This window comes from Apteryx mantelli, chromosome 22, assembly GCF_036417845.1.
Source record: "Apteryx mantelli isolate bAptMan1 chromosome 22, bAptMan1.hap1, whole genome shotgun sequence".
Classification (NCBI taxonomy): domain Eukaryota; kingdom Metazoa; phylum Chordata; class Aves; order Apterygiformes; family Apterygidae; genus Apteryx; species Apteryx mantelli.
This window is the reverse complement of record NC_089999.1, coordinates 2,289,210-2,358,763: the sequence shown is the minus strand read 5'-3', so window position 1 is coordinate 2,358,763 and position 69,554 is coordinate 2,289,210. Positions and strand designations below refer to the sequence as shown.

The following is a 69,554-nucleotide window of genomic DNA, read 5'->3' as shown; positions in this document are numbered from 1 at the left end:
TTCTTTGATGGCTTGTCTTACACATTTCTGCAGCTTTACAAGTCTGACGCCCATGGAGAGGCTTTGTGTAAATTGTCTGCAGTCATGGTAGATGTAGAACCACGAGGATGGGCTCAGCCTTACTGTTTGCTCAGGGTGCAGGCATAGTGTGTGCTCCTAGCTGTCCTTTCATAGCATATCTGGTGGAGGTGACTACATCCCAGGCCCCATGTTCCAGAAGCATCTTCAGGTCCAGCAAAGATGTGATTCTAAATAGTCTCAGTCCCTGCCGCAGTTTGGAGATGGGCCTTTTCTCTAACTGGATCTTGGAGCCTGTGCCTTCCCATGGCACATGGCACACTTTTGCTGAACCCTTTCGTGTCTTGCCTTCTGCCAGACATGTTGGCTAAGCATTTGGACTAATGCACTGCATTCTCTGGTCCTGCTCAAAGCAAATATCACCAGCATGGTGGCTAGAGAAGCAACGCTTTTTTCTCAGCAGTTACTGAGAAATCATTTCGCTCTGTTAGTGAGATTACCAGCCTTTTTTCATGACTTGGTCATGAAATTCTGATTGTCAATTTGACTCAAATTGTCAGGTCAGGCCTTCTTTGAGTCTTGAAGTGAAAAAGACTCTTTGTTTCCTTGTTTTTGAGCAAACTAACAAAAATCTATTAAGCATGGTTTCTGCTTGAAGATCTGATTACAGAAGTTGTGGTTACTTTATTCTAGGAGTTCCTTAATTTTATGTTCTATTTTTACATCATCTGATTGGCAGCCAGCTTTATGTGATTACAATAAAACCAAATTTAACTGCATCAGTCTGTGCTCTTAATGGACTGGCCAGACTGTGTGTGGTTATCTGTCCGTCTGTAGCAAACGCCTCATAAAAGGCTATTGGTTTCTAGTTTTCTCTTCTTTGGTGTCTCTCTCGAAGTACAGCTTTCACTGCCGGGCTCCTGCTCTGCAGGTGGTTGCTCTGTAGTATGGGTGCAGCAGCCCCTCAGAGCCGGGGCTGCAGGACAGGCGGCAAAGAGCTCTCTTTTTCCAGCACCTGGTATTGGCAGCCATTGAGTCCTCTGCAGCAGAAGATGGCACATTAAATATTTACCATACAGAAAAGAGGCAAGTTGCAGCAAACAAAGGGACCCGTTGGGAAAGCAGGCTTCTCTCATCAGGGCCAGGCTAGAGACTTTCTATTTATTGTTAACATTTGTTTCTTTTTTTCTATGCAAGCAGCTTAGCGCTCTCTAGAGAGTGTATGGCACTGCTTTTTATTTTAATTAGCAGATGCTGGCTGGAAAATAGTGTTTTCCAGTCATTGTGTTCTCATGAAAGTGAACAAGAATATGGGGTTTCATAAGCCTGAATAATGCTGCAAGGTGCTTAGAACAGGACATTAGGGACAAGCCGCTACTTGACACCAGGAATTGTCATTCTCCCTCCTGACAGTCCAGAAAAGACGTGATGTGGTGAGAGCATTGAAATTAAATACTGTGGTGTAAAAAAGCTTTTGCTTACCATATTGTCTTCCTCACCAACCCAATATCCACTGCTCTTTCCCGGTGATATAGGTCCTGAGATTAGAGGTCCCACTAAGCAGCACTCCACCTTCATCTGACATCTCAGCTACTGAGTTCGGGAAGGAGGTTTGTTGGTTCATAGCTAGCACCTCTGTGGTAAACCACTGTAGGAAATAGTTGAAGAGCAATTTGCATACTCTTCAAAAAGTGAGATATGGCCCTTGGTTTCCTGCTGTGTCACCAGTGAGGTTTGTTGTTGGTCCAAGTTTGGACTAAATGCAATCCCTGCAATCCAATAAATTAAAAAACAAATAATGCCATGCTGAAACACTGATAATTACTTCTAAATCCCAGTGACCTTGTCACTAGGCCTTGCTAGTGCTGGCCCATACCCTTGTTGGTCCATGGACATCATGGTTACCCTTTTCATCCTGGGCCATAATTTATATGTATGCTAGGCATATTGTCTTTAGCCATTTCTTTCTTGTAGCCATTCAATCCACCAGTACAGTCTTCAAAATTGACCACAACATACTCCAGCTCCTAGTAAAACAAAGATTTTTTGAGGTTTTAAGATAATGCTGAAGTGGAGGGAAAGGAAGTCTTTAACTTCTTTTCTGTTGCCTGGGAAAATTTCTCCTGGTAGGGTCACTCCTAGTTCATTTACGTGGTAGAGATCCCATGTTTTCCCAGCAAGAAATTTTCTGTTTACTTCACAAATGGGAATGAAACGTTCCTACAGAGTTAGAAAGATTTGACTGCTTTTGTGGAGGTAAATACTTGCCTGGAAAGGGCAAAGGTACATATTTCTGAGTTTTCCGACATTTCTGGTGTAATTCTGTTATCTGTAACTTGCATGGCTAGTAATATCCAGCTGGAAAGCAGGGGATCTGGTGCCAGATGAGGTTTTTAACCCCTTCAGAAATCAGCTTCTGGATGCTCACAGCTTTTTCAGTTACTGCTCGGTGTCTGCCTGTCCTTACCTAAGTAAGGCTGGCAAGGATGTGGCTCTGTTGTGGAGCAGTGACAACTCCACAACTCCCCTCGGGTTGTCCCCAGCATGCAGGTGGCAAAGGGCTGACACAGGCTAGGTCAGTAAGGCCTCTCTTCAAGGAAAGAGGCCCCATTTTTGATTCACATAGCTGGCCATAGCTTTATGTTGACTCACCCACACTGGGAAGTGAAGTGTTGCCTTTTGGTGTGGCCTCATTCCTTCCATGAGGTCCCAGAGGGAGGCTTCGTACTCTGGGTTTGCGAATGGTAATGTCAACCCTGGATGCTGGCAGCATATTGAGTATGCACTGGGCTGTGCATGCTTCCCAAACACGCTGTCATTGCTCTGGGAACTGAGACGTAGGTTTGGGGTAACAGCTCGGCTGCTCCTCAGGGTGTTACATGCAGTATATCATAAAGCCAGACTTTTGCCATTCATCATACAGGAGGGACGTGAGGGGCAGTGGAATAACCTGGAAGACCACACAGACAATCTTGTGAGGATCCAAGGCTCTTGTCTCACCGTCATCAGCTCCAGCTCAGACAGTGCTCAGCTTTGCAAGTGCCCAGCCAAGGCTGGGGTATAATGAGTGCAAACTGGCAGGAGCTTAATCTGGATAAGACAAAGGTAATGCTAATGGCTTGGGGATGAGGCAGAGGATGGGAAGGTGGGATTCATCCTGTAGTTATTAGGGAGGCTTGTCTAATCTTTCTGCAGGAGGCACACTGTGTGGGAAGCACTGTGGGCTCTTTGTCCTGGCGTCAGTCACCAGAGCAGCTTTTTTGTTAGATCTTCTCTCCAGCTTTGCAGCCTCTTCACATGGCACTCTGACCTTGCCTTGCTCTGATCTGTGTTTTTGTGACCCCTTTGGGATTCATTCAGCGCCAAGTGAGCAGGTATCGCTCTGAGCAGTGCTGTTATGCAGTTCATCGCAGTTGACTGTTGAGGTAGCAGAGCTACTGGTGCTCCTAGGTGAAACCCAAAAGATTTGGCACTCAGCAGTCTGAGGGATGTGCCCCTCAGCTCTCCCTCCTCATGCGCACTTAAAAAGGTGATGTTAGCTGAGGACCTGGGTTAAATAAGACCTGTTCCTGGATTCATTTACCCTGGGATTTCTGGTGAGATATTCTTGGCCTTGACTTGTGGATACACCTCCCCTTCAGCCCCAGCAGAGCTCGCACTGCCTGGTCTTAGTGTGCGCTCTCCTCTTGTTTGTGTTCCCAGTTATTGCAGTACCACTTGGGCTCTTTTTATAGCTCAAAAAGAAGTGCCTTGCATTACTGAGTCATCTGGGAGGCCAAATACACAGGGGAGGAGTCGCAGCTAGAAATAGGGATAGTCTTTGCTTATGCATTCCAATTTTATTTTTTTAACCAAGATGTCCAAGTTTGAAAAGACTACAAATGCCAAGCTAGGAAAAACGTCTTGTATTCCAGTTGGACTGTATCTTCTTACTTCTTTATTTTATTCCTAGTATACTCAAACTGACTGTGGGCTTACGCCTTCTGTCAGGTGTTAGGAGATTTCTTCCCTACTTCATTCTGACTTCAGTCACCCAGCAAGAGATGGGGTTGTCTAACGTGGGGTTTGGGGAGTCTTCGTGAGAGAGTCCTCTGTGACTGGCTGAGCTCCAGCAGTAAATGCTTCTGCTGTGTGTCCTTTCCCTGGAGCTATGTCTGGCTTTCTAAGAGCGTGAATTCTCTCATCCATGCCTTTATTTTCAGTAACCTCCAGAATCTAAGAATTTGCTGAAACCTAAGTTCTTCCTTTTGAAGAGCCTGACATTTCAGATCTCCTTGGTCACAAAGGAAACATCAAAAATGTCAGTGCAGCTGTTTGCTCTCAGAAGAGATGAGATGCTTCCATTTGCCCTAGGATGCCTATGGCTCTGAACCTAACTCAACCATGCAGGTGGTGGTATTTTATATTTTAGTGCTGGCTAATTTAGCAGAAGAGCTCTGTGTATGTGGCATCGTTGTTGACTGAAGCTGCATAGATTGTGATAACGTCTTGGGGAGGAGGGACAGATATTTGCTACAAGCTGCCAAGTTGGAGAACTAGGAGTTCAAACAAAATGGCAAGTGATTTCAGTTCCTGCTCACTGGGCTTGGAAGTGAAACTTCTTCTATGCAGCATTCATGAATAAACCAGAGTAAAAAGGAGAGAAGAATTTGTTTGTCAAAATCTGCGGTTTTCATACTCTCAAAATGATTTCTGACTGTGGTCAGGTGCATGGGGTTTTGGCTAAATGAAATTTCAGAGCTAACTTTGCAAAGCCAGGGAAGAAGTGTTCACTCAGGGCATTCCTGCCCCATTCCCTTTCTCTGCCCAAAGCGTTTGATGCACATTTCTCGCCTGTTTGCGGCGTCTCAGACCCCTGGGGCATAGGGTGTCCCAGGAGGGCCTGTTCTTCTGTCTCACAGAAGAGATGTATAATTATGTATATCCTATATAGACTTTGCAGTTAAGTCCATTATACTTAAATACTGTGTCTGTGCATGCCATGGCTGCATCCTGGGAACAGGGTGGGAAGTAGGTATCATGGGCATGGGTCCTCCTAGGACCCTGCTGTGAAGTGGATGCCTGAGAGATCTGTTGAGTGCTTGTGAGCCGAGTGTGCTGGACGAGTGCTCCGAGTTGGGCTAGCTGCCTCACCCAGCAGCAGTGGGTCGTATAGGTCTGCTCCACTTCTGTTGCTGTGGTTTTGTTAAAGATGCCTACAGTGGCACCCCAACTGATTTCTCTTTTTCTTTGCCAGGAAAATGCATCTCAGGCCAAATCTGAACCAATTCTTTCTTTTAATTAGCCATCACATGAAGATGGCAATTAGCCAGACTGTACATTACATCGCCTTTATTTTATGATTTTAGTCCGCCTTCTTCCCTTTCTGCTGGGATTGCTAGCTACAGGAACAATTATTCTCTATTTATCCAGCTGCTCTTTACATCGGCAGACCAAAAAAGTGATTTTTCCACATTGCAGAAATGTTAAAAATTAACAGCTACTATCTGATATTTGGAAGGGATGAAGTTGCCAAGTTTGTTTCTAGTGATAGTAAGTGAATTCTGGATATCTGATCTTTGTACCTCCAAATGAGTGTTTCTCCCTAGATGATCAAGACAAGCAATGTGTTTATTGCTTGATGAAATATCCAGTCTCCTGTGAGCGGCATGTATAGGAATGGCTATAGCTTATTGTTTTTATCCTAGGAATTTCCATCTTTTCCAGTTCAGCTAGGTATTAAAGACTGGTGCTCAGCATCTTACGCCTAACTACTGTGGACTGACCGCAGAGTTTCTGGAACTGCAAACTATCAGCACATTTGAAGGTTAAACTTAAGGTAGCTATGCCTGGGAGATCCAACACCAAATGTCTCCATCACATTAACTCTAAAATATGTAACTCACACCCATAAGAAATTAAAACCTGCAAATGGTTTTAAAAAAAAATTGTGCAATTGGGAGAAATTTGTCTAAGACAGCAGCATCAATATAGTAGAGTAGGTAGAAGAGTTCTGCAAATTCTCAGCTGTATATACAGGAGGTTTTCTGTCTTTCTGTCCCTCGCCAGGGAGCACTTGGGGATGGTGCAGGGGACTGTTGGCCCTTTGGCCCCAGTAGCTTGTCTGTGTTCAGGGCTTTTCAGGGTTGTTGCTGATTATATGAACCAGCCGATTTTGAGCGCAATCTTGTTTATTTATCCAAAACTGTACATAACATCCTGGTTCCCTGAACACAGTAGGAACAGGCAGCAGGCAATTTTTCTCCATGGAAGCACTCAGGTCTGTTTTCCCACAATCTTTGTGCCTGCAGCTCTTACAGCTAACCATGTAGCCTTAACTGGAAAAGTCTGATCACTGCTGCTTCTGTGGCTGCGAGGCTGGCTGACATCCACTGGCTTTCACTGGACCTCTTGTCACCAAGTCATGCTGATCAGCCATGTCACCTTTTGGCGGAGCATGTTCTTGGCATAAGGATGCCCAACGTGGTAGGGCCTCGCTGCAGCCCCACGGCAGGGACTTCCATGTGCTGGGCTGGCTCTGCATTGTGGCCTCCAAGCATTTGACAACTTGCTGCCGAACTGCTTAAAAAAAATTTACTTGTTTGGTTTCAAGTCCTTTTGAGAATTGCAGGGCTTCACTGCACTGGCTGCACCTCTTATTGCCATCTCCAGGGCTTTAGCTCAGAGAAATGCGGAAGAGGACAAATGCCCAAATGGGCATGTCAGTTAGGAGAGCAAAATCAAGGCTCTGAAAGTGGCTTGTTTGCTACTGCTAGAGCTGTATCGCAATATAGGATGATTGACAGTTTTGGAAAGAGGTGCTTGCTTACATTTCATTTCGAGGTCAGCTGTTGATACATAGCCAGAAGCATATTTTCTGTCTCCCTGAACTGATACCTAATCTTTTTGGTGTCCTGTGTATTGTGCTCCTCTGACAGGGGCACATGACCTGTGTCGGATGCATAGGAGGTTGTCAGCAGTATGCAATAGTATCATGCATACTGAAGATGCCATGATTTGCTTTTGAAAGCTGAGATTTCTCTCTTGGATTAGACTGTCTGATATCCTGCATGGAGAGACTCTTGTTCCCTCTGCGTCCCCCTTAACTCTCTCTATGTCCCGTGGCAGGGCAGGGCAGATGCATCTCCAGTGTATGCAGAGCCCTTGAGCGACCCTGCCTGGTGGTCGTGGACGGGGTTAGGGTAGTGCCACTGTGCCCCAGCAGGGCTACAACCAAGGTGGGCTGTCCCCACCTCCTGTACCCTGGGGAGAAGCACTGCTTCCTCCCAAACTCCATCTGCTGCTGTCCTGCCGCCGGGCTGGATCTGCCGAGGTTGCTATTCCTGCGTCACAGAGCCAAGGAGCGGGGTGGAGGGTGCAAGCCCCCAAACCTCCTCCTGAGGCTTGCTGCTGTGACCTTCTCCCCGCCAGCGTCGGGCTGCCCAGCGGGAGAGCCTTGGGCTGCCGATAGCTCCCGCCACTGGATCGTCGCCCTTGCGGCTGCTGGAGAGGCTCCCGGCTGGAGCTGCTTCTCGATCTTTGTCTGCGTGAAGTCTAAGTGCCTCTAATCCATTTTCCACATCCTGCTGGATGGCACAGACGTGTTTTCCACGCCCGGAGCAGGGTTTTCATTTTCTGCTCCTCTCCAGCAGCGGCCTGGGAGCTGGTAGGAGCGTTACAGTGTATCCCTTTGTTCCCGGGCTGGGTAAATAAAATGGATCGCTAGTACAAGTTCCAGGCCAGCAATGTTTATTTACTTTAGAAAAAGAAAAATGAGTAAAACTAATATTTAGATCTCAGGAAGGGACTTTGTAGCCTTTTGCACAGAATCGAGCCTGTGATTCCCCAGTCCATAAGCAATAAAACATGTGAAACAAAGTTTCCTTTATATGTTGGGATTTTTCCACCTCAGTTGTTTGCTCAAATTACCTCATACTCCACCCTGGATCCTCTGTGGCGATCCCTTCTCTGGCACCAACATGCCTCTGATGTGCTTTTCTGACTTTTAGTAAACAAACAAGCACATCCTGTCCAGTGAACACACATGATGCCAAATAATTCTGTTTACAGCCGGACAGACTACAGCTCTGCTCTGGAAAGTCACTCACCTCCATACGTTCAGCTTCACCTGAGCTGAGCGTCTCCTGAAACGTGGCAGCAAGAGAGGAGAGGGGGTATCGAACGTGAAGAGCATGGCCCAGTGGTACTTTTAAAAGAGCACAAGGAACGCTTGCACTTACGCACCAGAGTGGGACTGTTGTCCCTTAAGCTGTTTTTTTCTGCAATTATGTATCTGCCAGAATATATTCCTTTTTCTTCCTCTGTCCCCTGGAGAGTCTCTGCTCCTTTGCATGGAGAATGGGCATCAGGAGAGAAGCCTGCATAGCTTAAGTGTATTATTGAAAGGAAAAATTATGTTAAAAAGGATGAGAGTGCCTTGAATATAAAGCCTGGGAAACAATTTGGGGAGAGCACAGGGTGCTCGCCATAACGGAGCAAGGCCGATCAGGCCAGTGTTGTCTCTGGGTCCCCCATGAGGGGAGGATCAATGCATTAGCTTCGAGGCAGCTCTCTTCTGAAGATGCGTTTCATTTCTCTAGCTGCTCTCTTAGCACGCAGAGCGTCCCTTTGCCGAACTGTGGAGCTGAATTTCTTATGAGCTGTTGGCTTCTCCAAAACGTTCATTCCCCCCAACCCCTCCAGCTGCCGTTTCCAACTAGCAGCTCTTTCGAAGTGTTGGATCGTGAGGTCTGGCAGCAGAGGGGTTTGGAGAAGCAATGCCATGTGCTCAGACCACTGTACGCTGGGAAGCTCTGGATGGCCTTGGGAAGGAGGATGAGGCCACCTTGATGTTGCTGCACTGTTAGCTGAGCTGTATGAATTATGCATCACACGCTGCCGGGCTCTTTGGTTACAACTGGCAGCAGCACATAGCACACATCCAAAAAGCTTGGTAGCCTTAGAGGAGTGCAAGGAGAGGACTCTGGGCCTGGGGTTTGAGGACTGCAGGGGAGACACAGAGCTGGGTCCCAATTCAGTGGAGCCTCCTGCTGTGCCATGCACTAATTACTTAACCTCTCTGCAAAGTGGGAGCCTGGTTTCTGAAATCCCGGGGCATCACAGGATACCCATCCTGCTGCACAGTGTGACAGAGCTCGGTCCCAGTGAAGTGCGCTACAGACCTCTGTGGCCTTTGGGCTTAGGTTCTATGCAAGCACCAAATAGTATTTATTAATTATTAATGCCACTTCTTCCCAACAGAAGAGATTTGGACTCTGGCGGTGAGTTATTTCCTTGCTGAGAGAGAAAAGAGTGGGTACAGACACCGGATGTTATTTCCCAGTAACTATTTATTTACAGTATGCACGTAATTCCTGTTTTTGTTTAAGCAGGAATGGATATTAAAAAGCAAAACGGCACCACTCACAGAGTGGAAAAGAGCGGTCATGTTCAATCCTTCACCACATTTCCAGATTGCTCTGAGCCTCCGGGGCTCTCCTGGGAGTGTTAGTGATTTTTAAAGAGTGGACTTGCAGGACGTAAAGCACTCCTGGCTACCCAGATCACCCACTCTGAGCCATCTCTTCCCACGCTGGGACATCCTCAAGGCACTTTTCTGTCTCTTAATACCTGCCGATTCTTCCATTCACAAAAGGCAACGAGAGGACTATTTTCTAATTGCTTGTGCTGTGCATTTGACCCCTCCTTCTGCATAGGCAGACCCACTCTTAATCAGCTGGGATAACTAATTGTAATTGTGTTTTTTTCACACAGCAACAAGGGAAAAAAGAGAGTGTCATACCAAAAGAAAACCACAGTTGGAAGAATAGCAGAATGTTAGGTACTCGGGTAGTGGGAAAGCACTGAAAGCTATTTTTAACTAGCATTTTGAAATCAATTAGATTTGTTTGCCATTTTCCCTTTGAACTGAAATAGGCATATTGATCACATTGGCTCTCACTGGCTGAGTAGTTTAATCTTTCTTCCCGCTCAGATTTTTCCTTCCGGAGAGTTAGAGCACTTTGCTCTAGCTGCATTTCTGCCTCACCTTCTAGCTGATGATTGCCCAGCATTTTCCAAACCTTCAGTTGGCTTTTGCAGCCTCTAATGAGGGAGGTGAGTCTTCATGTCTCTTTTGGAGGTGGAGAGGCTGAAGCACAAAGATTAAAATATCCCCATGCACACAGCTGTTTGGTGGCTGAGCTGAAGACAGAGCCAAGATCTGACTCTTTTTTTTGTTCCCAGACCATTAATCTATGCTCTTTTTTTCTGTATCCAATCTGCAATGTCTTCCTCTAGCCATCCACAGTCCAGAGGCTTGAAGATGTCTTCTAGATCTTCAGAGATCAGAAGCTGCACTGCTGGGAAGCAGCTTTCTTGGAGATACAGAAACGGAAAGAGGTCTCCGTGGCTGAATTAGTGAGTGTAAGAGCTGAAAAATGGCCTGGTATACCAAAGAAAGTGGAAAAACTTTACGGAGCAAACTCAGAGAAGGAGGCAATGTTGTTATGAGCAATCTTTAAACACTGTGATCAGGTCTGTTAGTGAAACCAAGGGCCCTGCATGTTGATGCAGGCAGTGAATCCTGCTGCTCATATTGGTTTAGATGCTCTGGATTGTGGAACAGTTTTGAAATAGCAAAGTGGATCCGGCAGTCTCTCTCTGAGCAATCCCCAGGTCTGCCAGAAGCGTTACCAGCACTTCATTCTGGCTGGAAGTGCCGCTATTGGCATTGCACGGGTTCCTCTGAAACTGCGGGAAATGAGCTGCTTTTTTATACCCCTTTCGTGATAAGTACTGGATTCCAGTGTGCAGAGTCATAGCACTTCACACTGACACGCTGTCCTATCTAGAGGTTTGGTTTCTCCTTTTTCTCTCTCACCTTAACTCCATGCTATGCAAAGTAGGTCTATCTGATCTGAGCCATCTAGTCCAGTTAAATATGAATATTCTTAGAACAGGAAACTTTCCTGGGGCTGTAAATATGTTGCCTATTTCCTATAAATACTTTTGCCTTTGTCCATTAGTTAGAAACAAGCCTAGTGTCTGAAGTCCTCCCTGTTCCTCTAGCACTGCTTTCCAAATTGTAGGCATTGCCTGGCACAGCGTCTGAGCCATGCAGCCTTCGGCCCTTGGCTCTCCACTGTTGGGTGGAGCACCTTCTCGAGCAGCAGTGAAAACAGTCCCTGCAGCTTTTCCCAATCAGACCAGTTGCATCAGGTGGTTACATTTCAGATGAGTCTATTTGTTACTCAGTTGTTATGCAGATGTGACAAATCTGTTAACATTTACATGGATTCTTGTAGGTGCTGGGAGCTGTGTGTGTCTGCCAGACTGGAAATCTGTTGTGAGCATCAACTCAGCCACCTTCTCTCCTGTTTTTTTGGTTCTGTATTGAAATAATGCTCAGGAGATGGTGGGAGAAATTCCTGTGCTGTGCCTAGAGCAGAAGGTCTTTCAGGTTGTGATTGTGTGTTCAGCTGAAGCACTGTGCCCAAAGCAAGGGTTGCAACCTGGTCTTCAAGTCTTAACTGAAGGGACCAGCAGAAAGAAGTAGATAATCAAAATGATTCCTCTGATGGGCCAATTTGAAGGTCACCTATGAGGGAGGTTCGTGAGGTGGAGAGGGATGGCTCAGCCTGGAGCTGAGGTCTAGACCCATGAATATTTTTGCATAAAAGCTGTGAGGAAAGTGATGCAGAGAGATGAATGCCCAGATTGGATTTTGTTGGGATGAGGATGGTTCCTGTGTTTGGCCCTTGCTTGAGAGCAGCGTGTGCTCAAAGAGGAGGGGGTTACGCTGCAGGGGAGTCAGGGGGCTGGTGCTGATCCCGATGGCCCCCAGCCGCAGGGCTCCAAGGTGCCTGGGAAGGAACAATAGAGAAAGCAGAGAGTGCACCAGAGGCCAAAGGCAATGCAGAGCTGCCAGCTCACGTGAGTGAGGGACGGTGGCAGAGCCATGCAGCAGCCAGTGACTGCTCAGATTAGGGAGCTTTCCCAGGGTCTTCACATCCTCAGTCTGTTTGCTGCGCGGAGGCACCTTGGCAGGTTCGTGGAAGTAACCCAGCCTTTGCCACGGGACGTGTGAAGAACAGCTATTAGTTTGCAAGGGATCAAGAACCTGCCATTTATAATCTATAACTCTTGTCTGTGACGGTGAGGGACACCTGAGCTGCTCCCTGAATGCATATTAAAGCTACTCCTTTTTGGCATTCCTCCATCTCCAGCCTCGCGCACTCTTCAGTCACCAGGCTTACTTCACATGAAGTCTTCGGCAAGTCACCTTCCTCTCCCTGTAAATGAAGCAGGTGCATCTGAGGCAGAATTTAAGGACTTTAAAAGGAAATTTATAGGAGCCATGTTTTATCGACTGTTTCCTGAATAATTTATGGCAATGATCCAATTATGGAGGGATTGCAAAGTGGAGAAGCGAGGACGAAGTAGGAGCCATTGATTTCTGGATATGAGCATTTATCCAAGTAAACCTCTGGGGTTTGTAAGGAAGCGGGTGGTCGAGGAGTCACTCAACTGATGTCAGCCTCAGAAATAATGCATGGTGCAGCAAAGAAGGGCCATAGCACTGCGGTGCTGCCAGATTTGCAGAGCTGCCTGATGAGGGCAGCAAAAATTAGAGTGATGAGCACAGTGCTGATGTTGTGCTGGCATATTTTTGAACTTTGCTAACACGTATGTCCCTCTCAGGGTGTTTTGCTTGTCTTGATAGTGTCAGCCTTATGCTTACAAGAAGGAAGCAAATAACTAAACCAGTGTATTGTGCAGAACAGGCTGTATTTGTAGAAAGGAAGAGTGTGAGCCTCTGCTAGAGCTGAGAAGGGATTCCAGGTTACCTACACGTATGGATGGGGACACAGGGAACCCAGGAGACATCTGCAAGTCATAAGCAAGTGGTCACGTACACATTAGCTGAGGTAAAGTGTGCAGTTTTATATCCCTCTGCCATAATTCAGTTACACCCATTTGTTATTGTTGCTACTGAATGCCCTGCTTTTGGCTCAAGCACTTAAATTGTTACCTTCCCCATTTATCTTTTATATCGCTTCATAACTCAAGCCTGGCAGAGCTGGGAGGGCTCTAAGTGAAAGCTGTAGGGGCAGCATAAAAGTAACGTCAGGCTGAGATGATTTCAGATGTTAGCACGGGGTGCAACTGGAAAGGAAGAAAAAACTGCCCGTGAGGTAGCTCTGAACGGGTAGGATGTTGCAGCGGCTTGGAAACTGGTGTCCATTTTCTTGTCTTTGGGGTTGGGTGACGGTGACCAGCACTGGTTATCTGCCAAGTTGTGTGCTTTCCTCTAAGTAGGCACCCACTTTCTCTCATATAGCTACGTGCATCCAAAGCATTTCAGATTGTGTTTCTGCAAAACAGCGTGCTCCTGGTTTGTTTTGGAGTCAGTGGGACCGGGCCAGTCATTTGGGCGCTGCTCCTTGCAACTCACTGCTTTGCCCCAGGTGGGGAGCAGGAGTCTCTTTTGCTCTGAGCCTGCAGATTTGGAGGGGAAGATCTGCCTGTCTCCTTGCAACCATAGCAGGACTGTTGGGGGAACAAGTGGGAAGGATGATGTTTATTTTTCCTATCTCCTTCCTACTTGCATTTTTAATACAGGTGCCTTTGCAGAGTTGCTGCCAAGAGTTCCTGCTAACCTTGAATTGGCCCCATTTGCAGCTGCCGCCTGAGTGATTTTACATGAAGCTCGTGCGGTAGCTGTAATAAGAGCGGGTATAGATTGAACAAGGAGCTAAAAATAACAAAGGATCAATAATTGTAGCACAAAGTGTGGCTGTATTACTTATTTTAAAAAAAGAAAAAAAATCTGTATATTGACAGCCCAACAAGGCAGCTTCCTGTAAGGCTGCAGTAATAATGTGGTTGGGCTCCCTGCCCGTTCTGCACGGTGTTGGGAGGGGGTGCCCAAGCCTGGAGCAGTTACTGCTCTCAAGGGCTGAGAGCGGAGGGGTAGAAGCTCCTTGCTGCTTTGCTTTTGCCCATCAGTCACCTGAGTATTCTCAGGTTTTTGCAAACCCAGAGCGCTTGATTTATCTTCTGCTTTGGGAGATCTGGAAGGGCCACATTCCTCGACTTTCACCAACAAACCTTGCTAGTCTGAACAGCAAGGTTAGGAGCACCTTGAGAGCAGCGTAGAGCTGGAGGGGAAACACCACTACTGTTGCGGGGCCCAGCTGGCCCTTGCACAGCCGCAGCTGTCCACGCAGGCTGGGGCTCGGGACCTTTCTTCAGAGCACACATGCCACCACCACTGCCGAAATAACCCCATTTAGCGGGAGGCTGCGCTGCCTGGTCCTGCCCCGTGCTGCCCGTCCTGTGCACGCACAAGTGTCCGTGCAGCCAGCTAGACCTAGACCTGTGCCCACTTAAAACTGACTTCTTTTTTCCCCCTCTGTTTCACATGCACTGCAATGGTAACATTAAAAAGATTTTAGAATTGTTTTGAGCTTATTCCTAAGTTCTGCTCTGAATAGGATATTTTCCTAAATCAAGATTTGCAATGGTATTTGGATACTAGTAGTCCAGTGAGATTTTCAGAAATGTTGTGGCACCCAAAGTGCTTCACCACATCTAGTGCAGATTTGTTTTTGGAAAGCAGCCGATCCACCAGGATTGTAAAGATTTCATGAATATTTTTTTATATTGCCAATCTTAATAGGTGTAGGGTTTCACGAAGCATGTTCATTGCTGGATCACTTCAGGAAGCCTGAAGATCAGAGTAGCACCTCAGTGTGAGATGAGCCTGAAATGGTTGTACTGCGGTGCAAGCCCATCGTTCGGAGAAGAGATGCCTGCTGACCTCCAGCAGATCCCTTGAAATGCTCTGTTCCCACATCTACCCCATGCAAGGATCCCATACAGGAGAATAAGTGCTCACCCAGTAAGTTTATGAGCAGTTGAATTTATGCGTGTAGGCAGTCTGCTGAGTGCTTGTCTGCAGGACAAGTGTCTCTTACTGGAGGATTTGAAAGGGTGGAAGAATTTGTGTCCAATATTAATATTTGAAGTTCCTCTGTGTTAAGATGATCTAATCTCCCAAATCAGTTTAAAAAAAAAAATTGCCACAAACACCAAACACTCAACATTAGTTGAGTTTTTCCTCTAAATCACAATATTACAAATATACCCAGGTGGCTGGCTTTTCACTTCCTTCTCCTGAAATACCAAGTTCAGCCAATGCTTTTTGCACAGCCAGAGGTGACCACCAGGCTCCATGGACTGGGAATTAAATCTAGCATAATAAATACTTTGATGGTACATCCTCCCCAACCCACACTACTGTAAATGCAGAGCGAGTGACTGCCACCCCTTTGACTCAGGAGATATGCTTAAAATAGCTGAAGCCTGGAAAATACAAAGCAAATGGTGTTATATATACTCAGTAGTTGTCCACTGAACCTGCTGTTCTACTTTATATATCGTTCTGGAGCACGCAGGGTTTTCAGGGAGAGGACTTCATGCGACATCCAACTTGTGGATTTACAGCAGTTACGTGCCTCAGGGCTGCACACAGCTCCTGATACGACCCAGCGGGAATGAGGAGGGCAGTCATGCCAGGAAGCGTTTCCACGAAGCAGCTGGGAGTGGTGGTGCTCTACCACGTCCCCCGTGACGGTCATGGCTGCTCTGGAAAGGCTGGGCCGAGCTCTGCACAGCACCTATTTCCAGAGGGGTCTCCCACTGACAGCTTTGGACAGGGCGAGTTGGTGTTTGTCATCTGGGAGTCCAAGTCAGGCCTTGTCACACACTTCAGAAAACACCATTTCATCTTTTTCCAGTAATTTTAAGAGCTCTGAAAAACCATTTCTGGATCCTGGATTCCCAGTCTCTGAAAGGTGCTGTAGCAGGTTATCATGCCAGTATCTTGTGGGGTAGGATCTCAGGGCCTGCAGATCAGTCCAGGACAGCAGGAGTTGAAATTTTGTCCTAATCCTGAGCAAAGAGAGATGCTTTGGGAAGATTGGTTTAAACGACTCACACACTCTGATGCATCTGGAAGTAATTGCATCCCCTGAGGAAAAATAATTTAAGTGACTACTCACAATGAGGCTATGACATTTGCTGTCCTTGCACACAGAAGCAACCTGAAGTGTAAATACGGCTTCAAGCCCATGTAAGCCCAGGTGAATATGAGTGAGCTTTGGGCAAGGGCAGATCCCCCTCATGCTGATGGCAGGGACAGAGGAGGGATTTCATCCAGATTCAAAAGGGATGAAGAATCACATGGAAAATACTGCAATGGATGCACCATGAATCCATGGGATGTTCTCGTTTTGAAAGCACTACTCCATTTTTGTTCTCTTCTCTCCAGGAAGACTTGAGAAATATAGAAAGATCAAGAGGGAGCAACAGATATTATTAGTCATCAAGGAGGGAGGAGGCTGCAAGGGAAGAGGGTTTTAAAAGGCTTCAGGGTATTTTTAGACCTGGGAAAATGAACAGTGGGAAAGAAGAGAGACAGGAGAACTTTTAGAAAGACATAAATGGTTCCTGTAGCAAAGTGGACATGGCTTTCCACTTCATCTTATCTTGGAGCATGAGCTTAGATGGAGATTCACTCAGAAAAAAAAAGCAAGAAATGTAAAGCCAATTAAATAAAGTGACTTCTAGATCATCACTTGACTAACCTTGTCAAACTGGCTGCAATGACAAAAGGTCACATTTGCCAAGACCTTTATACCTAGTTCCCTTTATTTTGGTGGGAATTGGCCCCCTCATCCATCCTGGTCTGAACCACACATATCATTTGAGCAGTTTGCAGGATAATAGCTGGGCTGCATCCGGAAAATGGCAGGGCTGAGGATTTTTCCATGATATTGTAAAGGATCTCTGAGCTCAACAGAGGGATTTGCAGCCCAGCACAAGAGGGGGTTAAACACAGCCAAGGGAGGGGTTCTCCACTTTCCCCTGGCTCACTGGGGAAGGTGGAGAAGGGGGGGTCTGCTGCCATGACAGAGCCCTTGTGCTTGCGCGTTTGTTGTCACATCTCTTGTACGTGGCTTTTGGAAACCCAAGTGTGTTGCCCCATCCCTACAGTGACGGGAGTGGGAATTACGAAGCACCGTACGGCAGGAGGACCAGGGAGACCACTTCAGCTGGAGGGAGAGCAGATGTGCGGAGAAGACAGCAGCTGGTTGGGGCTGCTGGGAGGGAGGAGAGGCTGGTGGCTGTTCCCGGCAGCCTGGAGCTGCCTCGCAGTGTGGGAGCCAAGGCAGCATCTGGAGGGATGGGTCCCCCCAAATTTCTCTGGGGAAGCAGTGATGTCTTTGCTTTCCTTATTCACTGTGGTGGAAGGTCACAACTTGCCTGCCTGTCCCCACCAAGGGCATGTGACAGCTCCCAGAGCAGTGGCATGGACCAGGTTGGGGGAGGCAGGGTTCCCTGCCTCTCCAGCCTGGCAAAGGCACGCTGAAGCCAGTCCCTTTTGCCTTCTCCACCTTTGATGCCCAGACATTTTTCATTGGTCAAAGCATCACCTCCAGGTCGTTTCTCTCTGGTGCCCATCCAGTGCTCCCCTTCCCACCTGCAACTGTGTTCGTTTGCAAGACCATTTGCTGGGTCCTAACTAGAATATGTCAGCCCTGAAAGGGAGATGGCGAGGATTTTTAGGGCTGGTCCTACTGAAGCACTTCCTAAATTGCTGGAAAGGGAGGCTGTTCTGGAAAGGAAGGTTTCAATAGCCTTGGAATAAAGTGTGTTGGCTTGCATGTACACCTGCAATGTGGAGGATAACTGGGGCACTCTATATATAACCCACACCCCGCCTTCTGCTGCAGTGGCCCTGGCTGGGTTGCCAGCAGCGGGATTGAGCCTAATGGAGCTAAGCGCAGAGGCTGCTAAAAGCATAAGTGCTGCTCTCCGAGGCCGTAGCAGGCTCATCAATTTATCTGTACCTGGGCACTAATGGAGGAGGGGGAGAGGCACAGTGAACGGCTGCAAGGTTACGCGCTTGCTTCTGCTGGTAAAGCTTTGCCCCGACGTCCCCCTGCTGTCACCCAGGGCTGTGTGTGCGCACGCATGTGCATGTGTGTGTGCATGCACATGGGTGTGCAAACTGCCAGAGATTTAGAGCAAGTTCACTTATCCTTGCACAGCCTTAGGTGGATCTGTGTGGTGCCTCAGGCTAGCGAGTTAAGTATAAAATTGCTTTGTATGCATAGTGCTTCAAGGAACCTATGCTGAAAGCCTGGCTGATGCTGCTAAAACTGCAAAAAAAAGCAGCAGATTTGTGCCTCAGCACTTCAGCGCCTTTATGGGAGACCCTGAGAATAACCATCCTCTGCTACAGCAAGCTGTAGGGCTGTGAGCGCTGGGGGGAGGCAGCAGCAGGCTCTGACCCAGGACGAGGTGGTGCCCCATGCTGCTGGCCGCTTGCTCCCCCCATGCCCCCGCTGTGCGAGCGCAAATGCTTCTTTGCGGCTGTGTGGCGAACCGCATCGGGGAACTCCTTTGGGTTTAGCCTGGCCCAGCAAAAAAGAAAAAAATTAGTTTTGCCTTGGGTTAGTTCTCCAAAATGTTACCTCAGATGGTTGCGCGAGCGCCTGCCCCAGCCCAAGGGGAAAGACAGGTGGGGAAGTGGTTCTACTTTTGCCAGCAGTAGTGATGGTTTACAACAGCTTAACCAGCTGGTGAAAATGCAGTGTTAGAGCATCACATGCACAGGGCTTTCTAAACATTTTGCAGACATATTTTCTTTATTTTCTTCAGGTCAGCAGGGGAAAAGGCCTGAAATGCAGCCCTCTGTGCGCTCAGTGGCAGGTTGGCTCTCCGCACGGTTTGGCCTCTTGGGTTCCTTGCTCCTCCTTTGTATTTGCTCCTCTTGGCTGCTCTGGTGGGAGGTGTGAATTTTAGAAAAAGGCACCATAAAAAGGGAGAGTGCCCAGTGCAGAGGGATCCTGAGCTCTCTCTGGTGCTCATCCTCCCATTTCCCCCAGGACAGTCCAGTGCTGGCCATGCGCCTGCTTCCCCGGGCGAGAGGTACAGTGTTTCATGATGTATTCTTCAGTCTAATTTGTCCTTGCGGTTCTCATTGATCTTCTGGTTCCTTCTGAGCCCCTTGCTTGGTCATGCACACTGCCCTCCTGCTCTTGCTCTCGATTTAATTTTTTTGCTTTGGGAGTGGAGCTTTGTTTATCTTTGAGAAACTTGGTTTTCTCTTTGTTCTGGGGACCCTTCCTAAATTGCCTTTGAATTTAGACTTTTCTGTAGCTTCCTTGGCTCTTATTTTTGCCCTTTAGCCTAAGAGCTTTCTAAGACCCCTCCTTGCTGTGAAGTTGTATGGACTTTAATCTCTCCAGCTCTTTCCTTTGAGTGTTTTCTAATAGCCTTCACAGTCTCTTTTCTTTGTTATCACCCAGTGGTTCAGATGAGGGGAAACGCACAACAGCTGTGGCCAGGGTGCACAAGCCCAACACTTGAATGTCCTGGCTTTTGACCAGCTTTTCAGGGCCTTCAGACTCTGGCTCTTTACCTTGCCATTGGCTTTGTGGTAGCGCTGTGTTGTTGGTATGATCTGGGAAGAGATTTCATGACCGATAGGTGCTCAGTTCTTTGAGTTCCTGGAAACAAGAGGGAGGCAAGGATCAAATTCAGCTGGTCTCCCTAAATAGTCTTGGGAACTAGAACTTCTACAATGGCAATAATCTTGTAGGATCCAAAGCAAAGAGCCTTCAGTCAGGCTTTGGGTTTTATCTCAAGCACATTAGAGGGAAGTCCACCCATGAGGACAGACTTTATCCCCTCCCTCTGGGTGCAATTTCCCACTCTCAGTGCGTCCCTTTGCATCCGTCACTGGAATCAGCCTCCAGAAATGCGGTTTTCCTTCCTCCCATTCCACCAGCTAGCACAGTCTGAAGGACCCTTTGCTGCGCTCCAGACCTGCACAGCACAAGGAGGTGCCTGGGAAGTGCTTTGCCTTCAGAGCACTTGCGGAGGGGTAAAATCTCTGTCCAGGACTGTCTCCTCCTCAGATCTGATGCCTTGCATTGCTGATGGAGCAGAAGCTTGGCAGATGCTCAGCCAGGTGCATGCTGGGCTCCAGATTTTAGCTCCGGGCTGGCAGCAGCGCGGAGTGGCCACTGCTGTGCCCAGGCACTGCAGGGGGATGCCTGGCGCCTGCTGGGGGCATCCTGCTCCTGGATCCATATCTTCCTTCTTCTCTCTGTACTGACTGTAAGGACAGATGAGCTGTTTGGCTCAGGAGGGAACTTGTGGGAAACCTTTATTTTGAAAAAGAAGGGTTAATGTTAACAAGCTGACTTAATTTGTTATGAAATGCTTTATGATAACTGCCCTGTTGGAGGGCACTGTGGGATTAAAGAGGGATCTCTGGAGCACAAAGCCTGCGTGTAAGGTCATCAGCGGGAGATAAAACACGGGGAGTCTGCAGTGTGGGGGGAACAGCTTGTATCCTCTGTGGATGCACACAGAAGGGGACGTGTACAAGGGTTTTGATGGTATTACAGGGCATTGCCAGTAAGTAAGACTAAAGAGTGGATCCTGTAACTTATTTTTAAAGGTACATATTTCTTATATAGGTTACACAGTAGGAAAATTCACATCCATCCTACATGTGTCCTGGGGTGGTGGGGGATTGGGTTTTGTTCCAAATTATTTGCACACATTCTCTTTGTTTTCAGGTGTGCCTTGCAGGGCGTGCTCTTTGCATACATGCCTTAAGGTCTCTGTGCATGCAAATGAGGCATTAAAACCTTGCAAGGAAGTGCTAATTGCAGAGCTGTGGCCTCTTGGAGCTTCCCAGCTGCAAAAGCTGCAGGCAGGGTGCTCTGGAAAGCATGGGCTGCATTCCCAGGAGGAGAGTGTGCTACGTGATGGGACCTGGGACAGAAAGTCAAGCAGTGTTTGTGGCATCCAGTTTGGAGCAATACTAAACCCAGCTGATATTGAATTAATTCTTTCTAGCGTTTTAGGCAAGATGCACAGTCCCATTAGCCAAGGAGGAACACTGGAGGGTGGAGGGGAGGGGGGGGGATCCTGTGTTACACACTGCAGGGCTGAGCAGGGAGGACCAGGCCTCACATCTTTCATGCCAGAAGCTTTTAGAGGAAAGGAGCCATAGTGTTCCCACCTATGGAGCAGCTTTCCTGTATCCTGAGAGTTTACTCCAGCCAACAGGTGCCAGTTATTACTTTGTAAAACATGCTGCAGTGGTAAGCAGTGGGCTGAGATTGTCCCTAAAGGTTGTGATCACCTTGCAGGTTTGTGGATATCTTTAGGACTTCCTCTGCATGAGCTTGGACTAGTTCCCAGCAGATTTCTGATGACATCAATTTTCAGAAGAGTATTTGCTTTAAAATAGGACTGTGCACATAGTACAGCAAAGCAGCCAGATGGGTCACAGCATTTGTGACTGAATCAAATGGCAAAGGATGCCATTCAGTCTTCAGCTATAGAGTAGATAAAAGTTACCGAGATTTACTTATGGGGCATAATAGGTAGGCCTCTTCCTGGCTAGAAATTGCTCAGCTAGATGCTTTTTTCAAGACTAAAGCTGTCTGCAGGTTGAGGACAATGTTTGCATAGCAGAAAGATGCATTGTGGCTAAGGTGTAAAAATTTAGCTCTGTTTGCAATCAGACTGTACTGGACGGGACTGGATGGGAGGTCCAGCAAAAGCTGAAGAAAAATGACGGCCTTTTGTGTAACACTGTTAGTGCAACCCACCTGAGTTAAGTAAGCCATACAGACTGTGCAATTCTCCCATGGAGTTCTCGCCAAAACTTGCTTTTTGCAGAAGAGACCCTCACAGAGCTCAGTTAGCTGTCCGCTGGTTGCAAAAGGAGGTATCCCGGCGGGGTCAGGAAGCGTGGACAGAGCAGAGCTGGATCTTTGATGAGCAGTGTCTGCGGCAGCGCACACATCGCCTGCGCCCAGTGCGCGTGCTCTTCCCGGGCTTACACCATGTGTGCGCTGCGGCATTTGGGAATACTGGCCATCTCTCCCAGGCCCGCTGTGCTTTTAAGGAAGAGATGCATATTTGCATGCTGTTCCCCTTGGGTCCCCGCAGTGTGTGTGGGGCATGGGATCCTGTTATCTTATTAAGAAGGGTAATTTACAGACCATCGCTTAGTAAGTGGCTGAGCTGAGACTAGACTGTAATAATCCAGGGGAATTATTATGTTAGTCCAGGCTAGCACCACAAGAGCATTTTTTTCTTAGGGCTCTGAAGTTTCTCTTCTGCCTTCTGCAGAGGGTAAGCTGCATTTGATTGTTGGGATGCTTTTACTCCCACCTACTTTGGGTCTGTTTTTAGGGCATTTGAAGAATAACAGACTCATTTGGCTCTGTGTTGTGCCTTGCATCCGAAAAACATTGGTGGTAGCTGGGCCAAACTAAGATACTTATCTGCTATTGCATTCCCTCCTGTCTGCCTGTCCCATGGCTGGTGGGAGGAGGTATTTATTCCCTGGTTTGAGCGCTGGGGAAGGGCTAGGCGGCTGGTCAGTGCGTTGTGCCTGCAACCTGAAGGTAGACTCGTTCACTGTGCCAGTCTAAGTGCTTTTTGGTTGCAACCGAGCGGACCCGTATCCAAAGGAGGCTGTGTGCAAGCCGCCGGCAAAACCATCAGGTGGACGTTGCCCTCCAGCGCCCGGGGAGCAGCGAATCGGTGCAGGAGATGGGGCCGAGCCAGGTGCCGCCGGGCCTTTTCTCCTGCCTCCCCGAGCACTTGTTGCTGCTCCGAAGACACTTGCCGGGGCGCCGGGGCTGGGGGAGCCGCCGCGCCGGGCGCCGCGGGGCCGCGCGCGCCGCCGCCCCCCCTCGCCCCGCGCCCGCGCGCGCCGCCGCCGCGCTCGCGCGCTCCCCGCAGCTGCGGGGCCGGAGCGCCGCTCGGCTGGAGCAGCTCTTTTGTTATTCAAAGCACAGCAGCGGCAGCCAGGCTCCGGCCGTCCCATCCTCCTCCTCCTCCTCCTCCTCCTCCTCCTCCTCCTCCTCCTCATCTCGCGGCTCGGCCCGCTGCGCCCCGGCGGCCGGCTCGTTGCTGCCTGCCTCGCTGGAGGGGCTGTGCCGCCCCCCGTGGGGGCGCGCCTGGGTGCGCGGGGGGTGCGCGCGTCTGCGCGCGCTGTCTCCCCCTTCACCCCGCCTTTGCTTGCAGCAGAACCTTCCAGCTCGCTTCTGCCTCGCCAGGCGCCCGCAGCCGCCGGCCTGGCCCCGCCGCTCGGGGCTCCGCCGGCCCCGGCGCTTCCAGCCCAGCGGCGCACGCTGCCTCGCGGGGCCGCCGCCATGGGAGCCGCCGCGCCGCGTTAACGCGCCGCGCCTCGGAGCGGCTCCGTCTGCTCGCCGCGCTGCGGGCTCTGCCGGCCGGCGGCTCGGCTCGGCGCGGCTCGGAGCGGCGGCCGCGGCCATGGAGGTGGGCAAGATGGTAAGTGCGCGGCGGCGGCGCCGGGCCGGAGCGCCGCAGCAGCATCCCCCGGCGGCGCCGGGGCCGCGGCGCCCCCCTGCCCCGGGGCCGCGGCTCGCTGGGGCCGGCGGCGGCCGCGCCCTGCGCCGGGAGCCCGGGCTGCGGCCGGGCGCTGCGAGCGCGGCCGGGGGACGGCTGCTCTGCCGGCCGGGGAGTTTGAGTTACGGGCATTTAGCCTGCCTTCCAGGCATGGCTTTCCAGAACTGTGCGTTAGATAGGGCCTTTCGTCAAGTAAAGCTCATTTGCATCGGGATCTCTGTGAGTTTCCTTTGTTTGGAAGACTCCAAGATTTGGGGTTCTTCTGCTGTGAAAGCTGGAAGAAACTGAGGGTTTGGGGATTTTTTTTTTTTTTTTTGATGTGTTGCAGTACAAAACATGCTTTGGGTCATTCAGTGTTATTTGGTGATTTGTCCTCACCTGGAAATGTCCTTGTGTTTGAGCTGGTGCACCTGTGCCTGCTGTGAGCTAGGTACCTGTGTCAGGATTTGCTCTCGTCCATGTACTTTAACTTGTTTTTTTCCCCTGGCTTTCTACTCCACTGGGTTCAGGCTGTACCCTGAGGACTTGTGGCTGTGTATTGTGCTGCTGTGAGTTTTTTCTGCATGTTTGGGCAAGGTCTCCAAGTACACCGGCAGAGCTGAGCTCTGTGGGGCCAGCCCTGCACTTGGGCAAAGGGGATGAAAATGGGCTTGGGGTGGAAAGGGGCTTTTGAACATCCATTCCTGGTGGCACGTTCATCTCCTGTGCTGGTTGCCTTGGAAGAGAGATTTGGGTTTTTGTGGTCTCCAGGATGCGAACAGTGAGAGGTAGTGTGGACTGGAGTGTAGGTGCTTTGGCAGAACTGACTTAGGGAATGAGGAAAGTCACCCAGGTCCGGCATGGAGTCCATACAGTCCTGGCTGTTTTCAGCTCATTTGCAGGATCCAAACATCTCTGAGGAATAACTGTACTGGCCCTGGATGTTTCTAGACACCAGACCTGGCTCCGGTAGTCAGCCAGCTTGCTCCTTGCTGAGTGCAGAGGCCGTTGGCTCTGTGTCGGCTTGCAGCCATTTGGCTGGATGTTGCTGGTACTTTAATAACCCAGTGTATGGAATATGAATGCTCGCTTAATTTTCTCACATCTGCCTACAGCAGCAAGGGACTGCTTGTTCTGTTCAGAAGATCTGCTGCTTTGCAGGAGCAGTTGCAAGGAAGGATTTCCACGAAAACTCCTGTTGCTATGTTTGCAGCCTGGCTGTTAGAGTACCAGAGTACCTGTCAGGGTTTGCACCCCTGGGACTATCCCAGCGCACATTACCCTCTTTGGATCCAGGCGAAGGATGCACTTACCTCAAGAGCATCCCACTAATGTAATAAGCACAGCAGGTATTCGTTCTGAGGGAGAAATCTGCAGCTATTTGTCTGAAATCTAAATAGGTCATGGCAAAGTTGAAGTGCAGGGTGCTGTCACATCATGCTGAAGCAGTTGTACTACCTTTCACGTGGAAGACATTTGAGGCAGCTGTATACCAGGAGCTATATTTGCTGACTGGGTCTTGCCATTGAAAGGGCAGGTTTCCTCCCAGATGAAAAGTTTCACAAGGGGTAAAATTTCTCAATCAAGTTTTGTCCTGTGATGGCAATTTATCCCTGAAATGCTTGTCTGGAGCTGAACTCCTTGCACACTGAGTTTGCACGGTCCTGTTTCTGCTCCCTGCATCCTCAAGTGGGGGACAGTGTTAGTGTCAAGTCTCAAAGCCTTTATTTCCTCCCATTGCAAAAAATGCCCAAACATTTGCATTCGTTGGAGCAGAAGACTCCAGCTGAGGCCATTGTTAAAGTATCAGGTATATTTGGAAGACCACGGTAGACAGTGCCAGTGATTCTCCCTCCACAGATACAAATCACTGCCAGGGGAAGATTCTCAGCGCATAAAATCCCCACTTAAAATCAAAAGCCTGACTAATAGGACAGCTAGCGGAAAAGGCTTCTGGCCATGGGGGAATGGGCTCGGCAACATGGGGTACCAGTGCGATTGATTGGCTGCCAGTGATGTCATGCCCATATTGACAATTAAGCATTAAGAGTAACGAGTGCTTGTCTGGGGGAACAGCTGCTGGAGGAGTGCAGCCGCTTCGGAGGATGCCCTGCCTGGGAGGATGCCTGCTGGTGCCCCTTGGGAATCGCCGTTGTTGCCTCCCTGCCTTGTTTTGGCATGTATAGGAGGCTTGCTGCCATGTGGTTTGCAAGCTGTCTTTCGATTCAACTGGTTGTTCTGGGGTCTGCAGTTGGTGCAGGTCGAAATCACAGCCTGCTCAAGCAACTCAGAGGAGGAGACACTGTGCTGTGCGAACAGTGATGGATGGTTTTGATGGGGAGCTCTGTTGTCTGCAGCGTGTGAGCCAGGGACACAGCCTCGCCTCTGAGACCTGACTCTGTGCTAGGCTGTCACGTCTGAGAGAGCGAGGTGACTTCTGGCCAACCTCAGAGTATATCTCCCGGTTATAATAGCATTTCTTCTTCCCAAAGTGCTGTCTCATCTCCTAGCATCCAGGAAGGAATGGGTCTGGGGTATTTCTCCATCAGTTTATACCTCTGCTGGTGTGCAGGGCAGCAGAATCTGTGGCACCAATTTGTGTCGGGGCCTGTCCTGGCCCTTCAGAGCTGTTGAGATGGCTGAAATATTTCCCGAGTTCTTTTGCAGACTCAGCTGACTTTTCTTCTGACTGTTATTGCAGCTGGAGATTTCAAATGGATCCCAGCCTTTATGGCGTAAACTCCCCAGACAGTCATTAATGAGGATGGGTTATTCTGTAGCCTCAGTTTTTTTGCTAGCCGTAACCCCTAAATCAATTTTGCTTCTGTCCTTTTTTCCAAAGCTTTCCTGTGTATTGAAAGAGTTCATATTCCTTAAGCTGGATGAAAGATGTCTGTCTAGAGCTTGGATTCTGTCCAAGTGATTAATCTGTATAAATTGTTTATGGCATTTGAGAAATCTAATGGCCTATTTGGGTTTTGATACCACAATTGTATGAAGTGATGCATTCAACTTAGCAGGCTCTTGTTTCCAGTGTCATTATACCAAATGCTTCAAATCACTTCTTAACAGTCAGCGGTCTGCAGTCTGGCTCTCTCTTGCTGGCATCTGCCAGATCTCCACCATCCACAAATAAGACTTCTCAAGTCTCTGAGACCCATCACAAGTCCATTTGGTGTTTTGCTTCATTCCTTCTCTTTGATCATTTCAAAGATAGAGGGAGTGATCAAATATCGCCATCTTTTCCTGCCTTAGCGTTCATGATTCTGTTCAGCCCATTTCTTGAGCTTGAGGATCTGCAAAGGCCACTTCCCAGGAAGGATGGTGAGTTAATCCCTTATACACACAGTTCATAAATGCACTATCCTGTAGATTGCTTCCTCCAGTTTGATTCCACTGTGACTGGACTCTGCTACACTGAGGAACAGCTAGGAGCCAGTGGGATAGTCTCCTATGCTCTCTGGTTCATATACACTCCAAGAAGTGTGTATCCTTCAAATTATTTTGATTTTTGTACTGCAGAGAATGGTACTACGCACATGAGGCAAAAGCCACAGATCTTATGGGGATGCTGACAACAGCTGTGGTCCTAGTGTGTCTCCCTTCCAGTGTCCTGTCCTAGATGCAGACGTTTGAACATCACCCCTCACTCTCTTGGGCCAGGTTTTTCTCCTTGAAGCACGTGTATTGCAAGAACTGTTCTATAACACTTATATCTTGCATTGCCTTTTGCAGTAAACCACATGGTGACAATAGGTAGGTTAAGCGTGATGTTAATCTGAAGGTGCCATCTTCCCAAGCCTCATGAGATCAGATCTGAAGCCTGTAGGCGTTACAGTGCTTTTTGTCACCTTTGCCAGTTGTGTCTATGCCAAGAAGAACCTGACTGTGCGGTCTCTTTGGTTTCCAGCAAAGTTTAAAGACAGGAAATACATCATGAAATTATGCTGGCTGTCTCTCTTGGCAGTGTGCTAGGGTTTTCTCCTGCTGTCTTTAGTTGTGTCAATGTGGGAGGATAAAGATTTGCATCTGGTGATGCTGGTTAGCCATTCTTTCTATCCTCCCCTCCCTTGCTATCTCCCAGGAGAGTTCAATGATTTGGGGTATCATCTGTGCCACCTGACTGGTGGCAACACTGTCTCTGAGGCAGCAGGGGACACTGCAGACCCCCAGCTGTCTGGGAGAGTTCATGTGGGTAGCTCAGGTCCCAAAAGCTGCCCCAGAGGCCTGGCATCCCTCAGGATTCAGGATTGTCTCCATTGCCCTGCAGAGAGATGTCCTTGGTTCTCCTTCTCTTGCCAGCCTCCGAGTTGGCTGCTGCAGTAGGCAGCACTTCTGGCTGGGGCAGGCACGGTGTTGGCATATCTTCACAGAATGGTTGAGGTTGGAAGGGACCTCTGGAGATCATCTAGTCCAACCCCCTCCTGCTCAAGCAGGGTCACCTAGAGCACGTTGCCCAGGACTGTGTCCAGACGGCTTTTTAATGTCTCCAAGGAAGGAGTCTCCACAACCTCTCTGGGCAACCTGTTCCATCTTGCTCATCTGGACTTCTCATTCAGCTCTCCGGTCTGCCTCTCCTCTCTGTGCTACCTTTTTTTCTGTAAGCTGTGTGCCCTGCGGTTGTCCCGAGGCTTCGGTTGGGGCAGGGCTCGTGTTGGACTACGACAGCCATGCAGGGAGCGGGTTCCTGCAAAAGCTGACTTTTGCTCTCCCAAAGGGATGTTTTCACTGAGAAGTAATCTCTAGCTAGCACAGTTGTGAGCAAAGCCTGGCTGATGCAGCAAGGTACCCAGGTGTCTAAAGACTGAGGCAATCATTGCTTTGAGAAAAATAAGTTTGTCTTATGGCCCAAGTGAGGGCAAATGCTGAGACATGTGCAATTACTGGCATTATTTCTAGGCTGACTGGGGCAGGAGGCTAGAAGAGTGATAGCCCTCTTATGAAGGTGGTCAAGGTGTTTCATCCCTGGAGTGGCTCCAGCACTGACAGCTTGTAGCTGGGAGGGAGAGGAGCACTTTATTTCTAAGTTCATGGATCCAGTAGTGGAAACCCCTGATGCAGCCAGATCGCCCGGGTTAAATGATGGGGAAGCACTTTTTATGTCTCCCTATTCTAAGGGAACATTTAGGACTGAGTTGGAAGACTGTGAGTTATGCAATTTGTGCTAGGCATCCCCTTATTTTTTATATATATATATGTGTGTGTGTATGTGTATATATATACGTGTGTATATATATATATGTGTGTGTGTGTGTGTGTGTGTGTATGTATGCCACCTGCCTCTTTGCGGTTTGCTCTGGCAGCAAAGCCTTTCTTTCTTCATTTCCCTTCTGCGGGCGTTATGCGCAAAACCAGGGTGGTTCTCTTTTCGTGGTGCTACTGTATAAGGTCATGCGGGCTGTGCCGCTGAGCAGGCACGGGCTGGGCCAGCGCTTCCTCAGGCATTCCTGCGAAGGGGGAACCGGGGCCAAGCCGCCTCCGCCTCCCCGGGCTTCGCCGCGGCCCCTAAGGGCTCTCCAGGCCTGAGTGTGTTATTAAGCACTGCAGGCGTCATCCCGCGTGGTTTGCTTCAGTACTTCACAGAGGGAAAACCTCTTCTGAACTTGGAGAGTCGGCGTTTTGCTTTTTGCTGCTCTTGGCAAGTCATGTTTAAAAAGAGCCGTGGGTACCCTTTGAAAAGGTGTGATTTGCACCTTTGAGAAACTCTCCTGCATCCCTGCTGCCTTGTGCCACCCAGGAGGGAGGATTTCCCATATCCTCATCACCCCCTCAACCTGTTGCCCTGGGGCCAGAGTGAAGCTTTGCTGGGCTGGGATTTACATTTTGATTAATTCCACAGTTTTTTACTGGGAGCTCTGCCATGGTCAGATCTTACTTACCACTTACCACTTCCCCCAGAGCCCCTGTATCTGTGGTCTGCTGTAGGGCTGGGTTGAGAATACTTTTCCGGAGGTATGCTCAGTCTCAACTATCCATTTATAGAAAGGAATTAAGGAGAAATGAGGAACATTACTAAGAGGATTTGCGCTGCAACTTACTCAATTTCTCCAAATAATTTGCAATAGCGCTAGATTCTTTAATCAACACTCATTTCCTTTCGGAAATGAAAGGAGATGCAAGAAGGCTCCGTGCAGCTACTGTGCCGAGCTAAACTATTCTCTGCGTAATGGCAGACTTGCGATTCAAAGAATTGTAATTTGGGGAGATCTGGAAGGGGGCTGCGAATGTGTGTATCTGCATGTGAGAGAGAGAGGGAGAGATCTGTTTTGCTGCGCTCGGAAAGCCACCTGTAATTCTGTCTCTGCGATCCTGCATGCATTTTTTTGCGTGTGTCCCTGTGGCTGTTGTGCTCTTGGGGAGATATTTTGGCTGATGAGGGCTTTGTTCCACGTGCTTCCTGCGGTGGGCACAAACACCTGCATGGGACCGCTGCTTGCCCTGCCACCCGTGGTCAGAGCCATTCACTGAGGGGGATTTTACCTTTTGTGTGGCTCTTCTCCCGCAGAGCAGCGAAAGCGGGGCTGCTTCCAGCCCTCTCCCAGCCCCGCAGGCGTCTCCGCTCTCCTGCTGTGGCCTCAGGGCGGCTGGCATGGCTTGTGCGGAGAGGAGGGTCTGTCCCGCTGTGTTCCCGCAGGGGATGCTGCATGTACACTTTGTATATGGTCCTGGTTACCTTTCATTCCCTCTGGGGGTGTTGAAGCATCTCGGCACCTTGTAGGCTGCGGCCTCCAGTAAGCCCATAGGTCAGCAGAGTTCGTGCTGGAGTGTGAAGCTGCCGTTTTGGTGTTTCCCCTCTGCAGTGCAGACATCTAAATTCCTTGAGGGAGGAGGTTGCCTGCGGATGCTGTGTTGAATCTGTTGGAGAGGAGCCATCAGAGCTCTGAGGGGTCTTGCACCAGTGTGCCGCATAATCCGGGGCAGTCCGAGGCCCAGAAATGTTCATCATCCTCCAGTTTCCTGTCCTGGGAGCCAGCATGATTCCCATGGGAACTAAGTACACCTCGGGCAGAGCTGGGATGTCATACCCATCCACAGCAAAAGACCCTGCATGGACTTCTGGGCATCCCCCAAGCGCTGTGAAGGAGGGAAATAGTCTCTGTGGGCACATTGAGCAGGCATGAGCTGGACATGTCCCTGAGCTGGGCAGGTCCTGTTGCTTCAGGGCAAAGGTTTTAGTTTGGATAGTTTCCGATCTGGTTTACCTGACTCTTTGCTACTCTCACAAAGAGCCTTTCAACTTGGGGGACCTGATTCCTCTGTTTGTTGCATTGGTTTTTCTTTACCCTGCTTGAAATGAGCTTTGTGGCATTATCAGGGCTGCTCTTTCAGCTTCAGGCACGCGAAGGCATAGAGCAGTCGAGGGATGTGTTACAGCACTGAGCTTGACTTATTCATATCCCTGCTCCAAGTGCTGGGGTTGTTTTTTTAGATCTGCCCCCATCGCACTGACCTTGTGTGGTAATGGGTGACTCGACTATGACGCTCGTTGCCCAAACGGGGCCTGCCTGAGTCACAGGGGCTCAGACGGCCTCTCCTCTCTCTTCCCTTTCAGCATTACTGGCTTTGTGGCATTGCTCAAAAAGAGGAAGCGGGAGGTTGCGTTCGCTGGGTGGGGGGCGCAGGGGCAGCCATGGAGCACGGGGGGTCAGCCGAGGCCGGGCCAGGAGCTGTGTGAGCGCTCGCTGCCTAGCGTGGCTTCAGGGCCGGGGGGGCCAGCATCGCTCTGTCGGCGTGGCGAAACCAGAGACGAGCCACGGGCGTCACGGGGGATGCGTTCATGGCCTCGCGGGTCAGAAATAGTCTCTGCAGTGTAGAAGCTTGCAATTAAAATATCCTCAGCCGTAGTGGCTGGTGAGCGTTGGGAACCGGCGCCCGTCAGTCAGGATAAAAACGCCTCTCCGTGCCTATCCAGCGGGATAAGAGAGGTCTACGTTTTCTTTTAAGGCAGCCCAAAATGTCTTGTGAGGCGACTCAGCCTTCTTGACCTAGTTTTCCAGCCAAAACTCAGGGAGTGGAGCTTAACACTGTCACCCCTCCCGGACCCTCTCTTCCCTTGGAGGTGACACTCCAGCCTCCGTCGCTCGGCCCTCGCTGCCGCCCTGTGCTCCCCACTGGGCACCGGCAAGCGTGGCGGGCACGGAGGCTTTGCCCTGCGCTGCCAAAAGGGCGCCAGCTCTCCGCAGGGTGGCGAAGGGGGGTCACGGGTCCCCCCCCCCCCCCCCCCCCCCGCAGCTCCCCTGCCGAGCCCACATCTGCCGGGAAGGAGGTGATTCACGGGTGAGTGCCAACTCCCCTGCCACGTGCAGCCTGCGGTGCCCTCGGTGGAGGGGCGCTCTGGGCAGAGACGGATGCTGACAGCGTCCAGCGGGCCGTGTTTGGCATGGGTTTGGCTGCTGTGCCGAACGGGCCTGAAGCAGCAGGGAAGAGCAAACACCATGTTTGAATGCAGGTGGGGGCAAAGCCAGGGCTCCTGCAATGAGCCCGCGTACGTGCAAGCGGAGCCGGCAGCAGTACTGCTGCTCTTTTGGCCCCTCCAAGGAAATAAATGTTGGATCCGCCTTTTCCTGCAGACTGAGCGCCTTTCCTTTCCCTGCGCTGCTCTAGCCTGGTGTTTGCTTCGGACTGAAAGCAAGGCACGAGGAAAGAGGTGCACGAGGCCCTTGGTGTGATGAAGGGCATCGTGTGGATCAGGCTGTGATGCTGCTGGTGCTGGTTGGTGCTGGCACCGCGCCGCTCCGTGTGCGCTCAGCGGTCAGAGCTGCGGGGCAGCGTTGTCTTTGCGTGGCACTTTGGGAAATCGCGTCGAAGGTTGCTTATCCCAGCTACCTTTCCGCCACCATGTTTTCCTCCTCTGGGAGGATTGCTTGGAAAATCTGGAAGTAGCATGAACCTCCGCTTCCTCTGCAGGCTGGGAAGCAAAGGGTGTCTCCTTGGATCAGATAACAGGCTTGTGCTGGCAGCCCGGTTTTGCTAATCTCTTAGAGGACCAATTTGGAAAGAAAAAAATTGTCCTCGATTCACCAGGAATGTTCAGTAGGAAATGACATTTTCAACTTGGAACTTAATTTCCAGCTTTTCCAAAGGGCATTCCTGCTGGCCGCGGTGCCGCGTGAGGCCGCCCAGGCAGCGGTACCCAGCCGGGGCCGCGCTCCCCAGCTGCGGCCGCCTGGGATGTGCCGCCACCGCGGGACTCCCTCCGTGGGGCGCTTCCCGCGCCCTGCCTCTCTCTGGAAATGCATTCAGCGTTTGCCTTGGCTGCCGGGCAGCCTGGTGGCGACTCTGTTTCGGGGGGATGCGGGAGGGGCGGCGGGATAAAGCTCGCCTTCCTGTGTGCTGCCGTCGATAATTGCCTCTCCGGAACCAGCCTCGGAGAGAGCCGCCGCAGCAGGAAGCGCTTGACAATGCTGCTCTTTCAGCCGTGCGCTGAAAGGTCCCAGCCCCTCGCAGCGTCAGGAAGCCCTTGGCCCGAGGAATGCGCAGTCCCATACATATCCTTTCCTAACCTTCCGGGAAAGAGCGTGGCTCTTGCGCTCCCCTGGAGGGGAGAAAATGAGGTTCCCTGTGCCCTGGGGGCTTTCACTCGCCGCAGAGGCTGCATTCACCGGGTGCAGCTGCGCCGAGCAAAAGGAGTTCAAAGTGACACTGTTTCGCTCAGCTGTGCCGGCAGCCTTGGTCCCCCGGAGCCCTTTGAGGCAGCAGCGTGCTCTCCAGGAATTGCTGCTGAACTCGCTGCTGGCTCTGCAGCGGGCCCTCTCTAATCCCTCTTTGTTAGAGACCGCATAAAGCAAGGACTTCTGCTTCTCCCAGCAGCCCCCAGGCATAATTCCCTCCAGGGAGTCGGACAGCAGGATTCAGGGAGCCAAATGTTTAAAGGATGGGGATAGCAAAAACGTGCTTGCTGAAGCTGATGCCTTAGCAAGAACAGTGCTGGCGCCTAGCCTCTAATAAGCTTTGAGACTTCACTCGCGGGATCCGTGTTTTCAGTTAGCTTACCACCTTTGGTCCAAAACTTCTCTGCCTTTTCTCTCAGCTCTGTTTGAGGTTACTTGGGGGAAAAGTAAGTCAAAAACCTGCCAGACCACTTTTTTAATGCAGTAGCTCTCGTCTTGCGCCCCTCCCATCATGCAGTCTGCCTGTTCATTTTTGCATTGAAACTTGCTTTTTACTGTTCTCCCTGCAGCTGCAATCACCTCTGAGGGAAATCCACACAGCGGTGCACAGCAAATAAAGCCAGGTTTTTATCTAGGTATCCCCAGATAAGCTTTTAGGTATCTAGAGTTGTGGTTAAATGCTTGACGTGTTTAGTAAAGGAAGCATATGGCAGTTAGCTCACACTGAGATTTGAGGATGAAATTGGATGGGATGGGCTGAACTGGTCTGATAGTTTGGGGAGGTCCTAGTCCTTCCTCTCACTCCAGCCCTGTGTTCCTGCTCCAGGAGCTCCTCTGACTCCAGGGTGAGCTGATCCAGCCAGCTGAGCTGGCAGAAAACTAACCTTGTGAGAAATGCATGGCTGTCCTGGGGCTCAGAGCAGCTCCCGAGAGAGAGACAGGGCTGAGAACTGGAGGGAGCGAGATTGCTCCTTCCAGTGCCAGAGGGACCATCCTGGCTGTCCCGTCTAAGTGCACCTTCATGTTTGTAAACCTGAGTTTAGGACAAGGACAAGCTAAACTTACAGCCTGCTCCTCACCAGGCACCACCTGCTGCTATTGGGATGTAGGGCTCTGGGCTGTGGGCATCATGTTCCAGGCTGCAGCTGCTGCCACAGAGACTCCTTCTTTCTGAGGATTTTGTTGTTCTTTGGGTTTTGTAAGAGGAAAATGAGCATAATGCTGAATGGTGGTTGTTTTTTTTTTTTTTTTTTTTTTTGACATAAATAACAATCAGTTGCACACACCGGAAGGGCAGAGCTGGAGAGGTGGCTCCCACTCTTAACCTTCCTGCATAAAGAATCTGCTGACCTCCACCCAGCAGGTTGGGAGGGGACGTCTGCTGTGATTGAGTTTCTCCACTGCTGGCCCCTGCAGGGTTTCTTCCAACTCTCCTTAAGGCTGGGCTAAGTCGCAGGGTCTGGTCTGTGTCCAGACCTCATTTCATTTTGCCTGGACCAGGATGCTCCTGCCTTCCAGCAGGCAATCCTGCATCTTTCCCTGATTCCCTGTAACCCTCAGACGAGCCCCCTGCATCTTACTGGTGAGGAACCTGCATCTCCTTGATAAGGAGAATGGGCCTCCCAGCTGCAAGGTGGGCAACAGTGAGCATGGTGTGCAGCTCAGCGCAGCTGGAGACCGTCACAGGTGTCCTTCCCAACAGAGCCCATGCCATATGGATGTTGGTTAAAGAAACAATGAAATGGCTAAAAGGATTAGCTGTGCTCTGAAGCACCTGGTGCTGTTGTCCACTGCTGGAGCAAGCAGCAGTGTTTCCTGTCTCACAAAGCAGGGCCAGTCTGTCCTGGGACATTGAGAAACTAGACATAGAAATCTCCTTTAGCGTAAAGAGTGGATGCTCGATTTCCTCTCAGTGTTGTAACTGGTAGTTGTGGGTTAGAACAGAAGCTGTCTCAGCCTTTAATATGTTTTCCACACTCCAGATGGCAAGTCCTTTGGGGGCAGAGGGACTTTCCAGGAAGCTGGGACGTGGGTAGTGCTCAGCACTGTGTTTGCTGGGGGAATCTGCGCCCTTCTGTGCTCAGCTATACGTGCGGAGTGTGCAGCTGGTGCCTTATGTGCTCTCCTCATTCCTGCACAACGGAGAGGAGTCAGTCCTGCTTGGAGGTTTCTGCCCTCCTCTCCACCATCTGTTGGGATGAAGCTGTAGCAGGGCCGTCTTGGAGATTAAGGGAGCTGCTGAGATGCAGGGAGGACTGTCAATGAATAAGGCATAGGAATTAATCCCACTGCTTTCATTGGCTTGCATCAATAATTAATTGCTTCTGATTATGCTGAGCCAGCCTCTCTCTTTCATCAGTGCAGTGCGGATCCTAGCAGGGCAACATTATCACAAGTGTCAAACTAGTGGTAGAAGTTGCTGTGAGTAGGGAGAGAACAAGCTTGGAGGGGGGGTCTCCGTGCCAACATTGCAGTGCTCAAACAGAACGGCTTCCTAAACGCAACAGTTGACCACTAGCAGTATTGCAGGGCCCTGGGGCTAGGAGTAAATTCACTCTCGTGCAGACTGGGCGGCTGGAACAGCTAACGCATCTTCCAGCTTCTGGTGCACCTCCCAGCCCTGTCATGCACTTGAGAAGGGAGGTGCAGAAATGGGATAGAGTCAAAAAAAAACACTCAAAATCCTGCAAGGAAAACACTTCTAACTACTGCAACTGCTTCTCTGTCAGCAGAAGCCAAGTGCAGTGGCTTCTCTTGCTCTGCGTTCACACACGCTTCTCGATGTGGGCTTCGCAAGGTCCACAACATTTGCATTGCAAAACATGCCTTTTCTGGCAGAGTGAAAAAGGGCAACTTGAGGGTTTTGTGGGTGCATTTGCACTGGGGAGAGGCTGCCCATAGCCCTCGCTCTTGCATCCACCTGCCCCAGAGGAAGGCTTGTGTCATGTCTGAGCAGGACCAGGGCTGCCAGGGTGTTCCTCGCTGTGGGGACCTCTTGTGCTGGGGACCACATTCAAATGAGCTGGGTGCAGATGTGCCTCTTAAGCGGTGAGTTTGGGAGAAGGCATGAACAGGAGCATAGCTGGATCTTGACAGAGAGACTCATGAATCGGAGCTGGATGCGGGGGAGGCTGCAGCAGAAAAGAGGGGTACCTGGAGGATCTGAGACAGAGTGCCACCTGCGCCTTGGGAGGGACAGCCTTGTCCCCCTGTGTCAGCAGGTCCATCTCCCCCATGCCACGTTGAGTACTGTCTGGTAGCTCCATGTTCTGCCCTCCTCCTCCACCGGCTACGTGGCGAAACCATCCTACTGCTTCCAGCCACAGGGCTGTGGGATGGATGGGGCTGGAGCATCAGTATTTGTAAAAGCAGATTTGCAAAGCTGCTCTGATTTCTCTGTCCAGTGCCTACCAGTTGATACCAGCTAAGCAGGGACCTATTCTTTGCTGCCAAACAGCACGTCCAGCCCAGTTCCTTCCCCACTCTGCATGGTGGACTTTGCCATCCCCGTGCAGGGTTCCCTGTCCCCCCAGAAACTCCCTCTCCATGCAGCCTGCCATAGAAGGCAGAGCAGGGGCTGCTGGCTGCTGACCATGATCCAGGGTCAGGAGAGGGGTCTGCCTTCCCTCTGCCTGTCCCACCACCTCGCAGGCAGGAGAGAGTCCTTTGTGGTCAGTGCTTTAATTGCATCATTATTATGCTGAGTAAATGAATCCTGGCAGCAGCTGAACCTGCCAGATGCCAGGCACATCCCAGAAAGGCATCCGGGAATGAGCAGAGTCCAGCTGGCATGGGACGGTGGCGGCTTGGAGGGCCAGGGACCTGGATGGGACCCAGCCACCGACAGGTGCCGGCAGAGCCAGGGAACCATGTCCATGCAGACAGGGGGACTGGGAGCCCAAGCCCTTCCCATCTCACCCCCCTCCCCGCTTCTGTTTTTCAGACTGTCAGCATCAATAAGGCTATTAATACACAGGAAGTGGCTGTCAAGGAGAAACACGCCAGAAATATCCTTCTGAAAGTTGGCTGCAGGACAGGCGAGCGTGGGAGCTGGCTGGAGCCGCCCGGAAAAGGGGCCAAGGCGAGGCAGTGCGTGGGGAGAGGTGCAGGCGCAGCCGACGCTGTCCGGCTGGGCCAAGCTGCAGAGCACTGCTACCGGACAAGCCAGTCCCCAGGGTGCTCGGGTGAGCCTGTGCAGCACCCCAAGAGGGTCTCTGTTCGATGGCTGGGGCTTTCCCGGCATGGCACTGCTGAGCAGTGCATGCTCCTTTCATTGCTTCTTGCTGCAGCCTTTGCTTTTTTGGTGGGTCTGCACCTAGCCTTGCGCTCCCGCCACTCGCACCGCAGTGTTGCCATCCCATGGGAGCAGTGATGGGAGAGCCAGAGGGACTGATGTCCGTCAGCAGACTGTCTAGCCTGGGCCTAAGGCACTTAAATCTCAAAGGTGCTTTTGATTGTTTGCTGTCCCTAAAATCTGGGCCTCTAGCACTTATGCAAGGCAGCCAAGAAGTGCCAGTGCGGCCTGGCCTGGAGAGTGCAGATGGTGCTCCCAGGGAAGTGGTGCGGAGCTGGAGGAGAGGGGTAGCGTCTGCCACCCTTGGGGACAGTGTGTGCCCAGGCTGGTGGCTGTGGCTTGGCAACCTCTCAGCTCCCTGTGATGGCCCAGCTCTCCTTGGCTCTCCTGGTACTTGCTGGGAAAGGACAGAGCGTTCCTGCACTCTCCAAGCTCCCTGCTGCTGGACGGGACCTGGGCTCAGCACTGCAGCTTGACTGCCCAGCACTGCAGGGGCTTGACACCAGGCTGAACCCATCCTCTCTCCCTGGGGAGGAGCCTTTTCCTCTTGAATCCCTGGTGATGGGCACAGATGCTTTGCAAGACCCCTTGTTTTATGTGGGAGAGCTGCCTGTCTGCTGTCGGGGTGTTGAGGAGGGGTGGTTAGGAAGCAGCCAGCCTGGCCTGTTGTTTTGGGGAGATCACCTCGGGCCTGGAGAGTCAGGAAGGGAGTGTTTCCTTGACCAGCCTTTCACCATGCATCCTGGGCACGCACCACGAGAAGGGGGCACAGACCTTCTGGTCGGTCGTGAACCGGCTTCCACTCTCCGGCAACGCTGTGCTCTGCTGGAAGTTCTGCCATGTCTTCCACAAACTCCTCCGAGATGGCCATTCAAACGTAAGTGCTGCCCTGTGCCCCCAAAGGTTCATGAAAAGGCCTCATTTCATCATTACCCTTCAAACTCATGACCCGTTTCCTGAATTTTGGATACTGGGGTTGGCACTGCAAAGCAAGGCAAGGCAGAGCAGCGCTGCATCCAAGTGTCCCTGTTCCCTGACGTGTCTCCTAGCCAGCTTGTGTTGAGCAGCGCTCTGGCACCGCTGCCTCTGGCAGCTCTATGCTTATGTCTGGTTGCCCCCAGCCCTCTTCCCCCATGTCCCCTTTGCTCCATTACCTACATGCACTTTGATTCCTGTTGTTCTTCACCTCCTCCATTTTACCTGGAGAACCTCAAGCCCTTTAAAAGTAAGAAAAACTTTTCAAGGGTTTTCCTCCAAGAAATACCCTGAGCTAGGTCATGCAGCATAGCTCCCCAATGCAGAGAGTGTATCCACAGTGATGGTGCCAGAGGAAACTGCTCTGCTTGGGGAAACAGTATGCATATGAGAGAGATCAGAAAGGATTCTCCATCCCTGGGTAGGGATGGAGAGACTGAGGCATTCTGGGGCTGGGGCTTGCCTGTAGTGAGAGAGCAAGCTTTCTGCAGAGTTTGGAACACCTCCAGGAGTCCCATTTCTTAGCCTATTTGTTAGCTCAAAGTAATGTCCACTTTGCCCCCAGTGCCTGGAGCTAGCAGGAGCATGGCTGGCTATGTGCGCTGCCCTCGCTTGCTGATATTTTATTCTTGATTCCTTTTCCAGGTCCTGAAAGACTCTGTGAGGTACAAGAATGAGCTGAGTGACATGAGCAGGATGTGGGTAAGTGGCCAGTCCTACCAGCCCCAATAGGGAAATGGCTGCAGGACACCAGGGCCGGGCTGGTGGGCCCTTGGCAGCACCCTGCCAGGCTCTGTGCCCACGGCTGGAGCTGGGCAGGCAGCAGGATGCCTCCGTCAGCTGCTCCCCTGCCCCACAGCTACCCCGAGACCATCTTGCCCTGAGGAGGATACGCCAGTAGCGCAGAGAGGCTGTTGCAAATTGAAGCTGACTCTGCATTATTGGCTTGATTATCTTCTTGCCCAAGAGGAGCCAGGCCCTGAAACACTGAGCACTGGGTGGATATCAGGAAGCTTAAAATCTCTCTGGGCTTGTTCCAGCTGAGATCACTGGCTCAGCACCTCCAGAGAGTGGCTTAGCCTAGAAATGTCAGGTCTGTTTGGTTTGCTTCGCCTTGCTGCGAAGAGGGGTGAATGAGAGAGAGTATTTATAGCAAGAAATACTCATAGTAATGCAAATGACCTCTTTCCAACTACAGTAGATTAAATGGGGTAGCAGAGGAACAGGAGAGCAGGAAAAGTCATGGCAAGGCAGACTGCGAAGAGATGGGCCAGGAGCCGAAGAGTTGTAGGACTGGGTGGAGGGGAAGGATGTGACTTGTGTATCATGGGAGGAGAGGATGTCTCTGGAAAGGAGGAGGGAAAAGGCACAAGCCTGGCTGAAAGAGAAGCAAGGATCACCACAAAGTGTAGAGAGGCGGCTTGAGCTGAGCTAGAGGGGCTGTGACAAGCAGGTGCTGGTAACCACAGCAGGGAAGGAGGAGTAGATGGGACATGTCTATGAGGAGCTTGAGGAGCCATGGAAAGGTGTCATGAGCAGGACTGCACTGTCCATGAAGGGGCCTGTGTGCACCCTGCTAGCATTCATCCTCTCTAGCGGGCCACAGGCAGCCTGTAGGAAAGCCTTGGCAGCAGGACCTCTCCCGCAGAAGTGTGGATTGAGCTTCCAGAGCTGGTGTGAAGTTATGAGGACAGGACAGGAGCTTAAGACAAACCTTTCACTGCAGGGAGTTAACACAGAAAGCCATTTCCCATAGAGTTTGCTGACCCCCAGAATGTCATTTTTCCATCGTGAGAATTCCATAGTACTTGAAAACCCTGGACATCAGACCTTCAGCTGCCCCAAAGCCTGTTTCTTTTCCTACTGACCCTAGCACTGTCTACTGGGCCTTAAGCTCTTCTTTCAGTGCAACTGTCAGGAGTGCACCCAGACTTCAATGAGAAATGCTGGCAGAAGCTTGACTCTTAATCCATGTGCAGTAGATGTATTCCCAGCATCAGAGCAAAATGGGAGAGCTGTGGCTCATACTACCTCAGCATGTGTCTGGTGGGTACTCTGAACTCACTGTGCTGGATTTGCAGGTAGTGTTCAGTATCCATCTCATCCTTCAAGATCAGATTTGTTCTTCCTATTTTATGGCAAAACCTTGTAAAACCCCAGAGTTGCAGGGGCCCTGGTGTCCTCAAGGTGAGTCTCTGTAGGAGTCTGCATGCAGAGTTGTGGGATGCTGGGCAGCTCTGGCAGAAATGGTTTAAGCTGGAAGAATTGCTAATTACAAAGCCTTCGAAGAAGCGAGGCAAATGCATCTCTCTCATCTCCTGTGTGCCACTGGGAGCTTTGTGCCCCTTGGTCCCTGCAGAGTCCCTGACAGAGCCAGGCACAGCCCTGCATGAGGACAAGGATCCCGCTACGGTTCCTGAACTCAGATGAAGGGCCCTCCTGGGCATCTGTGAGTTGCCTGATGCCTTTGCTTTAGTTCAGTCAGGCATCTTGCATATCATGCTTAAAGCATCCCAGGTGCATCACAGTGATGGGCGATTCTCTCTGCTCTGATAGTCAAAAGCAGTGTTGAAACTGAAATAGAAGAGACCATGACCAGAAAGTCATGACCAAATCATCCCACCATGATTCTCCCCTTCTCCAGGCCATGTATAAAGCTGTCGGAATATTTGCTGCCAAGATGTACGCCAGCCCACAGCTGATGTGCTCTTGGTAGACATAACCTGCATGCCATGATACCTGGCTCACGCACATGGCATGAAGGACAAGGCGGTTCTTGCTCTGTGTATGTGGCAGGCAGCATGGTGCCAATGAGCATTTGCTGTGTGTTTTAGGAAGATAAGAGACTTGGGAAGATGGCAGATAGTGGTGGCCCAGACAGCAGCCAAAGTTCAGACAGTCTGTGTCCTGGGAGGAATGGGCCAGCGGAGGGAGGAGAGGCATGGACAGGCAGTCACACTCTGTAGGAGTCCAGACAGGCAAATTTCAGTTGCTACTGCCCACAGCAGTGGGGAGAAGGTTTCTTTGAAGGCGCAGCCTGCCCCAGATCTGAACAGCTTTCTTGTGTCCCCAGGGTCACCTGAGCGAGGGCTATGGACAGCTGTGCAGCATCTACCTCAAACTGCTGAGAACAAAGATGGAGTTCCACACAAAAGTGAGTGTCCTCCATCCCATCCTGTCCTGTCCCCATCCCCACAGGACCCCAGCCCAGCCCACCCAGCCCTCTATGGCTGGGATTAACAGCCCCTCACCAGCCCAAGTGGGAGGATGAAGCGTGCTTGTGGCTGCTGGGCGAACCAGCCGTTGGGCATGTGTTGTGGGGTTGTTGGTTTTGCCCAGGGCTCTGTAACTGGGTGCAGCGGGACACCTGCCACACATGGGATGGTCAAACCACAGCCATGAGTGCTGAGCCCCGCTGCATTCTCTTGGAGGCCCCCAGCCACGACACCGAGGGTGCGACCCAGTAGAGAGAGTGCCTGCAGCTTGGCGCTGCCTCTTCATGACTTCTTCATGCCTGAAAGCATGGCAACAAGCTCACAAGGAGACCATCACAGGGCCTTAAACATGGGATGAGCAGTGGCTGAGGACGGTTATTTTCTTGCAGTGGTGCAGGACAGTGAACAGGAGGAGACTTGCTTTTTGGGCACCAGACCCAAGAGACAGACCTCACTGAGCCGCTGCCACACCAAGTAATGAGTGATGGGGCTGCTGTGAGTGGGGTCCAGGACTTAGCCCTGCTCTTAAAGCCCAGCTGAGCCCAGCTCAGGGGCTACCACAAGAGGTTACATTTTGGGTATTCAGAGCCAGAAAGCAGCAAAAATGCTGCAGAGCAGGATAGTGGCTGGCAGAGCAATCTGAGCAGTGTAATTCTCACTCTTACCCCAGTGTGTCCTTTCCTGTATCATGGGCCTCGTGCTGCCACCATGAAATGATGACACAAACTGCCAGTGTCTCTGTCCTTCCCCTGCATCAAAAGTGGCCCAAGGAGCAAAGCCCTGGGGACAGCTGTCTTCATGACATATTTGGACATGTTGGCTCCTTGGAGGCACTTAGGTTCATCTTCTTTGCTCTGGAAGTGGGGAGACTACAAAGAAGGTGTTCACAGTAGAAGACCCTGGGCTTTGGGGTGCATGTCTCCCCCACTCTGCTGGAGTCCAAATATCCTTCCTGATAGGCAGAGGCGGAAGAGAGTATGTGTTGGACTATAAGGAGGGGAAGGCTGAGATACGGCCATGAACCTGCACAGCCTCAGCCCCCTGTTGCCTGCTCAGGCATCTCCTGCCCAGCTGCAAGGGCTGAAGCCAGCCCATTCGACAGGGCTGGACAGGAGGCAGTGCATGCGGCTGTGGACCCGGCAGGGCAGCAGCTAGTGCTGAAGGGTAAATCCCCTGAAAAACCCTGCTGTGGAGCCCAGCTCCTCCATCGCACCTTGAATGCAGGCAGGGAAGCTGAGGATTTAGCCTGGTAGGGTATCCCCGTTCATGCACAAAAATGGATGAGCAGGAAGACCCTGCGCTGGCTCCGACTGGCATACAAGCAAATGAGGATTATTTGAGTCAGCACAGCCTGTGCTCCGAGATGAACCAGAAATCAAGACAAGGTAGCACAAAACAAGCCTGCTCAGCCCACGGCTGTCTTTGCCTTCGTGATCCCAGAGCCTCTGCCTCCACATTACCTGCCCCCGTCCCAGCATCTTCGTCACTTGGCGGCGGGGAGCAGAGCAAAATGCTGCATCCCCAAGGGAGCAGGCAGGTCCCGTCACTGGAGCAGCAGCTTTCCCCCGCACTGCGTCGCAGGCATAGCAGGCTCACAAGGATCTCCCGCCACGTGTGACTTGTAGAGTTTCTTTTAGGAAAATAGCATCTGTTGGTTGTACTTGCAGCAGCTTTCTGAAAATCCTTTTCAGAAATACATTGCCCTTAATTCAACCTTCAGAAAAGGACTTGTGCTCATTGAAGGTTGTCAGACATGGGGAGGGTGTGCAAGGGCTTGGGAGAGGGGTAGCGCCTTGTGCTGGGTCGAGTCAGCGCAGCAGCATGATGACCCATCCTGTCCCACCCAGTCATGTTCCCAGCTTGTGGCCTGGTAATGAAATTATCAATGTCTGTCACTTCGAAATCCATTTTTTCTCTCTGGCCTTTGGGCTCTTGGACCAAAGGAGCTTCTGGGCACTTGGGGCCAGAGAACAGCCCAGACTTTTTATTTCCCCCCCCCCCCACCCATCTCTCTGCTTGTGTTAGGAACTTGTTTTGACTCTGCAGACCAGAACTGCTGTTCAGGTCCCTTGTTTGGGCTGCGTTTTGGAGAGGATGTGGTCAGAGATTTGGCCAGCTACAGGTCTGCTGTCATAGCTCGAAGCCAGCTTGCCTGATCGCCACTTGGTTAGTGATGTTTGCCAAAGGTGATGGGGAGCGTATTTATAGAAAGCAACGTGATGTGTCCTGTTGTGCATTCTGGGAAGCAGCGCTCCCATCAATGGAGTTTATTATTTAGGCAGACACTTTCTTAGGCTTGGGGCATTAAAAATAAAGGCATGCCTCCAAGAACAGAATGAAAAATCATTGTGGACCTTCACTCAAACACTGCCCTGCATGGGTTTAAGTGCCCTAATCCTTAAAATAATTGGCAGCAGCAGATTTGGTACCTGCAGGGTTTTCTTTCTTTCGAGCTCTGCTCAAACACAAACCCTGTGCAAAACAAGGCTTGGGTAGCCAAGGGCTTTGGCAGCAGCTAAGCAGGGGCTCTGGAGCCCTGTGCCCTGCCAGGACAGCCTGCTGCACTGCTTGGGAGCTGCAAGAGGGGCTGCAGGCCAGGGCTGCCCCTCTGGCACCCTGCACCTGTGGTCCCCAGTGCCTGAGCAATAGCTGTCCCTGTGTGGCCTTTCTGTTCCCTTCCAGGACGCCTGATGATTGAGTACAAACACTTCTTCCTTCAAAGGCACTTTCTGAAGCCAGGTCCGTGTCCTGTAACATGGGCCTCGCTTCAGAAAGCCTTTAAACCTCCTTTAAAACTCTCTGGCCAGGATAGTCTGATGAGGGAAGCAGCATGAAGAAGCTTCACCTTCCAGAGCAGAGATACTGGCTCCTTCTGCCGGCTCTTCCTGCTGGCCGCGTGCGCTGGCCAGGAACAGCATAGCCAACAGACACCCTCATCCCTGTTTCTGCACGGTGTGGGCCCAAAGAGGCATCTCCTTTTCTACCAACTGCTCAACAGTGCCTTGAAAGAGCTGGTGGCCCCGTCTTCTTCCTATTCAGCAGGTTTCTAAACCCAGGGAGATTGGCTCTTGCTAGACAGAATAGGGGGTCTGCAAATCATGGAGGCTCCAGTCCTGTTTCACCAAAGGCCTTGGGCTTTTTCCCTGTAGCAGCAGATGCCAGCCACTTCCCATCTCTTCAACCCCTGCTCTGGAGAAAGGGGTCTTTGCAGAGCGTTGCTTTTCCTCATGGTGAGGAACTGGGCTTTGATGGATGACACTGCCTGCACAGGAGCGTGTTATGGTGAGCTGGCAGGCTGCTGGCCTGTGGACATAGTGTGGGATAGAGCTGGGGTCTCTCTGCCCTTCACTGCTGCTTGCTTCATCAGCAGCCTAGAATTTGCAGGGATACAGTTTTGTTCCCTTCGTGGCACAGCTCTTTAAGGAAGCCTGCAGGCTTGCTTTGACAAGGCAGAAGGAGAAGACCCGGTTATGGGCCATGAGATTTTAGCCTGCCACCAAAACCTTTTAAGGGCTGGTTAGAGAGACAGCCACCACTCCAATGTTCCCCCAGCTGAGGAGGCCAATGTGCAGTACTTCTCAGCCCAAGGGGACTTCCTTGGGGCATTTGAAGAGCCATCGCTATCTCTTGCACCCATGGCCATGGGCCAGAACGGCAGCTCTGGCCCTCACAGCCTGGCAGCAGCACTGCCTCAGCAGCTGCAGAGCTGTGACCAGACTGGGAAGTCCTCAAAAGCCCTTTCCCTGACTCGTCCTCCCATTTCCTTGTGCAGAATCCCAGGTTCCCTGGCAACCTCCAGATGTCCGACCGACAGCTTGATGAGGCTGGAGAGAACGACGTCAATAATTTGTGAGTCCGGGGCAGGAGAAATGAGGCATTCCCAGGCAGGGACGCCAGGGCTAGGAGGCGAGGGGAGGAATCTAGATGTCAGGTAGCGCTGGTGGAAAGGCGTTGCATGCCCTTGCCAGCGGCCTGTCTGAACCAGGGACAGGGGCCCGCATTGGACCCTCTCCCCCACTTTCTACCATGGGCAATAGGAGCAGGCAAAGCCTTGAGGTGAGCACATTACAGGTGCTCTGGGAAGCGTCCCAACGAGCACAACCGCTGTCTGCATCCTTCCCAAGGGGTGCCATGGCAGTGTGGGCTCCTACGCTGAATCACTTGCGAGTCCCTCTAGGGTGACACCTGCCAGAAGATGAGGCTTGTGCGGTGCCATGGGGATGCTCTCTAATGTTTTTGTTCCTCCTTCCTAGTTTCCAACTGACAGTGGAGATGTTTGACTATCTGGAGTGCGAGCTGAACCTCTTCCAGACAGGTAAGACACCCTCTTGTTTTCATGACCTGGGGTTGCTGTGAGCTGTGGAGTTGCGGGGTGAGACCCTGCTGTGGCCGTGGGTGCAGCGCCAGAGGAGGCTGAGCCACCTCCACTGTTCCCAATTGAAGCTCATGGGGGTGTTGATGTGTGCGTGATGCTGAGTCTCAGGCTCCAGGAAGGGAGTTGTCTGAGGGCGTCTGAGCTCATCTGTTTTTCGTGCACTTCACCAGAGTTATTATTAGCCAAAATTATTTCATGTTAGAGAATTGTGCCTGGCTCATGCCTCCCCCCAGCAGCCCTCCAGCATTGCTGGGAAGCCTGCGTGGAGCCGGCTGCACCGTACAGCTCTACTCTTCCTCCCCACACTCCTCCAGTTTCACTTCCCGGTCTTCATGAACTCTCACTTCAGTGCTCTCCCTGGGCTGGATTTCTTCTTGGGTTTCATCTGGGCTTGTGACAGGATCTGTTTTTTATTAACGGAGGACATCAGCTCCCCCGGATATTTTACAGCAGTTTCAGAGAGAGGTGGGGGTACCAACTGCTCTCTTCCTTGTGCGCATAGAGGCTACAGTCAAGCAGAATGGTGAACACAAGCGAGTCTCAACTCTCGGGACTAGGGAGCCATGAGTTGTAATGCACTTCTGTATGTAGTAGCAGGATTGTGTTTTGGACAAATTAAAGCAATATCAAGGCAATCCTTCATTTGTTGGATTTACAAGGCCTTGAGTGCTGGCACTACAATATAGCAGAGGCATGTGATAGCCTTGAAGCAGAAGTGGAAATGTGTCATGACATGAAGGTTCCTGTATGCTTTTATCTGAGGCAAGAGTGAATTTGGCTGGCTTGTAGTACAGGGATGTGTTCTAGTGGAGCTGGAACAGTGCCTTCATCTCAGGGTTCACAGGAGAAGCAGGACAGCAGTGCGTGAGCTTGCTCAGCGGGGCCGGTGCTGAAGGGCTGGTCCGTGCCATGCAGCCCTGGTCCTAGGAATACTTTCAGGAGCTATCGCTGCTGCGCTTCCAGGGAGGGAGTTGCTGGATAGAGAGGGATGAAGCTGCCGTCTTCCCCAATAGCTTTGCTAGACTGCCATGGGCTTCCACCCCATGCAGCTGGTTCAGGGCAGGAAACTCCTTCAGAGGTTTCTTTCACAGGGCAGGAGCCGTGAGCTCCTGTGGGGTTCCCTCGTGCCAGCCTTTGGGAAGACAAGGGAGCCCAGGCTGCGATGCCATTTGCAGAGCCTGTGTTGCGCTTCCTGCACTTGTTCCTCTAGGTATGGCTGATCTCTGTTTCAGTCCACATGAGCAGATGTAACATGGAAACTAGAGGATGTGGGGCTCTGTGTCTTGCTCTTGTAGCCTCCAGCTCCTGCCGGTCTCCCAGGAAGCCCCCTTGAAGCAGTCTGTGTGCCCATACCTTGATAAACTCTTTGGGAACAGCTTTGTTAGTGCCTTGTACAAATGCTTCAGGTCACATGGAGACTCACTTGCTTAGGAAGAATACCTCGGCCTACCCTTTACAACACCCCAAACTTAACTGTGACGTGTGAAACATGCCTCAAATGGCCAAGGGGTGCGGTAGGAGCCCTGCAACCTGCCGACAGTTACAGGGGAGGCTCGTGTGTCAGCACAGTCTCCACATTCTCTACTTGCTGCAGAGGATCACGGACACAAGACAGTGTCCTTTGCTTCTGGGTGTTGCTGGAGTCTCTGGCTGCATCTGGCTTTCTGTGCACACATCTCTGGGTGCCCAGCAGGGAGACCTGAACGGCTGTGCTGCCTGGAAATAGCTGGGCATGACTGCAGGGCGGCCGTACAGTGCAGCCCTGACAGCGGGGAAAGGAGGGAGCTGTGGCTCAGCGTTACCTCCCTGCCTTGCACTGCAGAGGGGCATCATTTGCTCCCTTCTGGCCCAGGGTCAGTAGTGAGGGGTGCTGATTCTCTTGCTCCTGACATCATCTGCCAAAAATGGGCAGTTTGCAGTCACCCAAGGGCTGGAGCGTGGCCCAAGCTCCCTGCCGCTCTGGCCTGTTTGCCCAGTATTTGTATCAGAGCAGTGCTGTCCTTCAGGGTTTCAGCTGGGTGCTGGCAGAACCATCAAAATTCCGGTGTTATTTGAGGTGGGTTTTCATCCTTTTCCTCCCACCTGAAGCACAGGGCCCTGAAACGGTGGTGGCAGGCAGAGCACCAAGCTGAGGGGCTGCGTGCTGCTTGGGAGACATGGAGTTCTGCCCCAGGAACCTAGTGGGGTCTCAGGACCAGGCTCTTTAGGCCTGAAAACCCGGCAGGACTCAGAAAATATTTGCTGCTGGTGTGGGGAGACACAGAGCTACAGCAAGGGCCGGGGCCAAGGCCTTGCGAGGGGCACAAGTGGTTGATGCAAAGCAGCTGGCAGTCCATTAGTCCGCAGTGCAAATGGAGAGCCCTCCAAGGTGCTTTCTGCCAGCACAGCTTCCTCAGGGCTGAGCCCTGGCTGGAGAAAATGCCTCTGGAAGGAATGAGATGGGTATGCCGGCAGGGATGCAGGGCCTAGAGAGACTGAAAGGGGGAGCACAGTGCATGTGCAGCCCACCACTGCTGTGTTGCTCCCGGTTCCTCCCCTCTCCATGCCTGTGATGTGCACTGAGCCCTTGATGGCTGGCCCACAGCGCTAAGCAAAAGTGTTCCCATACTTGCATGGGTGCCCTGGGAAACACAGTTGGGAATTTGCTCTCCTGCTGAGCTTGCAAGTGACAAATAGGGAGCAAACAGCTGGATGGCAGAGGGCTGGGTCCCAGCCCCAAGAGCCAGCAGGTCTCTTGTTCCAGGTCATGTTGGCCTAATACAGCTGACCTGCTTCAGACATCTGGTCTGGGAGGAGATGGACCAGCCTTAGAGGGCTGTTGCTGTCCCCCAAATCTAAAATTTAGACCATTAGCTTGGAGCTGGTTGTCTCCCTTGGATCAAGCAAATTCTGGCTTCAACGGTCTGCCCACATCATGTGGCAGATGGAGTCTCCCCAGCACAAGTTTCCATAGCAGAGCTGTGGCTGGTGGCGGGTGCTGAGACTTGCTGAGGGGTGTCTGCAGGCCAAGAACGAAGCCTGCTGTCCTCCAGGCGCTGCAGATGGAAAGGGAATGTCACAGACACACTCAGGCCCATGCCTGCTGATGTGAACTGCCGCACAGAAATCACGTAATACCCTGTGACCTTCCATGCTGAGGGTAACGGTTTCCATGAGTCCCCTGGAACAGGGCCTAAGCACCATCTTTACTTTTCTTCCGGTAGTATTCAACTCCCTGGACATGTCACGCTCTGTGTCGGTCACTGCTGCAGGCCAGTGCCGCCTGGCCCCGCTGATCCAGGTGATATTGGACTGCAGCCACCTCTATGACTACACTGTCAAGCTCCTCTTCAAACTCCACTCCTGTAAGTATTTCCAGGGCTGCCACCTCTCAGGATCGTCATCTACCCCTAATTGCTGGGCTGGACCACAGGCGATTTGCATCAGGCCGAGAGTTCCTGGCACAGCTTTCCATGAAGGTGGATGCTGTGCTGTGCTGCTCTTCTCCCAACAAACCACCCTTTCTCTGCAGTCTTGGGGCTCCCAGCACTTGGTAGCATGAGCCAAAGGCTTGCCATCACAGGCAGGAGGTCTGGCTGGGCTGGACCTCTACATGTGTCTTGGGAGCACATCTCTGTCGTGTCTGAGCACAGCCTCAAGCCTGTGGGAGAATCCAGCTGTTGGTACTGCCCAGCAGTCTGAGTCCTTAGGTTTCTTCACGTTCCCCTTTTAGTCCTGAGTCACAAATGCAGCCTTGCAGTCGCTGGCTTTAGAGAGGCTGGACTAACAACAGTGCATTGCGTGGGCTGAGAAAGCTGCATCTCCCCAGCACCTTGTAGAGACAGCAGCTGAATGCCATCTTGCAACCTTTCTCAGCCCCTGATCCCCCACTGCCCCAGAAAAACATCCTCTCCAGGGCCCTGTGGACATCTCAGGGGATGTGATCCCGCACTTTAGCCCATCCTGCAGCGAGAGGCTGAGCCTGGAGCGTTCAAACCCCAGGAGAAGGCTGACCATCCCTGGGAAGCACCCGTCCTGTATGGCCATGCGGAAGTGATGTGGCCATGCATGTTCCTAGGGAGGTGAGGTTTACATTTGCTTCATCTTCCAGGTCTCCCAGCTGATACACTGCAGGGCCACAGGGACCGCTTCCTGGAACAGTTCAGAAAGTAAGTGCCTGGATGGACAAGTCTCTCACCCGTGGTTCATTTGTAGGTGATACTTTGCATACAGAGTTCAGTTCAGAAGGAGTACCATGCACCCACCCAGAGCTCTGTTCGGTACCGATTGCAGGCCAAGTGGGCCACCAGGACCCTTTATAATTGTGCTCAGCAGCCAAGCAATGGAGGCGGATGAAATGCAGAATTTTGGCTTGGGGCTGAGAAGTCAGCCCAGTCTGACTTCTCTGCCTCTGCTCAGAAATGGCTCTCCTGGAGCAGGGCTGGTTTCTCCAGGACGCCCACTCTGTTTCACTAATCCTCTGCTATTGAATTACTAGATAACTGCGTTATTAATTCTAAAGAGGCATTCAGCCACTAATGGCATTTGATATAAAATGCTAGCTGATGATTTGAAATCCTCAACCATTTAATTGCAGTTTTAACTGCAAAGTGCAGCTGGCATGCTGAGATGAAAGGCTCTCAGGCATTGCCGAGGACCCAGTCCTGCCCTTCCCAACTTTGCTGGAAGTGTTTGATCCATTTAGCACAGAAGCTTTGCTGCATAAAGAAAATGTGTGTTTAACAGGGTCTTTGAAGCTGAGCACAGCAGGTGGCTGCCAGGGAGGCCTGGTGACACCCCAGGACAGCGTGCAGTCGGTGCGGATAGGGTGTTGGGCGCAGCAGGCTGTCACATCTTTGGGAGCTACCCTTTCGCATCATTTTCTGCTCGCAAAGGGCCTGGCTCCCACTGCTCTGCTGGGAGAAGGATGCAACTGTGGTGCGTTTGAAGGAGTGCTGGGGTGACCTGTTCACAGGGCAGAAACCCAACTGGGCTTTTGAGGAAGGCAGAAGTGCAGAGGAAAGACCTGAATCCTGCTTTTTTCCAGAGTAGTTGTCCTTTGAGCAGCGACAGGACACAGTTGGAAATGCTGTTACTGGAGAGACTGCGTGTGCCCCATAGTGTAGTCAAGGCCATTGCCTTTGTGGGTGTGAAGAAGGGAGAAGGGAAGAGATTTCCCTGAGCAGTGTTTAATTTCAAAAAAGGCAAATTGTACAAAACTGAGGAAGCTTGTTAAAAGGATAGAACTTGCAGGTGTCATGGAGACTGTATAACATGCAGCAGTGGGCAGCAATGCTCAGTGTGTTGTCTGTGAAAAGACATTAGAAAAGAGGCTGTGTGTTGGGGAAGCTGCGTGGTTAGGCAGCAAAGCAGGGGTGGCTTTGAGGAGTGAAACACCATCCTTCAGAGCATGCATGGCATGCCCAAACGAGGAGCACAGAGACCAGCCTGGCATGAAAAATCTAAAACTGTAATAAGGCAACACGAAATGAGATCCTGAGGAGCACTTGCTTCAAGCACAGTGTGAGCAATAGTTTTTCACATAAACCAGAGGCTGGTGAGTCACAGCAGTTCAAGGGGAGCGCTTGTGGGAGACAAATTGGGAACAGAAAAACTAAAGGCACTCACAGCAGCAGCGGCCCCTGATCTGGAGCCAGGGTCTGCATGTCTGAGGAACTATCCCAGATTTAAGTATCAATAGCAGAGATTTTAAAAGAAACAGATAAAAGGGGTAGGAACAGATAGGCAGAACCAAGTCGCATTCATCCAGTTATCCAGAAACTCACACGTGAGAGAGTGGCTGTAACATGTTGCTGGAAAATTGCCTGGGTATCTTCATGCCAGAGGACTGCAAAATATTTGAAATCATGCTGTTCTTTAAAAAGGGCTCTGGTGAGAGAGGGAGGGGGAAGAAGGCACTGGTGGGGCTGACCTGGGGCTTGGCACCATGGTGAAACGAGGACGATTTTAATAAAATGATAGAATGGGATGGGGTGAGCATTGCTATATGGTGAAGTTGAGTCAGGGTTTATTAGAGTCCTGGGGGGAATCTGCAGGCACATGCAGAGTGATACAGATGATACAGTGAAAAAGTCTGTTTCCAAAAGCTCCAAAAGAAATTAAGCTGCTCTGGCATGTGAGGGCAGCTCTTTCTTGATTAGTTACTGCTCAAAAGACAGGAGACAAAGTGCTGGACTTAAAAGACAAATGATTCCCTGAGTTTCTCAGGGAATCCCCAGGTGACTGTGCCGGAACCGGTGTTGTTCAGTGTTTTTCTAAATGAGAGAAAAAGAGAGTGAATAGTGAAACCTCACAGCCTCTGATACACAATTATTTAGGGCAGTCGAAACGAAAAGTGACCACAGAGAACAGTGGGAGGACATCACAGTGCCAAGTAACCGTGCAGTGATAGGGCAGCTCAATTCAAGGTCAAACACTGAAATCAGTGCCCCCCCGGGAAAAATACTAGCAACAATGTCAGCACTCATCTAGGCGCTGCATAAGCTCTGGCCACCCAGGACAGGGATGTTGTATCGGATGTGGACAGCACTCAGAAAACAACAGCTCGGTGGCACTGGCACAGCAAGTCGAATGTCAGGGATGGCCGGGAAGGGAACGGAGAGCCAGGGGGTGCTGCTGCACCGCAGTGGCTGTGGTCCCCAGCCCAGGGGGTGTTACAAGAGCAGGAGCAGCCAAGAGAAGAGCAAGGTGTGGGCAGAGGGCCCAAGGAGAAGTTGAATGGACACAGATTTCTTCATTTGAGAAAGGAGACCTTTGAGGGTTATGGTAAAGGTGTGGAGAATCACAAACCAAGTGGAAAAGGGAGAGGGAACAACGCTTTGCTTTTCTCATTTCGCAAAAGCCAAGGTGCCAAAGGAAATGATCAGACAGCAGGCTTAAAATAAACAGTGGAGAGTACTTTTTGGCACAGGATGCTCTTGATGCCAATATTGGAAGTAGCTCGAGAAAGCAGGTAGACCTACTCATGGGAGAGATGCCCATGCAGAGAATTAAATGTGGTGCTGTAGATGTAGCTCCCAGGCTGGAAACCCAGACCCACTGATTGCTGGGAGTATAATGGGAGCAGTGTTTTTTTCTGCTGTCCCCTCAAGCATGCAATTTTGGCCACTTCAGGGACAGGACAGAGAGGGGGCTGGACCTCTGGTCTGACCAAGTGCAGCCATTCTCCTGTGGTTCTCAGTTTTGGGTCCTTCTCTCTGCTTTTCTGGTCCGTCCCTTCGGGGTTTATGGGAGAAGGCCTGTGGGGTTCAATATTTGCCAGTATTTGCTTCTTATACGGAGCAAGAGGTGGGAGGCTGGGATCTGGGGGGCCTTCGCAGATCTTGCTGTGGGTTTGATGGCAGCACACACCACTGTCCCCTCCAGCACAGAGCAGCAACTCAGTGATGCTGCTCTGGAGCCAGGCGAGAGGTTGGAGGAGGCATGCGGAGGAGCTGCCCATGTGGGTATACGTGAGAAAGTGGGGCACAGCATGTGGAGAGCCTTCCTTACCAACCTCTGCCCTTCTTCTTTCAGGCTGAAGGACCTGTTCTATCGCTCCAGTAACCTGCAATACTTCAAGCGGCTGATTCAGATCCCACAGCTTCCAGAGGTGAGAGCCACAGATCTGGGTCTGCCCGGGGCATGGGGAACACTCGCCATTCCCATGGCCAGGATTTGCAGCAGGGGCGCAAAGGTGTGCTCCCCTTCCAAGGGCTGGAGGAGACTCGGGACTCACTGTGCAGCTCTGTGGCCAGAGCTGATCAGAGCCCAGATGTGCTATAAGGGCCTCCAGTTTGCAGAGGTTAACAGAAGCGCACAGTTTGCACAGCCTCGCAGTTGGAGCTGGACGGATCGGGGCTGGTGTCTGCAGCCACAGCTTGCCGGGGCTGGTGCGCCACTCCTGCAAGTGAGGGAGCTTCTTTCAGCTGCTTTCTGCATATCTGGGTTGCACGCCCAGTGGCCAAGCTGCATGCTTGCTTCCTAAGGGAGTTTATCCAGCTCCTGAGAACAGCCAAGAGCAGAGCGTGGCCTGAGGTTCATCCCCAAAGGCCTTCCTGGGTCTGACCCTTTGGGAAGGAGATGCTCCTCTGGCTGCTGCTGTCCCTGCCCGGGGCTTTGGTCCAGGATCCCTTCTCGGGGCAGCAGAACTGGGAGGTGCAAGGAGCAAAATGACTTTCCAAACTGTAAACGTCATGCTCAGCTCCTACGATGAGCCTGCGGCGTGATGCCACTCCACGTCTACCTCAAGCTCTGCCTCCTGGAGCCAAAGCTGCCTGCAGAGCTGGCCACAGCAGGGACAGCCCCTCACACCCTGGTTGTAGCAGATTTAAGACCTATTTTGTTCTGGAAACACAACGCCTCAGCGCTGAGCCCAGCCCTAACCAGGCATCTGCAGAGCGGAGGGCTGGGCCTGCAATATGTCGGCAGAGGGGACACGAACTGTGTTTCTGGTGCATGTTGCAGGCACAGCAGCCAGAACGGAGTGCAGCTCCCACCTCACTGAACCACAGCCTTGCTAGGGCATGTTCCTAGCCAGCTCTGGGGCTGCTGGGGATGGCAGTAGGGCTGGATTTAGGCCAGTTGTGTCTGAAGTCCTGTGGAGGGGCAGGTCTCAGCACTGCGTAGCCACACTCTCCTCCCTTGCCAGAACCCTCCCAATTTCCTGCGAGCCTCGGCACTGTCGGAGCACATCAGCCCCGTGGTGGTCATCCCTGCTGAGGCATCTTCCCCAGACAGCGAGCCCATCACTGATCTAGTGGAGATGGACACGGCGTCACAGGTGAGCCACCAGGAGCCTCCTCCGGGCTCTCCTAGCTGCGATCTGCCTCTCTTGCTGTGAAAAGGGTCTCATCCGCCCATGGGTTCCACAGCCAGACTGCGTCCAGGGTTGTCTCTCCAAGCTGTGATTTGGTTGGATCTTAGAAAGCAGAAAGCGGTGAAGGCCTGGAGCCTGTGGGGCTGAGAGGCATTAAGGAACCTCCACGCAGAGGGCCGTGTTGGCACTGTGTGTTCCCAGGGGGTGGGTGCCCACAGGGCTGCTGGGAGCACTGCATAGTCTGGGGAGGCTGAAGTGATGCCATGGTGCTTCTCTTAACAGTTTGGTGCCCTCCAGTGATGACTGGCTATATACGTTTTGCTTCCCAAAATTGCCCTGAAGCTCTACAGGCTTGTGCTAGACCTCCTTCCCAAGGGCCCCGGGCTGGATGTCACTGAGGCTGGGAGAGGCGATCCTCACAATGGCTCTCCCTGGCTGTTCAGCATTTCGGGAGGGAAACCGGTGTGCAGTGAAATGGCATTGGGGATCTCCCTCCCCAGGAGTTAGTTGGGAGCAGACCATAGATGCCTCATGTTAAACACCGGGGTCTGATTTTCTGTATTGGACACCCATAAGTGAGGCTGCGCAGCACAGGGCAACAGGAAAATTCAGTCCTGTAGCAGCTGCCCCAGGTGTCCAGGTGACACAAGGAGTCAACAGCCCTGCTGACAGACATAACATAGCAACGCATAGCAGGCAGGTCCAGGCATTGCCCACGGATTGGCTCTGTAGGGCTCAGCACCCTCCTGCCTCCACCACCCCGCTGGGGGCTTGTGCTACAGCCAGGAAAGCTGGGGGACCTGGGGCTCCATGCATTCCTCCTTGGGGTGTCTCAAGCAGGTTTGGGTTGACTCACTGGCTCTGCATTTCTCTCCCCCCAGAGTCTGTTTGACAATAAGTTTGATGACATCTTTGGCAGTTCTTTCAGCAACGATCCTTTCAACTTCAACAGTCAGAACGGGATGAACAAGGATGACAAGTGAGTTCTCCCTGCGGAGCCTCCGCGGCTTCTCCTCTCCCTGCAGGGCTTCACGCTCGGGTGCTGTTCCTGCATGCTGAGGCCTGGGTCTCCCTCCCAGGGGGCAGTTTATCCGGAGTCCACTCCGGAGAGCACCTTTGAGCCATGAGCCCAAGCCTGCAGCTCTGCGATACCGTGAGTGGTAGAAATGGCCTGGAGCAGATCTGGAGCTCTGTGTTGCGCAGCAGGAGCAGATGCACGCAAGTCTGCTGTGGGGTGGCTGCTGCATGCTCCCAGCCCTCATGGCAAAGGAGAGATCTCCTCTCCCAAGGCCACCTGTCCACCATGCTGGCAGGCGCCATCAGGCCATCTTAGAGACCCTGTGGCCAGATCCAGACCAATCCCAGGATCTCCATACGTCTCTCTTGCTCTTCTGTTATGCAGAAGAGGAGCTGAAGCATCTGGTTTTCTGTCAGGGCTCTGCATTATTCATGTACCTTTGTCACATCCCCGTCCCCTTTCTAAGATAAGCTGGCAATTTTTGTATGCAAAGAAATTGAAGGATCCCGATAGTCTTCAGTGCTTGTCCCCAAGCCACAGTCTTCTCTGGGGAACAGGCACACAGGGATTGGCTCAGCTGTGCCCAGTGGATGTGGCAACACTGCAGTGTTATTCTCTCCTAATCTCTACACCTCCGTGCTGGTGGTCGGGAGCACGGAGGAGGCATTTGGTGTCTCTCTCCTTCCCAGGGACCGGTTAATTGAACAGCTTTACAGGGAGATTGGTGCCCTGAAGGAGGAACTGGAAAACTTCAAGGCTGAGGTGGGTTTATAACCATCCTGTTTGTGTTTACATGGCTGGGGCATTGCTCTCAGCAGCACTGGAGGTGAACGGGCCCCAGCGATCCCAGGGCAGGATGAGGTCTGGAAGCTTGCGTTGTGAACGGGCCCAGCGTGGGGCACTGGACCCTCAGCCGCTGGCTGCTCAAGGGGGTGCTGTGCCTCTGTGAGCTGCTGGTCCCAGGCCTTGACCATGTCTGTGGGTCTATCCTGCCTGCTGCTCCCCCGGTTCTGGGTCCTGGGGAGCAATCTCTGTAGGTACAAGGAGTCTGTAGGTGTGCTGGGTCACGGTTCCCCAGCGCCCACGGGCAAGGGGCCCCACTGGCCACGGCAGACAGCCCTGACAGGGCTGAAGCACCCAGGCTGCACCTCTGCCGGGGGAATGAAACTCACTCCCAGACCCAGTTTAACCTGCCGCAGCTGATGCTCCGGCTGGTGTGTTCGGGGCTGTCCCCAAGTCCCTGCCAAGTGCCCCAGGGTGCTGCCAGCAGGGCACACACTAAACAGACAGCCGCCAGGAGCTGCCGGCACATGCCCAGCTTGCTGTCCCCGCAGAGCGAGCGGCGAGCCCTGCAGCTGCGCGGGCGCATCAGCGAGCTGGAGGCCGAGCTGGCCGAGCAGCGGCATCTCAAGCAGCAGGCCCTGGACGAGAGTGAGTTCCTGCGTGCGGAGCTGGAGGAGCTGAAGAAGCAGCGGGAGGACACCGAGAAAGCACAGAGGAGCCTGACGGAGATCGAAAGTGAGGAGAGGGGTCTGGCCCAGCAGGTCCACAGAGACGGGGATGCTGGGGCAGGGGATCTGCTGCCGGGATGCTGCTGGGTGCTCACCTTGCTGTGCACACGTGTGTATGTGGCAGGGAAGGCGCAGGCGAATGAGCAGCGATACACCAAGCTGAAGGAGAAGTACAGCGAGCTGGTGCAGAACCACGCCGACCTGCTGCGGAAGGTAGGCTCCTGGCCTGGCCTGGTGGCCTTTGGCCATCTCCCGTCAGCCGCCGCAAGGTGATGCCCTGCACAAATGCTCTCTAGAGCTTTCCTGATTGCTCTGCCTGGGTGGGAGCACCTGGGTTTTGCCCCAAAAGTGAGCTGGGGCCGGGGTGGGAGGCTGGCACTGGCCAAGGGAGGACAGGAGGTCAGGTTGGGCAGCCATTGAGCTCTCGAACGCTCTGTCCTCAGAACGCAGAGGTCACCAAGCAGATGACAGTGGCAAGACAGGCCCAAGGCGACGTGGAGCGGGAGAAGAAGGAGTTGGAGGACTCCTTCCAGCGGGTGAGCGAGCAGGCCCAGAGGAAGGTGAGTCAGGGCCCAGAGCAGAGTGGAGAGGTCCCAAGCGGTGCCAGGACAGGGGCATGCAGTGGGGACAGGGCTGAGGCCCCGTGCTCAGATGGGTGCAAGGGAGGAGGGCAGAGGGCTGGGGAACTGCAGGGTAAGGGGCAGGAGTGCTTGGGAGGGCACTCGACTAGGAGCCGGGGCCAGCACCCCTGTGGGGTGCGGACTTGGGACCACTTTGTTCTGCCTGCAGTCTCAGGAGCAAACAGAAGTCTTGGAAACATTAAAGCGGGAGCTGACAGCCAGCAAGCAGGAGCTGCAAGCCCTTCAGGGCACGCTGGAGTCCAGCACGCAGGTGAGAGCGCTTCCTCTCGGCCCCTTGGGCCACACTGGTGCTGCTGCCACCCCATGCTGGGCCTGTCATCCTCCCGTGGCCTCACTGCCTCCGCAGCCACCCTGGCACTGCAGCCCTGTTCTGATCACCTTAGCATGGGCCGGTTCCTCTGGTTCCTCACCGGTGGGCCTCGGGATATTTATTCAGCCCTGCCCAGAAAACCCAGACAAAGGGTGGCCATTGCAGTAGTCAGATAAAACAAAGCGTTACCCATCAAGATGCCATCAGCTTGATAACCCACTTGCTTTCTTCACTGTTTCCAGATCCACATGGTTTTAGCGATCAGCACCACGGGGTTTAACACTCGTGGATGTGAGAGAGCATGAAGCAGTACTCCCTGGAATCAGTACTCCCTAGCAGTAGCAAATCACCTAGCTGGAGGGGCAGGGCCTGCCAAGGGCAGCAAGGATGGAACCTGGGAACCCTTCAGAGCTAGCAGGACTCTAGTTCAGTGCAGGCAGTCCAGGGAGCTGCCTGCCTCTCCACAGCCTGCCCCAGACCCAGCAGCTAGGCAGAAAGCAGGTGCCTGTCACCACCATGTCTGTGCTGTAAAACTGCCCTTCCTGATGGAAAAGCCGAAAGATTTGCTCTCATTCAGGGAAGGCAGGAATCACTGAATGAAATCCCCAGTGGTGGTAGGAGTCAGATAGGATGGCTCTGCCCCGCTGTAAAACTAGCAGGCAGTGTGTGCCTCGTGTTACAAGTCTCTTTATGCCATGCCAGAAGGTCTGTCAAGCCCATGAAGATGTGGTCCTTCACTGTGTAGGACTGCAGGGCTTTTTCCAGGCTCATTATAGAGGTTGGTGCATCAGGAACTGGCAGGAGCTCTCCTTCCCCGGGGGCAGACAGGCAGGCTGCAGCAAGACACGCTCAGGACAGAGCCAGCTCCAGAGCTGGCAGCCAGCACCTTTCATCCACACCAGCTTCACTCACATATCAGGGTGACGACAGTCATCAGCCGATAAAAGCAAAATGACAACTCCAGGGAGCCTCGGCTGGTCCCACGCAAGGCCATCATGTCCTGCAAGGTTGCTGCCTGGACACAGTGGATGTAGGGCTGTGACACACCAAGCAGGGATGGTAGGGGCGGACTGGGTCTTGGCCTGGAACAAGCCATGAGCAATTCCCCAAATGCAAGGGTTTGTCTCTTCCCTGTCATGCCGTCAGCAGAGCTCTGATACCTGTTTTGTGCCCATCCAGCTGGGCGTGGAGCAGAGCACCAGGATAGCAGGCCTGGAGCAGGAGAGGGACAGCCTGAGCCAAGCGGCGGAGCAGCATGGTGAGGAGATGGCAGCCCTGCGGGCTGAGCTTCAGCAGCTGCGGGACACACTCAGCAGCGAGAAGGAGAGCAGCAAAAAGGTGTTGGAGATGCTGCAGACCCAGCTGAAAGACAAGGTACCCCGACATGGCATGCTGGCTAGCACCAGCACTGGGGCATCCTGGCATTGCTTGGCATCCCAGCAGCGTGCTGGAGCCCAAGGGCTGCTCCGACCATGCTCAGAGGAGCCACACAAGGAGCTGCACTCCCCGGCACATGGCTATTTGAGTTCTGCTCAGCTGGCCACTTGGGTTGTAGCAGAGCAATGCAGAGCCTTCCTCCATGCTGAGACCCACTGCAGGTCTTTGGCCATCAATAAGAGCTGGAGGCAACAGTGGGGCATCAGGGGATTGCGCTAACCAGCTGGGGCAGCAAGGGCACTGATCCCCACGTTGGCTCTACAGGAGAACGTGGAGCAGGCCCTCCAGCAGAGCCTCAGCAAGGAGCAGTTTGCCCTGCTGCAGGGCACCGTGCGGGAGGCAGAGCAGATGGTGCAGGACTCCCTCAGCCGCCTTGAAGACCCTGCTCACATCAGCTGCACGAGCTCAGCAGGTAAGTCCTGTTTTCCTCCAACATCCAATGGTGCCCTGTGCCTCGTAGCCGGCAGCACCCCCAGCTGCAGGCAGCCACAGTGCAGGCAGGACAGCCTGGCCATGCAACAGGGCTCTGCTGTGCACAGGGATGCACAAAGTCTTGGAGTCCCGTCTCTTGTGTGTCTGCAGATTACCTCCTGTCCAGGACGCTGGCAGCCTCTGACTGCATAGAGAGGCTTCAGGATGCACACCGCAAATACCTTTCCAATCGCACAGGTGAGAGCCAGGCAGCCCCAGGCTCAGGCAAGGGGCTCGGATGGGTGGAAGGGACAGCTCCAGCACACAGCAGGGTGCAAGGCCCTGGGGCTTCCTGGCATGTGCAAAAGAAGCTGAGTAGTGCCGAACGGGCTCGCCCCATCATCGTTCCAGCTCAGGGCACACCGCCTGGCCCGCAAGTGCCTGCTTTAACTGAGCCATGTGCCCTCTCTCCTGCCCGCAGACATGAGCAGCCTGCTGCCCTGCGTGGCCCTCTTTGCCCACCTCATCAGCGACACCATCTTGCAAGGAAGCGCTACCTCCCACATGGCCCCCATGGAGCCTGCTGACCGTGAGTGCTGTGGGGCCGGGGAGGGCAGGGTGCTGGGTGCTCTTGCCCCACGCATGGCTTCCTCAGCCTCCCCTGTGGTCTGGCCAGGTCTGCTGGAGGCCTGCAAGCAGTGTGGGAGCGAGGCCATCAGCTACCTCAGCGCCCTGAAAGAACCGGGCACCCTGGAGGGCGCTGACTGCACACCAGTGAGGAACTGCCTCAGCCACATCAGCGCCATCGGGGAGGTGGGTGCGTGGAGCCAGGCCTCATGCTGCATGGGCCTTCACCCCTGGGTGGGCGCCGGAGGCCTTGGCAGGCTCCCGAACGGGATGGGCTGGGGAAAGGAGGATCAGGACATCGGGGACGGCAGCCTGTCTCATGTGCCCTGTCCCCCGGGGCTGGTGGGCACCAGTGGAAGGGGTTGTGCTGGTGCTCTGCCGCCTTCAGACGCTCCCTTGTGTCCTGGCCCCAGGCGCTGCGACCCAAAGGGCTGGATGTCAAGCAGGAGGAGCTGGGCGATCTGGTAGACAAGGAGATGGCAGCTACTTCGGCAGCTGTAGAAACTGCGGCTGCCAGGATTGAGGTGAGCTGGCCCTGCCGGGGCTGCCCTGCAGGGTTGCTGCGAGCCCCGAGCCCGCACTGGCTGTTCCCGAGGCTGTGGGTACTGCAGCCAGATGAAAGCCCAAAATCTCTGAAAACCCCCATGGTCCGAGCAACACCTCCTACCTGCTAGCAAAGCAGGAGCCAGAGCTGGGCTGGCAGTGGGCCGGCATCCAGCTGGGACACACTGCCTCTCCAAATGGTGCTGTTGGCAGTGATGGGCATGGAAGGGAGCCCCTTGGCAGCGCACGTGCAGCTCACTGTGGGTTTTTCCCCCGTATCAGGAGATGCTGAGCAAAGCCCGGGCCGGTGACACTGGTGTCAAACTGGAAGTGAACGAGAGGTGAGTGCTGGCCAGGGCCCTGGAGGTCATAGTTTAAGACACTGGTTTATATCCAGGCACTAAGAGAGGAGGAGGAAGGATTTGGGGGATGGAGAAGTGACCCTGGGAGCCAAGTCAGTCAGGCCTGCTCTCCCACAGAACTGGGCCTACTGCCCTTGGTGTTGGCCGGGAAAGCGTTTACCCCAAGGTGTTGGGGTCTTCTTGCTTGCCTCCCTGCCCTGTGACCACTGTGGGATTTTGAACATGTGTGGCTCCCTGTGGCTCCCTGTGGCTCAATGAATTTTGTCTCGCAGGATCCTGGGGTCCTGCACAGGTCTCATGCAGGCCATCCAACTGCTGGTTCTGTCATCCAAGGACCTCCAGAGAGAGATCGTGGAGAGCGGACGGGTGAGCAGGCCCAGCGCCCTGTGGGCAGGGAGGCGAACCCTATGCCGAGACCCCAACCACCAGGGACCTCAGCCCTGACCTCCTGGGTGCCTGCCCAGCCTGGCATCCCCTTTTGAGCCATGGGCCTCCTGTGGCCATGCTGCTCCGAGCTCTGGCCCCTGTTACAGGAAGGCAGAGACCCAGGCTACCAGCCAGAACAGCTCTCAGGATTAACACTGACTACCAGGATCTCCAGTCCCAGGCCTCAAGGTCTTCCCCTGTCTGGCAGCACCTGGCATGTTGCTGAGCTTGCTGACCTCTGTTGCATGCCCTGAAGGGTTTGAGCACCCTTCCTACAGCCCCTCATGCTGTTCAGGGGAGCCTGTGACATCCAGGGTTTGGGTGTCTACCCAGCTTGCCACATACATCCTAAACTACCTCCTGAATTGCTCCATTTCCCTAAGAGCAGAGGTTTGGGGGCACCCCGGGCACCCAGGCCCTATTGCCTCAGCTAGCACGTCTGGGGTGGGGGCACGTGTCAGTCCCCCTTTCTCCAGCATGCGAACACATGTCTTTCTCCTCTGCCAATCCACAGGGCGCAGCATCCCCCAAGGAGTTTTACGCCAAGAATTCCCGCTGGACAGAGGGTCTCATCTCTGCGTCCAAGGCCGTGGGTTGGGGAGCAACTGTCATGGTGTAAGTGCCACCATGACTGGTGGAGGGTGTCAGGGTCCTGCTGTCCCCAAGGGGAGGGCTCAGCAGAGAGAGGAAGGGTGAGAGACGAGCAGCCCCTGGCAATGGCAGGGAGCATGTGCATCCAGGGCTGGACGCGACCTGCTTGAAGGAGGCCCCAGCCTCTCTCTCTGACCTCCTGTAGCGATGCTGCTGACCTGGTGGTACAAGGGAAAGGGAAATTCGAGGAGCTCATGGTGTGTTCCCACGAGATCGCAGCCAGCACCGCGCAACTGGTGGCAGCCTCCAAGGTAGGAGCCCTGCATGGTGCCCAATGCAAATGCACCCAGATCGTTCCCCCCTCCACTGCCCAGGACTGGGGGTGACTGTTTGCATAGCTTGGCTGCTCCCTCGAGCACCACCAGCTCCATGACCGCTTCCTTGCAGAGATGCAACTGAGCCCAGTGCTGCAGCGGAGGCTGGTCCCCAGCCCTGCAAGCTCATGCAGGTGCGGTGCTGCCCGTGTCTTGGCTCTGAAGATGCAGCAGCTCCAGCCTCAAGCGGGCAGGAGCAGGGCATCCCCCCATCTGCCAGCTTTGCTTGGAGGAACACACATGCTGCTCTGGTGGCTCCCAGCAGGGCTGGCCAGGGCGGTGTGAAGGCACAGCAGAGCAGCAAGCTGGTTTGGCAGGTCCTCTCCCTTGCATGGTGTACCTCCTGGAGAGCAAGCACATCGCTTCTCTCTTCCCTGGCAGGTGAAAGCAGACAAAGACAGTGCCAACCTGTCCAAGCTCCAGCAAGCCTCTCGGGGTGTCAACCAGGCCACAGCCGGTGTGGTGGCCTCCACCAAGTCAGGGAAGTCACAAATTGAGGAGAAAGGTAAGCACAGGGCCCGCAAGCCCTCTCCCAGAGCACGGACCTGTGCAGAGATCCCTGCTCTTTGTGCTGTGTTCAGCTGGCCGTCTCCACGTGCGTGGTGGTTTCTGCCTGTGGCTGCCACTCTCTGCCCGTGTTCCCACTGGCCATGAACTCTGTCCAGTGCCTGGGAGCTGGTGGAGCCAGGGAGGGGACGCCAAGCTGAGGACCAAGCCTCATGGGGAGGGTGTGTCTTCTTTCTCTGCAGACAGTATGGACTTCTCCAGCATGACACTAACCCAGATCAAGCGTCAAGAAATGGACTCTCAGGTAGGACGTTTCTCTGTGCTTTTGGATACCCACCTCCTGCTGTTTCTGGCATGTTTGGGCTATTGAGAGAGTCCCCAGGCAGACTGTGGCGGGGAGAGGTAACACGAGGGCTGTGGGCTGACATTGCCACCCGTTCCCGAGGAAGGGGAGCTCTGCATGCTCACTGGGGATCTCTTTCCCCAAATGCAGCGTGTGGGGGCACCGTGCGCTGTGCTGCTCATCTGCTGGCCATGTGGAGCGCATGGGCATGGAGCATGCCTGGCTCCCAGGGTACTGCTATCTTGTCCGGAAAGCACAGGGCGTGAAGGCAGAAGCCTAGCAGGGGCCTGGGCTTGCCCGGAAGCTATGTGCGGTTGTTCCCCAAGTGTCCCCTGAGCGTTCCCCATTGGAGCTTCTGTTCCCCTCGCAGTGCAATAGGCCAGCTCAGTTCTGGCCTCCCTCTGCACCTTCCCTGTCATGCTGCCCCACAGCACCTGCCTCCATTTAGCATCAGGCAGCCCTGACAGCTCCTTTCTTGTCCCTTCCTTGCAGGATCCCTAAGAATTTCCGAGTCAGCCCTCCCCTCCCTTCACAGACGGTACTCGGCCTTACACACATTTGTGCTCTGTCCCCTCTCCAGGACCACGTGCCATTAGAGCATTAATTGGATGTGCATTGGGGGAAACTTTGGGTTTAATATCAGGAAGGCTGCAGGTGTAAGAAGAACGTGCTCAGCTTGGCACATCTCTGTGCACAGGCACAGCTAGTTTTGGAGGGCCGAGTTGCAGCAGAAATTCATGGAGCACATGGGTGGCCGAGCCAGCTGTGTCACCAGCAGTGGCCAGTGCCCTGGGATGCAGTAGGGCGGTAACAGAGTGCGCTTTGTCTTTCAGGTGCGTGTGTTGGAGCTGGAAAACCAGCTGCAGAAAGAGCGGCAGAAGCTGGGGGAGCTCCGCAAGAAGCATTACGAGCTGGCAGGAGTGGCAGAGGGCTGGGAGGAGGATGGTAAGCATCCTGCGGGCAGGAGGTTGGGCGTGCCGCAGGAAGCCCGTAGCCTGGTATGCACTGGATGGCAGTCCGAACAGGTTGGCACCAACTGCACCAACGGCCATGGGGGCCAGGCAGCAGCCATTCCGACTGTATCTGCTTTCTCCCATCCATCCTGCTCCTTCTGGGAAGCCACTCAGGGAAGGAGCAAGGCAGGCAGGGAACCCTGGCCACATGGTCATGCACTGGTGCCTCTGCCAAGACCTGTGCAGGAACTGCAGGCAGGCTCTTAGCAGGCACGGGTCTCACAAGCAGAGCTCTAGGAGCTTGGGAATAGTCAGCAGACATGGCCAAAACCCTGTGGGGAGTCTGGCATGTGCAGGAGCCTGTGGACAGCTATTAAGAACCTGGCCCACATCCATTCCCACCGCCGCCTCTCTTAGGAGCCTCACTGCTCCTCTGGGTCCTCCTGTACGTGCTGCGGCTCAGCCCCAGGGCTCTGCTGACAGCTGATTCCCACGCGCTTGTGCGCTACCGGTGCTCTGCTGCCCTTGAGCCATACCGCGAAGCCCTGGGGGGAGGCAAAGGGATCCTTGATGGGGTGTGTTGCTCTGCACCCACTCACTGTCTCTCCTCTCTCCAGCTGCAGACTAGCTCCCTGTGCCAGAAGCAGCCATCCGCAGACGCCCCTTTGGTTGACTGGGACCCAGCTTGGAGCAGCCCTTTCAGAAGATTCACAGTAAACTGGTGCAAAATCCACCCCGAAGCACATGTCCTCTGCGTTCCCCAAGAGCCACCTCCAGCGCCGGAGGACCGAGAGCCATGTTGCCGCTGGGGGAGGCCCCGGGACCAGGAGCAAGGGGTCCCCAGCCACCCTGCCTCACGCCAGCTGCAAACTGCACGTGTATTTATTAGAGCTGCTTGGGGGTCTCTGGGGTGGTCTCTAACCCTTTAGTTTTGTTTTTGCACAGATTCTCTGAACTGTTTGGCCCAGGTCCGGCTGATTGAGAGCATTAGGGTTTCCTTCGCCTCTTGCCGCTTCTCCAGCCTTAACGCGTTAACTGGCTCAGCGCGAATACCCCGCCAGGAGCCTGCCGTGGTGCAAAGGGCCATGGGCCCAGCGGCATGGGGATGGAGCAAGGTCAGGAATCGGCTCTCCTGGTGCTGCTGGGCCATCTCTGGGCTTGGTGCTAGGCGTGCTCCTCCGGCCCTACACAGCCTCCCCTCCCACTCAGCTGCTGGGAGCAGCAGAGTTGGTGTGGTGTGTGATCCTGCCGGTGGGGGCACTACGAGTGCCTTTGGCTGCTGTTAAGAGCCAGAATCCTGTGTGACTGTGGGGTCAGGAGCTCATTCACACGTGGCAGATGATCTCCAGCAGCCTGGGATGCTAAGCCCCAGCCAGTAGGAACTACTGCCTCCTATGAGCCCACTGTCTGCAGAGCTTGCAGGCCCAGTGGGTGGCGGGGACAAGTCCATGTCAGCTGGCCCAGCCCATGGCTCCGAGTGCCGGGAGGCACTGGCCATGCTGGGAACAGTCAGCAATGAGGAGGGACTTGGGTCAGCAGCAGGAGAAAGGCTGTGATGAGCTCCTGGCCCCTTGTCCCAAAAGTGCCCTCCCAGAAGCAATGCTTGGAGCGGAAGAGCTGGGCCGGCTGGCCCAGAGCATGTGGCCTGGGGGTCCTTGAGCAGCGTTGCCCTGTGCTGTCTTGCCCTAACAGATCACTGTGTTAATGCCAGCAATAAACCACTCTACAAGGTGCTTGGCTTGCGCTTGGGCAACATCTGCTCCCAAGCTACCTACTGCTGGAGCCACTGCGCAAGTGTTAGCTGCAGGCCAGCAGCTCCCAGAGGCATGGAGTGGCTATGGGGCAGCAGCACAGAGGGGTCGGGGTCCCCCCGCGTCCTCACCACCACCTTGGGTGCATGGAGGTGCAGCAGTGCTCACGTTCCCCAGCACCCCAGGGGCAGCCATCAGGGCAGGTGCTGGATGTACAGCCCAGGCTGGGGAACCTTTGTGCCTTGGAGCAGGGGATGCTGAGGGCTGGGGGTTGTCTGCCAGCTCCCACCCCTCCTGGCCCCTGGCTCATCTTGCTGCAGGGTTGCCTTTGCCCTGCAGAGCCCCCGCTGTGGGGACAGTGGTGTCAGACTGGTGCGCAGCAATATGCAGCAATGTTATTGTCCCAGGCAGCCAACCTCTGCTCGCCTGCCCCCATCCTGCCAGCACCAAGGCTCTTTGGCTGGGACGTGCCTGCAGCCGAGCCGGAGAGCACATCCAGCTCCCTTCATGCAGCTGAGGCTCTCCAGTCCCAGCTCAATGGCATCGCTGCCTGCACGCTCCCTGAGCCAGCTTTAGAAAGCTCCTGGTTCTGGGGGTCAAGACAGCAGGACCAGATCCTGAGTGGGTGCTGGGCGTGCAGGATTTGGCCCTTATCCCTTTAGGAAGTGGTGGCGGTAGTTGGCACGGCCTGTCCAAGGACTGAATGGGCTTTCTGGAGGGGACTGGGTAGTCTCAGCACCAGTCACCTGGGAATGCCAGGCTCAAGGTGGAGACTGCTATCACTCAGAAGTGCCGTCCTTTCCGGTGACGTCTGCCAGCTGGGCCAGCCCTCTTTGCTGGCTGGCACTCGTACCGGTGGGATCCACCTGTCTCCCCCTGCCCAGGCATCCCAGCATGTCCCCTCTGGGCCAGCACACTCACCACCCCTTGGGAAATGACACCATGGTGCCCTGGGGCTGCCATGACTGTCTGACAAGCCATGTGTAAGGACCCGGTGCCCCCCGCATCCCATGGCCAGCCCTGGATCCCTCTGCAGCAGCTACTGCCAAACTGCCTGCCCTGAACCTCCACCATGCCCGCGGATCCTTCGCCACCTCTTGAAGCAACGCAGGGCTTCCTACCCTGGGCTTTCACTGCCCCCAAGTCCCAGCGTAGCCGTACCGCATATGCCACTTACCTGAGCCCTGACCTGCACGGGCTCCGCATCCCGGCACGCCGGCCCCCCGGAGCCAACACAGGACCAGAGCTAAGGCAACTCTGGCCTCCCGGCATCTCCAAAAGCAATATGAACAATCCCATTGCTGCAGGACACAAGGAGACTTGGGTGGTCCTGAAAACCCTGCCTGCCTGTTTCTGGGGTCTCACCTCTGCAGGTAACCCCCAACTACCTCAGGTTTCCAGGCTGTGTCCAAGCTGGGCTGGGCCCCCGGGGTGGCTGGAGGAGGGATGGAGGGATTCAGCCGAATCTCGGTGAAATGCGATACCGCTCTCAAATTGAACTGACTTTTCCTTGTCTTTCTTTTTGTAACTTTCCCAAATGTTGAGGTGAAGGAACCTCAACACGAGCAGTTCCCGCAGCACCAGACAGCTCGTAGCCGGCGTCTGGCTCGCGGAGGGTAATGGGCACGGCTGGTTTCCAATGCAGGTCTTTTTCATTGTATAATATGTTGTGTGTTTTCAATTTTTAAATAAAGACTTCAGCCCAGCTGTGCTAGCTTTGGAGGTTATTTGGAGGTTGGAAGCTGTGCTGCCACTTGGAGCGCATAAGCCAACTCATTCTCTGGTGGTGCTAATGGTTGTTAGCTGGTGGGGGTCCCCCATGTCCCCAAGGGCTCTGGTGCAGGCACAAGGCACTCTGTGGTTGTGCTGGCCTTGGCGCTGGTGTCTGCACTAATGTCGTGTATACTCAGCCCAAAGAAAGTAACTCTGGAAGACGTTACCAGTGTGACCTGGGTAGCATTCTGGTGGTGACAACCCCGTGTCCCCAGTGAAAGAGCTGGCCCCTTCCACCTGGCTCTGTCCCCAGTGTGTGGGGCATCTTGTGCAAGTGACCCCCCCCCCCAGCATGTCTGCAGTCCCTAGGAAGAAGGTGACACCAACCTTCCTTGGAAGGGGCTTGGAGAGAGACAGGACCTTTTCTCTGCTCAGATCCCAAGGAATAGCCTTGACTTTGTCCATCCCCTCCAGCCCTCCAGTCATTTCCCAGTGGGTTGCTGATGGACTTGTTGGGAGCTGCAGGGTCATGGGCTCCCATGCAGAGCCAGCTCCATTCCTCCTCTGGGCTGTGATGTTGGGTCAATCCAGAGCAGTCATAGCATGGGAGCTCCGTCCTGCTCCCATACTCGCCTATGGCTCTGGCTCGCGATGACTATAAATGGAGTATCTGCTTAGAGGAAACTTTCTTGCTAGGTTTGATGCTGCAAGAGGACTTCACACTCCTTGTATGCTCCCAAGATCTCTAGCAGCACTGAGGCTCTCTCAGACCTGCCAGGGCCCTGAGGGCACTTTTGGGCTGCAAAAAACCCTTGGAAATCAACCCTGTGCAGGAGCTTGAGGGGAGAACAGGGTCCAGCACTGCTCAATGGACCCTGCTGCATGTCATGGTGGTCCCCAAGCCACAGCAAGCAGACAGTGCCACGCAGAGACCCAGGGCACTGCATGACAGGCCGAGTATGGCACCAGCAGGGAGCAGAGGGGCTGAGAGGTGTGATGAAAGCAAGGCTGACATTGTGTCCAGGAATCACTAGCACTTTTGGAGCGAAAGCGAGTCCAGCCCAAAGGGTTGAGAGTGGGGATGTGCCAGGGCCCTGGGGCCCCCCACAGTGGGGCTGGGCAGAGCCTGTGGCCATCACCCCAGTGCCACTGTGAGCCTTTGCCGCTGCCCCACGGGCCCACTGCCACAATATTCCCCACAGGTTGCTGGCACCCCTCCGCCATGGCTTGTGCCCTACAGCCACAATCTGTTCTTTATGGTTTGGCCTGGCTCTGTAACCTCAGCCTGTCCCCCACCACCATGGCCTATCCA

At 53.1% G+C, this 69,554-nt stretch overlaps 1 protein-coding gene across 1 annotated transcript; it reads left to right on the top strand.

Moving 5' to 3' along the window:
• The first annotated feature begins 23,331 nt into the window (after positions 1-23,331).
• On the top strand, positions 23,332-68,229 carry HIP1 (huntingtin interacting protein 1). Its single transcript, XM_067309537.1, has 31 exons — positions 23,332-23,400; positions 37,012-37,075; positions 38,097-38,239; positions 38,983-39,039; positions 41,411-41,491; positions 45,325-45,401; positions 45,806-45,867; positions 49,131-49,271; positions 50,018-50,075; positions 53,443-53,518; positions 54,557-54,688; positions 55,606-55,703; positions 56,432-56,504; positions 57,077-57,260; positions 57,378-57,466; positions 57,697-57,813; positions 58,043-58,144; positions 59,384-59,578; positions 59,906-60,053; positions 60,224-60,310; positions 60,534-60,641; positions 60,729-60,865; positions 61,093-61,203; positions 61,505-61,563; positions 61,857-61,950; positions 62,525-62,625; positions 62,807-62,912; positions 63,357-63,480; positions 63,725-63,786; positions 64,659-64,770; positions 65,396-68,229. Exons 1-31 carry the CDS (start codon positions 23,383-23,385, stop codon positions 65,404-65,406), a joined length of 3,027 nt encoding a protein of 1,008 aa, XP_067165638.1. The 5' UTR covers positions 23,332-23,382; the 3' UTR covers positions 65,407-68,229.
• The last annotated feature ends 1,325 nt before the right edge of the window (positions 68,230-69,554 follow it).

Coding starts and splice junctions, on each gene's coding strand:
- HIP1 (XM_067309537.1), top strand. Junction 59,579..59,905: donor AGACCCAGCTGAAAGACAAG/GTACCCCGACAT, acceptor TTGGCTCTACAG/GAGAACGTGGAGCAGGCCCT. Junction 61,204..61,504: donor CTGCGGCTGCCAGGATTGAG/GTGAGCTGGCCC, acceptor CCCCCGTATCAG/GAGATGCTGAGCAAAGCCCG.